General features: G+C 37.5%; 6 protein-coding genes, 1 long non-coding RNA gene and 1 pseudogene across 7 annotated transcripts; 1 reads left to right on the forward strand and 7 right to left on the reverse strand.

Moving 5' to 3' along the window:
* Positions 1-7,496: 7,496 nt before the first annotated feature.
* Positions 7,497-7,928, reverse strand: LOC113346719. Its single transcript, XM_026590249.1, has one exon. It carries the CDS (start codon positions 7,926-7,928, stop codon positions 7,497-7,499), a length of 432 nt encoding a protein of 143 aa, XP_026446034.1.
* Positions 7,929-9,972: 2,044 nt separating this feature from the next.
* Positions 9,973-10,447, forward strand: LOC113346805 (blue copper protein-like). The gene is made up of 2 exons (XM_026590362.1): positions 9,973-10,150; positions 10,272-10,447. The coding sequence occupies exons 1-2, from the start codon at positions 9,973-9,975 to the stop codon at positions 10,445-10,447; spliced, it is 354 nt and encodes a 117-aa protein (XP_026446147.1).
* Positions 10,448-11,885: 1,438 nt separating this feature from the next.
* LOC113325743 lies at positions 11,886-15,192 on the reverse strand. Its single transcript, XR_003348124.1, has 6 exons — positions 14,495-15,192; positions 13,752-13,896; positions 13,532-13,655; positions 12,784-13,002; positions 12,232-12,375; positions 11,886-12,020 (listed from the first exon to the last, which is right to left on the reverse strand). It is a non-coding gene; the product is annotated as an uncharacterized LOC113325743 (long non-coding RNA).
* A 686-nt stretch (positions 15,193-15,878) lies between these two features.
* On the reverse strand, positions 15,879-19,040 carry LOC113325754 (annotated as a pseudogene).
* Positions 19,041-21,088: 2,048 nt separating this feature from the next.
* On the reverse strand, positions 21,089-21,652 carry LOC113346879 (1-aminocyclopropane-1-carboxylate oxidase homolog 1-like). Its single transcript, XM_026590457.1, has 3 exons — positions 21,606-21,652; positions 21,434-21,521; positions 21,089-21,319 (listed from the first exon to the last, which is right to left on the reverse strand). Exons 1-3 carry the CDS (start codon positions 21,650-21,652, stop codon positions 21,089-21,091), a joined length of 366 nt encoding a protein of 121 aa, XP_026446242.1.
* A 14,968-nt stretch (positions 21,653-36,620) lies between these two features.
* LOC113278987 (N-acetyl-D-glucosamine kinase-like) lies at positions 36,621-42,601 on the reverse strand. The gene is made up of 7 exons (XM_026527703.1): positions 42,236-42,601; positions 41,712-41,859; positions 40,003-40,194; positions 39,393-39,521; positions 38,068-38,237; positions 37,375-37,505; positions 36,621-36,885 (listed from the first exon to the last, which is right to left on the reverse strand). The coding sequence occupies exons 1-7, from the start codon at positions 42,450-42,452 to the stop codon at positions 36,808-36,810; spliced, it is 1,065 nt and encodes a 354-aa protein (XP_026383488.1). The 5' UTR covers positions 42,453-42,601; the 3' UTR covers positions 36,621-36,807.
* A 1,125-nt stretch (positions 42,602-43,726) lies between these two features.
* Positions 43,727-48,923, reverse strand: LOC113278993 (histone-binding protein MSI1-like). Its single transcript, XM_026527709.1, has 6 exons — positions 48,408-48,923; positions 47,140-47,466; positions 46,761-46,913; positions 45,580-45,704; positions 45,395-45,490; positions 43,727-44,225 (listed from the first exon to the last, which is right to left on the reverse strand). Exons 1-6 carry the CDS (start codon positions 48,750-48,752, stop codon positions 43,997-43,999), a joined length of 1,275 nt encoding a protein of 424 aa, XP_026383494.1. The 5' UTR covers positions 48,753-48,923; the 3' UTR covers positions 43,727-43,996.
* Positions 48,924-52,528: 3,605 nt separating this feature from the next.
* On the reverse strand, positions 52,529-53,137 carry LOC113347131. Its single transcript, XM_026590754.1, has one exon. It carries the CDS (start codon positions 53,135-53,137, stop codon positions 52,529-52,531), a length of 609 nt encoding a protein of 202 aa, XP_026446539.1.
* Between the last annotated feature and the right edge of the window lie 18,952 nt (positions 53,138-72,089).

Below are 72,089 nucleotides of genomic sequence, written 5' to 3' on the forward strand. Positions count from 1 at the left end.
ATAATGTCGGTAGGACTATTTCATCAACATTATTGTATTTGATGATAAAATTGCATTTTGACTGGAAACATATTGTTTGGCCTCAAAATCTAATCATGTGATCATAAATTAAGTAACTTGTTATAGGGGCGGCATGGTTTATTAGAAGGACATCAATGTGATAGCAATGTCCCTCTAGTTGGTTAGGGATGTCTTATAGAGGGTATAAATTAACTAGATTATCCTCTCCATTTTTTAACCTAAATCAAAGCTAAATTGAAAATTTGTTTTCTGTCTTCTCCTCCTCCCATCAACCGTAACCTACATTAAAACTCAAAATTTCATCGTCTTCAATTAATCGACGATTCGAAAATTAATCAAGTGTAGTGTAATGACTTATATGAGGTATGTTTTGAAAACCCAGTTACGATTTGGTTTATTTTGTTCGATTTAAGTTTAATTTCTATCGAAAATTAGGATTTTAGATGAAAATTGAAATTGAAATTTCTGGGTTTATGTGAGTTACGGTTGATTTTAACTCAATTACGAACCGTAGCTAGAATTGTTCAATTACCAACCGTTGGTAATAGTTCAATTACCAACCGTATGTTCTTATATCTGAGAATTTTCTTCAGTTACGGTTGGTAACCATTTTAGTTTACGAACCGTAACTGAGTTACGGTTCGTATCGAGCATTTGGTTATCAACCGTAAGTGGTTTTACGATTGGGTTTTCTTCAAATTTAACCAGTTACGGTTGGTAGTTCATCTTTTACGAACCGTAACTTCGATTTACGGTTGGTTATGAGCACAATTCCATCCGTAATTAGCTCTGAAAATGTAAAAAAAATTGGAATTTTTACGTACTTTAGATAACTTTGAGCAACAAAAAGCTAGTTGAGACTAATTTAGAAATATACCCGGTCATTTTCAGGTCCTGGTTCTTCATTTTGTTGGTTAATTTCTTCAATTGATTGAGATCGACCTTCTCCTCTAAACTTTTTATTTTTTAACTCTAAAAATTTAATTTTAGTTTTGATTTTGAGTTAATATAAGTGAAATTAATCACTAACACTAAACTTGACTACCATCACTAAACCAATTATAAGGATTAATTTGTCATTTCCAGTATTTTTCTTATAAGAGACACCATGAATGATCATGTAATGACCTTTTTTGTCCTATTAAAATGTCGCCCTCTAATAAATCATACCGTCCCTATAACGGGTTCCTAAATTAATTTTCTCATAGCCAAAATGTGAACTATTTCGCCATGCGATTCAGAGTGATCCAAAATGGGGTCAATATATGTCTTGTTACACTGACCACAGTTAAATTCCGCAATGAATCTCGATTGGGCAATCCAACGGTTCCAGAAGCGTTCTAAAATCTAGATTTTTCTTTTTATTTTCTTTTTGATAGACTAAAGCCGGACCCAGGTCTCTATCCAAATCCAGCACGCTGTACTAGCCCCACTGCTAGACCCAATCCCGCCAAACTCATCTATACAATTAATTAAATACAAATCTGTACTACGGTGGGGATCGAACTCCTGACTTCCTCCTTATTGAGTTGATGGTATACCACTGAGTTATGCTCTTGGACCCGAATCTAGTTCAGAGCGAAAATGCTAGCAAAAACGGTCTTTGGGAAACCATTTTAGTTTCTATGGGTAAAAACGGAAATTGAGTTATATTTGATTCTTGAGACCCAAGTTATAGTAGTAGTTTATTACTATTTTTTTTCTTTTATGACCGTTGCTTGTTTCAAGAATCCGCATTCTCATTATAAAAAGAACAATTATAGTAAAGAACTAAAAACAAAAGCGGATCAAAATATTCTCTGCTGCTACAGTAGCTTCTCTCTCTTTGTCTTTGTTTACTGTGTAAGAAGAAGAAGGGAAATAATGGCTACGGATTCCCATGATTTGCAGGTTTGAATAGACTTCTCCTTCTCTTTGATTGGTTCTTTGTATTCTTATGATAACTGAATTATGCCCCATATGTCATCAACATCCAGAGACTATTGAGCATCTGTTTTTGGAATGTCCTAATATTAAGAGTATTTGGGATAAAATGTCTGCTCACTGGGGTTACCAAACTCCTTCTGGACACGTTGATTTGGTTTACTGCATCTGCATCGTATACAAATTATAATCCAATAGAAATAAATTCATTCCTCCATAAACCTCAGTCTTAAAGTCATTTCCCAAGGTTGACCGAGAATACAAAGAAACCAAAAGGAAACAATCTCATTAAAGCTATGAAATCAGGCATTCAAAATAACAGAACATGATCTCTCTGTCACGGTGGCTATACGGCCAGCCAAATCTCGAATCATCAATCAAAGATGCAGCCAAAAGTATATACTCCTAACAATCCTATTGTCACTTAAAATGTCCATAAAAGTATATAATCCATAAAAGTGTGATAGCAATGTCCTTCTAATTGGTTAGGAATTAACCCATAGGATATATTAATTGACTAGATTACCCTTTTCACCTTAAATGGACTGATTTATCCTTACTTTTTGGTTGAAAATACAGAATTGTCCTCCCCTAATTTTACCCTAATAAAAACTGAAAATTCAAAACTGTTTGAAAACAGTTTCTCTTCTCTTCTTCTCTTCTCCTCCATTAAATTTGAAACTGATTTATCGTCCTCTTCGATTCATCGGCGATTTGAAAAATTTATAATCGTTGATTGAAAACTATATTAGAGATGTCGAAGAAGAAGGTTGACGAAGAATGTAGCAGTTCTAATCAACCAAATCCTCCATTAGGTCAAGAACATCAATTTGAAACTCCTCAACCTTCATAAGGTATGTTTCGAAAAACCCAGTTAGGGTTTAGTCTATTGAGTTTGATTTAAGTTAGTTTTGTATGAAAAATTAGGGTTTTGTTGCAAAATTAAAACTGGATTGTAGCAGTTATATGTGAGGTACGGTTGACAAATACTCCAATTCCAACCGTAACTATGGTATTTGTTGAAGATACGGTTGGTAACAACTGAAATACCAACCTTATGTTCTTGAATTTAAGAAAAATTGTTCAGTTACGTTTTTTATTTGCAACCGTATGTGGCTTACGGTTGGTCTCGTGTCTTCAGTTACGAACCGTATATTGTTCTGTAACTTATGTTTTTGGTTTTTACGGTTTGTAATTTCATCAATGTTATCAACCGTATTTGATTTACGGTTTGTAACTCAACATCCATTACCAACCGTAGAACATCCTGTATGTTAGTATTTGGCCAAAGATAACTTACGGTTGATATCGATACATCAGTTACCAACCGTATCTTCGGTACGGTTTATATCGATTCACTATTTACCAACCGTATGAGTGGTACGGTTGGTAACTGTTCATTGGTTACAAACTGTAACTATGCAGGCTTACCATTTTGTTTTGTTTTTTGTCATCTATATTATTTGTTTTACCCTTAGTAAATCAATCAATTTTTATGCTTGTGTAGGAAGAAAAAGAGAGGAAATGACCTAACCCCGATTGATCATACGCCCACCATTTTGTAGGAACAAAAAATTTACAGACATACGGTTCATATTTTTCTTTCCTTTACCAACCCTACCTGGGTCCGGTTGGTAACTTAAAGCACATTACCAACCGTATATTGTCCTGTGTATGTTTGAAGTTGTTCGGTTACAAAAATTTGTTGAATTACCAACCGTATCTCTGGACTTCAAATTTACTCAGAGGTACGGTTGGTAATTTTCTGTTAGTTAACAGCCGTAACTCTGGAAATCAAAAAATTTACAGACATACGGTTAGTAATTGTCTTTCCTTTACCAACCGTAACTCAGGAAATCAAAATATTTACAGACATACGGTTCATATTGGTTTTTCCTTTACCAATCGTATATTGTCCTGTGTATGTTTGAAGTTGTTCGGTTTCAAAATTTTGTTGAATTACCAATCGAAGTTGGGTGCGGTTGGAAAGTCCGAAAAAGTTACCAACCGTATCTCTGGATTTCAAACTTCAATTTGAAAATATATCCGCTATTGAAGACTTTTTTGAAAATATATCCGTTGAGACTATCAATAACTTCAATTTCAAAAAATAGATCCGTTATTGAAGACTTTTATTTATATATATATATATATATATATATATATATGCTTATCCTACTTGCTTGGACTTACACCTCCACTTGAATTCCATAAATAGATCTCTAACCTTAAACTATATTATGGCTCCAAACCTTGAATTCACTTTGGAAGAAGATTTATGTATTTGTCGCAATTTTGTTCTATGCTATCCAAAAAGAGGAGAAGAACGACGTCGATGTGGTTTTGTGAGTACAAGTTATTTGAGTACTTTATTTGAAAACTTTTGTTCTGAAACAGGTAACCCTAATAACTGCAATGCAATTATGTTGTATGTTTGTTATGGAACTATTCGGGATAACGTTCAAGAATATATGGCATTAGTTCGTATTATGGGTGAAATACGTTTAAGGGGTGAAACTGACGCTGAAGTTTTAGAGAGCTCTATTCAAGAATGGAGGCGCTGGAAAAGGTCGAGTTTTCAATACTTACCTCATTTCAACATCCTTAAAGACTTCTATCGCACTCGTAGACCCGGATATTAGTATCATTTTAAGTCGCATGAAAGAATGAGTTGTAATTTCATTTATATTTGTAATGGTTTCATGGTTGTAATGTTGGTTTAGTAATGAACAAAATACTTCATTTATTCTTGGTTTAGTCAAAATAAAAAATACTTTCAACATTCTTTGAACTACTTTGAACATAATACTTCATTCTTCATCATCGCTCATAAGTACGAATTGCTTCGGCATAGATTGAGTGATGGCCTTCCATAATTCAATCCTTTCCTCAAATCGATTGCACCAAGTCTTGGGGAGTTCACCGTCACAACCAAATTCCCTACACAATGAAGGTAATAGACTTCCTTCATGCAATCGGAGGCCAATGTAATGATTTCCTTCCACATGCCCCATTACAACTGTTTTTTTAATTGACAAGTCTTCGTCAAACGGAACTCTTGTTGGTGCAAATGTAATGCTCAAGTCTCTGGAGATTAAATGAATGACGCGGTTGAATGCGTTGGCGAGTAGTTGGCCACATATAGGCATGTGCATTCAATATTCACTTGTCAAACATATGTTGCCGGTTAACCGCTTTTCCATTTCCTTGAAGCTCTCATTTAACACCTCATCGGTTTCGTTTCTTTCAACTCTCATCATCGGATTATAGAAGTCGCGGTAACCACGTAATTCCATTAAGCTTTTTTGCCTTACGTAAGTAACTTGGTCACAACCCCACCCTATCGCGTCTTCAAAGGGTCCAAGTTGATCCATGAAGACATGGTAACCACAATTCCCATCACCATGAACATCCTCCGTGACCTTGATATAACCACGAATATAGTCGGGTAAAAAACGAAGGTAATATTCATAGGGAATGTAATGGTTCCGGTTATATCGACCATTCTCGTCTCTAGGTGGTTCTTTAGGCAGTCCTTTTAGATGAATCCTCTCATTCTCCTTGTCAGCACTTGACGGAATTATTTCAACCATCGGACTCTTTCCATTGTTCCTTGCTAATTGTTTAACACCAACTCTACCAACAAACCTTTTTATTAAACTATTTTGGGAGGAAACCTCGGGACCAACATTGGAACCTTTACATTTAAATTCATCGTATTTTTCTCCACTTTCTTTGCAACCTTTTCCTTTATCATCAACTTTGTTTCTTTGTTGTTCTTTAGAGCGATATACCGGACCTCTTCCTTTAACATCAATTTTGCTTGTCGTACTTTCTTGAGTAGGAAGCTAGGTACATCTTTGTTGTACATTTCGACGGCTTGGTTCCCCTTTATCCGCTTGACCTCTTTTTCGTTTGTTTCTAACTTGCACATCATCCTCTTCCATCTCATCCTCCGCTTCATATTCCTTTTGCAACCATTCATAACCACAAGGATCAATTTTCTTTGATTCTTCCGCCAATTCTCTTGCTTTTTTATTTCCTACGTACCTTTTTTTTTGGTAGGAGGCCTCCCCTTAATCGTCCCCTTTGGTGGTTCCTTGATATCATACCTAAATTGTGGATATACGAAATCTCTCAAGCTACTCAACCATATTTGCCTTTGGCCTTGACATAGTGAAGCATATTTCTTTTCTAGAGCTCTTCCAATCTCGGTATCGGCAAACGTTCCTAGAAATTGATCATCAAAAATTGTTTCACGGGAGGATAATTGTTTCCAAAAGGGATCAACATCTTGAATAGGGATCACTTTGTCTTGGTACGTGGATATAACATGCCGACATGGGAGTCCAAAACTTGTCATGTTTGGAAAAACACACTCTTCTTCATAATCGCCCCATTCATAATGTTGGACTTCATAAATTATCTTCTCAATTGCTTTGTGCGAAACTTGATGTGTAATTCCCCTTAGACACTCATTGTCTAACCATCTGGTGTGTTGCTTGCACTTGATTTTTTTAAAAGACTCCATAACTCTATCGTGATCACATAGGAAATACGAATGCATGGTTTAGAATAACGTAACTAAGCCACCATTACAACTATGAAGTTTCTTCTTCAACCGGTTGTGAGATGACTCCACCATACTTGTAGCTTGGTTGTCATAGTTCTTATATTGGTTAGTGAACGCCGATATGAATTTCTCTTTGTGTAGATCCAACCAATTATCCAACAAATACTTCACAACACTTGGATAACCTTTTTTCCACTGAGCCACTAACATACGAGCTCTATCCTCATATTCATCCACGGTGATAGAATAGGTCAAGGCTTTCCACTCCGTTTTAAAACTTTCCCATTTTTGTTCCGCCAACTTGTCATCCTTCTTAAACTTCTCTTTGGCATCCTTTTGTTGATGTAACGGTAGCTTCTTTATTTTTTCCATTTCTCTCTTTTTGGTTGGACGGACAAGGCGCATGCACTTAGTTTCAATACTTTTCCACAAGTGGAACGTGCAAACAAGGTTATGAGCTTCCGGGAAAACCCTCCTTATTGCATTCAACAAATCTTGTTCCTTGTCGGTAATAATGACCTTTGGAGTATATCCCTCTACGTAGAATAGCTTCACTTGGTTCAATGCCCATACATAGCTCTCTTCGAGCTCATCTTTCAAGAAGCAAAAACCAACACTAAAGGAGCATTGGTAGAAGTTTGCCCGACAAAGTTCAATAACGGCATCTCAAACTTGTTGGTTTTGTATGTGCAATCCATTAGAAGGATTTGATGAGAGCACCGTGCCAACTTCACAAACTCGGGATTAGCCAACAAAAGATGTCTTATTCGTCCTTTCTCATCATCATCGTTGAATACAGAGTAGTTATGCATCTCCCCAAATGCTTTAATTGTTGCATTTCGTGCCTTTGTTCCCATTTCTTAGCCTTGTATTTTTTTCTTGCATTGTAGATGTTATCCAAATTAGAAGCATTTTGAGGGTTTCTTTCCTTTAAGTGAGCGAGGATATCAATCGGCTTCATACGAATTTGTGTCAGTGATTATACGATATTCTCTTCTTCTTTGGTAAAGCGTCCAACATAAGCGTGTAATAGCAAACTCTCGGGTATAGGGTGGTTATGACTACCACATACAACTTTCTCCAAAAACCACTTGTTTGCCTTGTTCCTTTTAAACTGAAGCTTGAAGGGGCATCCTGTCTTCTTACTGAAAGTAGTATTCTTCCTCTTTGTCTTTGCTGCTTGCAAGGTATCCTTTTTTGCGTGACTTTTATGTTTTCCACTACACTCGCAAACCATTTGAAAGGCACTATATTTAGTGGTACCATTACAAACTATGATACACCTAATCAACTTGCCTCGTTCTCTAGCCCACTTCTTTGCATCGTCTTTCTCCTCCCATGTCTCCTCGGTTAAATAGTGAGAGCTAGAATCTTTGGTGAGAAGTTGATTTGCTAAAGGTTGGTCATCCATTGTAGGAGGTACAATAAAGAGATGGACAAAAATATACCAACATTAGTCTAAACTAGGCAACAAAACAAATATATGTACACAGGTACGGTTGGTAACGATAAAAACTTAGCAACCGAACCTCGGGTACGGTTGGTTATTCGAAAATTTTAACCAACCGTACAACCATACAGAGTAATATACGGTTTGTCACGAAAATACATAACAAACCGTAGGATAGGTTCGGTTGGTAACTAATTCTACATTACCAACCGTACTAGGTGCAGTAAATACCGCCATGCAAAGGATGATTAGATACGGTTGGTATCGAAATTTCTCAACCAACCGTAACTGATACTTTTCCCCAAAATTGAAGAATATACGGTTGGTAACTGATACCTTTGCAACCGTAACCACTAGGTACGGTTGGTAATGAGCTCAATTGCAACCGTATGTTCTTCTGAAATTTTTAAAAGTTTGATATTTTTACGTACTTTAGAGAATTTTGAGCAACAAAAAACTAATGGGAACTAGTTTAGAAGTATACCTGGTCATTTTCAGTGCTTGGTTCTCCACTTTGTTGGCTAATTTCTTCAATTGGTTGAGATTGACCATCACTTTGGGTTAAAACATCTACAACATCTAACAAATACTCCATATCAGGATCTCCATCAAGAGGTATGTAGTACTTGTTTTTTCTATCATATAGAGATTCACCCACCTTAAAGTTGCCACTGAAATCACTCATTTTGGTTGAGTGAATCAAAATCTAGGGTTTCACAAATATCACATAAGTTTTTTTTTTCTCTCCTCTAAACTTTTTTTTTTTTAATTTTCATAACTCTAAAAATTTGATTTTAGAGTTATTATAAGTGAAAATTAGTTATCACACTAATCTTGATTATCAAACACTAAACTTGATTATCAATCACTAAACTTGATTATCAACAATAAGGGTTAGTTGGTCATTTTCATATTGTTTTGGATAAGGGGCACTTGAATTATCACCTAATAACCCTTTTTGTCTTATTAGTTTTGCCGCCCTCTGCTATTCCTTGCCGCCCCTATACCAAGCTTGTAAAACTATGCCAACTTCACATCTAAATTACATACTACGTGTGCTTTGAAAATAACTGAATAATGCCTTGGTATGAATGATGGAGAAATCAATTGCAACAACATAATGAACAGCTCTCTAAAGAAATATCTCTAACAACCTAAACGTGAACCACCATCCCTTAGGTAATATTTACATGATGCAACTCCAAAATTTCAAGAAATCTAATTATTCAACGTTCAGATTTGTCGTTAACCACGCATAAGTGACACCAACCCTATGAACGGGAAGCAATTTTATGCATCTGCACGGGCTTTAAAAGACCTTGTTATACATATTTTATAATCTATTTAAGAAGTGAAATTAAACATTTAAACAACAAAATCATTCTAACCTTATTGAAAAATTATATTTTTTAATGTATGCCAAATTTCTGAACCGAATTCACATCTCACGAACCGTTGACCGACTTTTGAGCGAATCCGAACTCTCTTAATGTGTCCCGATTTGCTAACTAGGGGTGTATCTAATGAATGTTTTGTCTGATACCAAATATGATACACCTCCAAGCAAATTAGTATCTCCCATCAGCAGCCATGATATTCCACCAAGATCTTATGTTCTGTAGTGGAACTTTTTTGACCAGCAACAAAAAAGAATTCGGTTACAAAATCTCTGTGCATTCAGTTCAAAATAGAGTACTGCTCTCTTTCAGAATTCATGCATGAAATAATTTGTTAAGTTTTGTACTGACACACACCCTGTTGAGACCCGTACCACCTTGGGGAATCGGCAACGTTTGCATTATTCACAAGCATCGGGTGATCTGCGTTTCATCTTTAGTGTCTCTTCATTCCAAGCTTTCCCCAATCTGATCTGTTGTTCTTCACACCTATAAATATGTTTACTTCAGAGCAAATTCATTTATCACTTGTTTTGTCTCTAGCCTTCACATATTATTATTAGTATCTTTTACTTGCACTGAAGAAAAATTACTCAGAACTTATGAAGATGAATTACCAAGTATGGGTTTTTAAGACTGCTATGAAGTTATCGATCCTGTTATCGCTTTTTATTTATGCTTCATCTGCTACTAATTACACTGTTGGTGGCGAACTGGGATGGGATTTGGATTCTCATATCCAAACTTGGAGCTCTTCACGTAACTTTAGTGTAGGAGATACACTAGGTTTGAATTCTTTTAATCACTCGATTACACTAATTTGATTGTTTATTATATCTTATATTGAATTGATTATATATTTTTGTATGCTTCTGAATTATAAGTTTTTTTTAATGTTGAATTGCAGTGTTCGTGTATACACCTGTTCACAATGTGCTGGAAGTGGACGAAGTTGGATACAACGCTTGTGCCTCAGACGACCCGATCAGTGTAGCAGATGATGGTAATACTACTGTCACTCTTGACAGTTTCGGTACTAGATATTCATTTGTGGAACTTATGGTCATTGCGGCGCTGGATTAAAGGCAAAGATAGTTGTTAACTCAACACACTCGTCTGGCTCAGGGAAGAACAACAATCAGTTTGTTATAACTACTATAATCAGTCTAATGATCAATGACTAGTAAACTGTGTTCTTATGTAGAGTCCTGTTACGGTTTACTTACTATGGTTATTGTGCACGATCGAGTCCTATTTCGAGAGTCAGTTGCTGTTGTTTCACTTTTATGAATAAAATTTATGGGTTTAGTTATTTATGTGTCTTCCCTGAGACAGGCAGGTTCTGCATCTTGTGTTTTCCTTTACCAGAGGCAAGGCAATAAATGAATTATCTGCTAATAATACAACTTGGTTCAGATTTTCTAGAAAAGAAGAAACAGAATAATAACTGGTTCTGACAAAAGAGAACTGCCAGAATTAGCAAAAGATAGGAATAACAACTCCCGCATGTCCCTAACTAGTGGTTTGCCTTTCTAGTTATAAAAATGATTGGAGGACGAGAATCATACAAAGACGGTCTACACATACTCTGGGGTGAAGAACTTAAGCACACAACCTGCAGAATATCTTGGAAACTTGAGTAATCCAGATGCAATCTGCATTTGCTTCTTATAGTCTTTAGATAATCGTTTAGGAATCGTGATAGTCATTGTCTGAAGAACTCCAGCATTGGCCAGAAAGAATTTTACCACGTCCAGCTCCAGTTTGCCCCTAAAAAGATCTCTTGTAGTCGTATTACGACTACCTTGATATTTGGCAGAGAATACTGGGACAATGAATATACTGTCCAATTATATCATCTTGTAGGTGGTCGTTGCGGACACCCTACAATCCAAAATCGTAAGTGGAAACACCAATTATAGTTTTTAAGCGTAGGCAAAAGAACCAAAAGAGATAACAGGCCTATCAAAAGGCACAAGAATGAATCTCATGATAAAAGAAGAACAAGACTAGATCAGCATTAGATTTCATTTTCGCAGTCAGTGAAAAAGAAAAACACCGCAAACATGATACCAATAGAGAAAATAAACCATACTTCCATTTCACAAACTGTAATCTATGTGGAGTAAAACAAGAGACTGTTGTAGAGCTCACAACATCAAGATAAAAAAAACTAATTAGATACAGTGAAAAGCTAAACTAAAAAACTCCGTGAAATTGCAATCGAGAGGCACCTTAATAATATATGCACCCCTCAACTCTCACTATCTCTCCCATTCTGTCTCTCTTTATCATTCTCTCAAATTCTTAGTATGTATAACAAAATAAAGTGGAAAGGGTTTTCAGAAAGAGGATGAGCACTGATACAATCTCTTCACTCTTTTCTGTCCCTAAGTTTCCACTCTTGTTGTCTTGTTTACTTAAACCCCCTCCCTCCTCTTTCCCCTCACCATAAACACTCAAAATGCTTCAAACAGAAAAAAAAAAAAAAAAAAAAAAAAAAAAAAAAAAAAAAAAAAGATTCTCCCTGGACTGTCGTATTTGTTGCATACTAATGCCGCTCCAACGCAGTTTACAATTATGATACCAAGGTTTTCATTCTTCAGATGCTGGTAGTGCAGGTGCTAGAGTGTCATAGATGTACATTTGGAGGTATCTGGGTATGAATGGTGGTTAAAGTTAGTACAATATTTAAGTAAGATCAAGCTTCACGCATATTCTGTGTTTCATAGGTGAAGAATTTCGCTCAACAGTGTCACGGTAACCTATCTTACAAATGTGGAAGACCCTAGAGTCTAATATAATGTTTATGACAAAGTACAACATGTGCGAAGTGTATGAGAAGTAGGAGGCAGCAGGAAAATTACCTTCAACGGAAGTTAGTGGTCTGACACCTGTCGCCACTGCTTCTACTGCCTCATCTCGATCCTTGTGCCAGTAAGAGTCGTGAGTCGAAAGTTCACACCAAATTTGCCTTTAAGTCAACGGAATGCTAGCCATGTCACCGATAGCTGAAAAAAGTACATCCTCAATGAAAGCTTTATTCTATAATATAATTAGACTGAAGCTAGCATTGTATTGTTACCTATATATGTCGGCGTACCAATTCAGATACACAAACACCACTTCATTTTATAATATAGATATTATTGAAATCTAAAGGAAAAATCAAAGAGGTCCCTACGCCACTTTGTGAGGATATGCATAAAAGTTATGACATCTCTCAAGAAAAAGAACACACCAACCATTTATATATGATAAAATACATTACTAATGCGTTTACTGTTTTTAAAAATTAATAACTCGTGACTTTCGTAATCCATGTCTGTTTGTCATGCTCGCATAGCTGAATAAAACGATTGGTTAAGGGAATTTGAAAGAGAACCCCCAGTAAAATTTTGAAGAAGATGCATACTAACCTTTGCTGGTAAGTACTGGCTACACTCTTCATGATATTGTACATGAACTCATCATCTTCCGGTTCATCACCATAAGCTTCTGGTTGTGTTACGCCGTTTCTCAGATGTATATATTCATGATTAGTTTTCCCCATTCCTCCCATGGATGACACACTCTCAGCAGCAAGCCATTCAACGTACTCAGACTCACAATCAACATATCCCAGCACTTACATTGCCCTGCAGGGCACAATCAGTGTTTAGCAAGATAATAGCTATTCGAAGATGAATATAAACTTCACAGCAAACACTATATTATAAAATGGTGATTATTGTGCAATCCAAAAGATCTAAAATCTTTTAATCCAGGATAGATAAGCCTATACAAAAGCTCTTAAAAGAATATGCATTTCAGCCGACACATATAACATCTCCCAGTTAATCTAAAATGAGCAATTCTCATGCAACTTATAGCACCTACCCAAAATGCAGACAAATAATCAAACCTTATGATGAGTTCATTTGAATACAAAATTAGCTTCGCATCAGTTGAGAGATGGTCGCCATTCGGACAGGGAGAAGTTATGCTAGCAATGCATGTATGATTCACCTGGCAGATGGTCTCAGAAATATGTGTAAAAAAGACGGCGTTGGTGGATGCATGGAATAAGATGGAATAGACGCAGTAAGCTAACGGGCTACATATTAACTAAACTGAGTACACACAGGTTAGTGATAAAGCAAAAAGACAGCAATACCGATGGTGTACCTCTGACAGGAAAACCATGTCCCTTGATGGGCGCCCCACAATCGTTTCAACCATGAATTTTAAGGCACCGAATACAACAGTACTGCAGGTATGGTCTATGACTTCCCAGCGAATCAGGCACCACCTAGTACATGCATTATTTAGAACGGAGGTGTAAACATTTTAAACTGAGGATTAGACAGGGTTTTGCGAATTATAGTCGTAGTACATCATTTGTTACCTGGGTACTGGGTTGGGGACTTCAGCTCTACATCTATTTTAGCAAAGATAACACTCTTCTCCACGACTTTCGTAAAGCAGACATTGCAACCATTCATATTCCCATCCACTCTCATGAATGATTTTTGTAGCAGATTCTCGACAAACTATATCGTGGACCAACCGAAAAAAATTGTCAAAACAAATTAGTTTAGAAGGTTGTAGAAATGGGCAATCAAAGAATGGAAAAACAACCAAGTTGTCCACGGAATGCACACCAAGTTTGGGTTCTAAGTTGGTAACAAACGTTCAGAGAAGTTTTTTCTAGTTGATGAACTGTTAGAGTGTGGTGTTTGTGAAGCTTTTACGTGGCATATTGCTGGTGCTGGGAGTACCTTATTTGGTTATATATAAGCAAGAGACACATGCAATTAAAAAGATAAAGTGATTGTGAGCTCAGTGAGAATTAGTAGACCTAATGAATTAATGTAATTACCGTGTAAAACGGCAATACCCATTAACCTGAAGAATATAAAGATATGGAGGAAATCTTATTGCCATGCATAATCCTTCTACCCATTACCCAGAAGGTAATGGATTCTCCTACAACACGTCTTTGAACAATACTCAAGGCTCTAGGCTAAGTAGCAGGAGGCTAGCATCATCTGGCCTCCCAAGGGAACATATAACAGCAGTATCAATTGAAAATCAATATGAACAGCAAAAGGGATAAAAATTAACAGAGAGAGCGAGAGAGATAGTTACCTCGGCAGGAATCAAAAGTTGATGCTGGAGTTGAAATTACTATCGCAGGAGTAGGAGTAACATCATCATCAGCAACAGTTGCTTGCTGAGACGTAAAGGCACAAAACTCTAAAATTTGCCAAACCCAGAAAACCCCAATTTGGAAAAAACACTAAATTTTGCCTAAACCTAACACCCTATATTGCAACATCGTTATGAATTTTATCAGGATCCGCAAACAGGAGGAAATCCACAATTCGAAATAACAACGAATTAAAAACCCTAGATATCATGACTTGAGAAATTGAAAAATTAGGTGGTGATCGTATTTGCTAGATTATCTTCTGAGAAGGATTTATTGCTGCAATTACATCACCTTTGAAGGATTATATTCGAGATTCAGGAAGCACTACATCACATTTCCCTTAACCATGTTAACCCCTACGGATCAAACAGATTAAACCCAAGTATTCTGCTCGAAGCCTAGAAGTGGTTTCAGAGAAGCAAAAGAGAGAAAAGAGGGTGCTCTGAATTATTGAGAAAAAAAGGTTTGGCCCCCATTAAACGATGTCCGTCTGATAGCCCTGGCTATCATGGACACAAACCTCATACCTTTTTATAAACTATGATATGATGATCGAATCCAATCTACATCGTAAGCTAAATGTGGTAATCGTCAAGGCAAACAGCTGGTCTTTGCCTTGTAGCTTTCAACTTGGATTAACAACAGACACCAACAAGAAGGTCAAATTAAGCACTTCAGATTCTTGACTGGCTAAGCTTTTGTGAATATCATCTGACAAGTCTAGTTAGGGTTGAATTCAGCTAAATATAACAATGCCATGTATGAAATTCAAATTTCAAAGTACAATTTTCACCACCAATTTAAGCCAATACATTAGTATTCCCAAAACTTTGTCCCAAAAAGGAACACGGTTGCTCAGTGTAGACAATGATGATCATAATCAAAACCTGAGAGCATCATTGCACTGAATCTATTCATTTTAGTTGCATAGTTTAGGTGCCTTGTCACAAAATCAGGGTCTTTCAATAACTTGCACCATGCTTTTCAATACACACCTGAACTGTAACATTGACTTGACAGGGCCTAACAATGAAGTTTAATACGATATCTTGACACATACCTGCTGCATATTTAGAAGGAAAAAACAACCGAAAACATACATTTCAGACTAAACACTCATTGCTGAACTATAAACAATATATGCAGATGTCAGGAACCCAACGACCGCAAGAAGATCCAGGCTTTACGGTCGAGTGCTGTGATGATGTCATGACTGTAATTCACAAAGGGTAAGTGAAAAAAACAAAATCCTTTGCATTGGATAAACAGAATAGCAGGACTTGAATTGCCCAGTTTTGAAGATTCTGCAACAGACTAATTAAAATTGTAATTCAATGTTTGCAAGGTTACAGATCACAATATTAGATTACAGCAGAATTTCGAAACTAAATTATTTTTTACTGAATACTACTGGTACAAATCTAGTAAGTTGAAATAGCATAAGGATTCCAAGCTTGGTGGCGCATAGGCGTCCGCATACCACTGTGAACTGGTGTTTCTCCTCCTTGATCTCTCATAGGAGTCATATATGGGTGTAGTGGAGTTTGTGTTCGATGCATGGGTGTCTGACTTCCAATACCCTGTTGAGGTGCTTCACTGGATGAAGTGAAAACACCCGCGTCTACAGATATCTCCTCACGTTTAACTGTAACAATTTTCATCTGAGACTCCAATTCAACCCGAACTAATTGACTATTGCGGCTCACAACACGACCACTGCATCCCTTGTAGTTTCCAAGACGGATTTTCACAATGCTACCAACAAATTTATCACGCCCTCCTCGCCCAGCAGCAGCTCCCCTATCTCTCACCCCAGAATCTAATGGAAGTCCTGTAGAATATCTTCTTGGTGAAGGGGGGATATAAGCTGTCTGTCTTGAAGTTGCACATCTTGAGGGCAGGGAAACCTTGGCATTTGAGCCAAGACTGTGCTTGCACACAAATAAAACCAGAATGCTCCATGTGATGGCGATCATTTATGAACAATATACCTCCACGTATATGTTCGACAGAACCTTGTTTCCCTTGGCAAGGACCCATGAGAATCTTCACAACATCTTTCACAGACACGTCATTTCTGGAACGATCTTTGGCAGTGTTCCTCCTATCATCTATCTTATATTTGATCTCCCTCAACTTCACTACTGCAACCACAGGTCTATCAGGATCTCCCTTCAGCACTTGAAGTGATTCACTCTCTAATCGTATAATCATCCCAAAGCTCATGTCAGCAAGCATGACAAGGTCATGTAATTCATAATCTCCAATTCTGGTAGTAGCTCCAGGAGCTACTTCAGAGCTATCCACAAGGTTGTCAGCAAAAACACTGATATCCTCCCTAGTCGCATCAGATACTAAAATGAGCACATTACTAAAATGAGCACCAGAGACGACCTTCACATGATCCCCAAGCTTGAAGTACTTGGAAACATAATTTTCATTCACCACAATTGTTGTATGCAGGTCCTTCCGATTTGGTTTGATATGGAGGTTACCGTCTTCCACTTTCTCGACGCATCCCATCAGATTTATGAGATCTCCTTTGACAATAATAACAGCATCACCCTTCATAAAATGGAATTTTCTCCTGTTTTCCACGGAAGTGGACATACCAGACTCACAAAATCTTTCAATCTCATCGAAAGATGGTTGAATATTTTGATACTCAATTGATTTCTTCGATACTGTTTTATATAGGAAACCATCTTTAAACGTCTTCCCATCAATCACATCGAAAGAAATTGCAGTGCTTCGTTCCCTCCTGGAGTCTACTGGTTTGTTAAGGTTCCTTGCTTCACCTGAATTCACAAGACGTTGAGGCGGAATGATCGCCTTCTTCGAAACTTTTCTACCATCTAATTTGTCAGCAACAGCTTGTAAATCAACCCTTGGGATTAGCTTAAGCATAACCATTTGTCGCATATCAGGCACACTAACAACTTTTGCAATATCTCCTTTATATATCCCAATCTTTATCCGCACCCACATATCCTTCACAATGTCAAGGGCTTTGCCTTTTGCTGAAACCACATCAGTCATTTCTTTAATTGGCACAAGCACTATTTTTCTGGTATCTAACATTTTGAGACCTTTGCAAGCCTCTCTGACATGTGCCTCCTTATCAGCTTCGACGTAGATGTAGTTCTGGAGATAATCAAGAGCGATGGCAGACCTTATATGCATCCCAGGCTGATCAATGGCACATTTCTGCATAAGGCAAAAAGCTGCCTCTCGCTCACGACCAATCGCACATTTCTTCATCATAGCTTTGATACCGTTGTTGAATTCTTGTCTCAATCTCTTCGATATCTTCTTCACCATCAGAAAGCGAAGGATGAGGCCTGTATCCATGTCTCTTGTCATCATCATCTTCTTGTTCATCATTAGAAACTATAAAGGGATCTTCTCCTTCCCATCAGTCGACTCCTCTTCATCGCTACTTGCAACAATTGCTTGGTCGTCAATGAATGGCGCAGCAGCAGAATTTTGTTTCCTTTTCTTTCTACTTTCTCCATAATCTTCATAATTATCATCTTCCTCTTCATCATCATCATCATCAGCTTCTTCAGCAACATCATCTACAAATATTGACCTCATTCGTTTCCTACTCGAACCACCCTTACTTTTACCACCGCCACGACCACCATTACTTGCTCTGCGTCTGCCGTGAATGTTATACTCTTCTTTTTCTGAAAATTCATCATCATCGCGATTCAGAACAAGGGTGTTGTCTCTCGCCATTCTCATACGCTCTGCAACTTCTAAGAAAGATTTTTGTAGCAGTAAAATTGTTTGTAAGGAATTGAAGCGTCTGGGGTGGTATATTTATAGTTGTTGGTGGTTTCTATATTCAGAATTCCCCGAGTCGGTGTATGAATTGGAAACCGATTTAAAATGGGTTTCCATATTCAAATCAGACACAATACATCAAATTGGAATGTAAAAATTTCCATTTTTTTGTTCTCCTCTTTCAAACCCAAAACCCCCTCATCGTTTCTACACTCTTCCAATTTTCTTCGTTGAACCTCCAATTCCTTGCAATTTTTCATCTTCAAATCTTCAACTTTATAGAATCCTCAATCTCCTTACCCTTTCTCCATTTTGGTACATTACTCTTCTTCTCCACCAGATTCCCAACCAAAAAAAAGAAGGTCTCCATTGTTGTTCTTCATTAAGTTCGGAAACTAGAGTCTGAGTTAAATTATTTACTTGCGCAGCTGGGACTAACAGAGCCTTCTTCTTCATCACTTTGACAACTCTAGCAGCCTATATCTGTTACAACTTAGAAGATGACCAAGATAATTTTAGGTTTTCGAATTTGGGGGAATCGAAATGGAATAAGACCAGAGTTTATGAGTCTGAAATTGTTTTGTGATTGAATAGTGTGAAATCGTGAATATGTGAAAACTGAACGGGCTATTATCGTAGTTTCAGAACTTCCTGACTCTGAGTTAATTTTATTGACCGATTTAACCATCAAATTGATTACTCCATGTAGAAAAATTAACTTTGGCACACCATCCTGGCATCTTCTCTTATCCTAGCCCATTTTATCTTTCATTCCCCCTTTTCCAGATCTAAACCCAAAAACGAATTATCCTGCGTCTCTGTTTAACAAGCCGAAGGCCACAAATTTTATTTTGCTTTAGGGCACCAAAATCCGAGGACCGGGCCTGGATCCAATTGATGAATTTTTGGGTTAATATCCAATTGAAGATGATCAGGTCAAATATTAGCAATAAGTGATTCAATTTGCATGACATTAATTTATGAGAGCAACTTCATCTAAATTTTTTATTTTGTAAAACTTTCAATGGAGATCAAAGATGAACAGAAAGGTGGAGAGATGTTCTTTTTGAGCTATTGTTGCTGAGGAGGAAGAGCCAGAAAACATTCGCGTGAAAATTAAAGCCTTTACATATGACGTGGACTTCCATGCGTACAACCACGTCAGCAGGTGCAGTGAGTAGTGTGCTGTTTAGTGTGGGAATCGCATTTCTATTTTATTTGGACCGCTATCTCTGGCTGACTCGGCTGGGGATTCTGTCTTTTACTGTTTTCTGGCAGGAGTCCTACAAGAAGGTTAAAGACCTAAAAGCATATATGGAAATTTATTTGCTGCTGCATCAGGGTTAGGTGCGGTAGAGAGTTAATTTTCTGAAAGCAACATTAAACTTCCTGTACTACTTGGAAAGTGTAAACCTCACTTTCTCTCCTTTTTTTCCATTTTAGAAGTTTGATGTTGGTCAAGCCAAACTTCCTCTTTGTCTCTAAATGTAACACTGGAGTTTGACGTATAACAAACAGTAAAACAGAGAGTCTGCAGAGTAAGTCTGAAATTCAGCTACCTACACTACAATTAATAATAATGCAACTTAAACTTAACTATTTAAGGTGTACAACTTGGTAGTACTTGTAGCTCCTGCAACAAGGAAGAAATTAAGGAAAAGAAGAGAGCTTAGTTAGGAGACACATCTGGTTGAGAGACTGAGTTATTTTTTCCTTTGAATAATTTCAGATCGATCTTCTGTTAGCAGGGTACTTGGAAGGATATTCATATATGGATCAGTCGTCAGATAATGTTGCTTTGGTCATTTTTCTCTCCATCATCTTGTATGCGTTTGCTGGATTCCTCCTTGGTATTTATTCTTGATACTCATTAAATATATGTGCTGCATCTTTGAAAGAATTATGAAGATTACGGAGAAAAAGCCAGAACAAAGCAGCAGTGACCATGCAGGACATACTGTGGTGCAGGTGGATGTGGAGATGGTGGGGAGGAGTTTGGAAGTATGATGCTTTAATTAAGAAATTGACCATTAACGGAAGAGAAATACAACTAGTACAAGTGAAATAATTTAGAGTCATGCTGATCTTAAGTGTGTGTTTGATAGAGAGATACGATCAAAGTATTAGGAATGCCGGGTATCTGCTGGTTAAGGTTAAGATTATAATCATGTACTTGGTATATATATGAGTTATTCCAAGGTATGGATGAACGTTAAAAGGAGTTGTTAAATTTATAGGAAAACGTTATTGTTTAATTAATTAAGCTTTCTTCTGTTTAATTTGTTTGTTCAACTAATATATTCTTCGGTTTCCCAAGCAATCAATCCTCAATTATGTTGATTTCTCTGCTCATCTTTTCTTCTTCTTTGATTCATCGCATTTCGTTACCTATAGAATGAAACATCTTGACCCTATTGATGGATCATCTCTAACCCTTATTTGCTTGCGAGGAAATGTTGTTCACAGTGAAAAAACAACAATGCGTGCAGTGTAAACTATATACATAAAGATGGATGTTCACTAAGTTGTGTTGTACTATTTGTCACTCAAAATAGTGAACTAAATGTTCTCATATTTGCATTAATTTTCCATTTCAAAAAAAAAAAACTGACTATGAACTGAGCATAATGATTTTCCAATACGCATGCAACCACTAATATTTTATCGAAATGAAATTAAAATTGCAGGTTATTAATACATATAGTTTATTCATTAAGATGTTGTTCAAATCTTGAATACATCTAGGGCAGATTTTCCGTCGAGCCCTTTTGCTTGAAAGTGTGTAATATATCGTGTATTGTTGTTTCTCTATATTTAGGACGATCAGATTCCGACAACAACTCCTTGATCGGTCCATACTTCCTTGATGATTGTTTAAGACGGGTACCATGAAAAAAGCACGCAACTGATACTCCAGGATTCTCAAGGTTTGCTATATGCTCCACACTCTTAAGACGATCATTGGATAAAAGCTGCATCAGGAAACATGAAAACATTAAATAAATATATAGAGATTGTGGTTGCAGGATACAAGCCGCATTCTGCATTTCTTAATAACAATCAATGGCCTAGAATAAATCACTTGCCTGTAAAAGATCACCGATGTTCACGATAAGAGCACCGGGTACCGGAGGGACTTCAACCCATTGATTTTGATGAAGTACTTGAAGACCACTAATGTGGTTATCTTGTAGCAGTATAGTGAGAAAACTTGAATCAGCGTGTTTGGCTGTGCCAGTAGTGGATTTTCAAAGCTACTTCTCGCGATCGTAAAGAGCAGATTTTCCATACTGATATTGTGCCATTTTTACTATGGCAAATATGGACTTCGCGGAATACTGTGGTATTCCAAAATGTGGTCTTACAACAGTCTATTAGGAAGACTACTGAATACATAGAAGCATCACTATCCATCCACAACAGCCTTCAATCACACGGTACTTTGGTTGGGAATTTCCTCGCCCAGGCTTTTATAACCTCAATATTGATGGCGCCTCTAATGATGACCATGATGCAGGTACAGGAGGAGTCATTAGAAATGATGATGGATCCTTTATTGCGGCCTTCTCCAAACATATATACAACAACGGCAGCAATATGGCCGAGCTTCGTGCACTCAAATATGGATTAGCATTGGCAGCATCTCTCCAGATCTCTCACCTTCAGGTGGTTGGTGACTCAGCTTATATAATAGACTTAGTTAATGGTTTTTGTGATATTCCTTGGTTTTTTGTAAACACTCTCAAGGATATACATAGCTTGGTTAACTGTTTTCACGAGATCTCCTTCCGCCACAGCTACAGAGAAGGTAATTTTGTCGCAGATAAATTAGCAAAGCAAGCTGTTTCTGCAGGTACATACCAAACTTGGATTCTAGATCCACCACGTTTTTTGTTTACTCTTCTGTATGATGATTTAGTAAGGCTCACATAGTCTGGTTTAATATACATTTCCTTACCAAAAAAAAAAGTGCTGCATTTTTTCCAGACGTTGTGCATATTTTTCAAGAATGCTAATAGGGGGTATCGAATTTGTTGGGGGTGTACCACTATACATACATGACAAAAAGAAAAAAATTAGCTTTGGGTTGGTACATCCCCAAATAAAATGGCACCCCCATTAGCAGCCTTGCATTTATTCCATCTATGTCATGACATCATGCACCCAAATCACGTCCGCATCTTGAATGGTTTCCTTTGATTTTATTTCGTTTCATTTTTAGTTGCATGGTTTCCTTTGATTTTATTTCACTTCATTTTCAGTTGTCTACCACGGTACTAGCACCGACAGAAATCTCGCCCCTCACACCCTTTCAGTGGGACCCATATACCCACCCCTGCTAACTCCAGCGGATCCCAGGGCTCTCTCATGCGGGATTTTTGGCGGTGAATCCCGCCGTCAACGTAGCATCACTCCATTTTAAATGCATAAAGATTTCATTTCATTGCTATTTTCTTCCTAATTCAAAACAGTGACCAGTCAAAGAGTCATCACTAGTAGGTAATAAAACAAGTCAAGTCTTGTTTGTGTTGTCACTCTCTCAACTTCTATAAATACTGTAGAAAGCACACCGATACATCATTTAATGCATTCTAAATGAACCTGAAGATTTCATTGGCGATTTTCCTCCCAATATTAAACTGGAGCAAGTGCAAGCAAGTAAGAAAATGGTACTTTGTATGCTTGCCCATAACAACTATTGCAACAACCATAAAAAAACACCTAAAGTTATGAGAATCGTGTTGGAAAATTTGGGTATAAAACAGAGGATGATAACACTAAAAGAAATTGTTGTACTCTTGACTTTCACGGCTTGAATAGATTTTCTTTAGACGATTATTTCTACCCTCCCAATATCAATTGGCGATTGCAACAGGTATGCGAAATAATACCTTCAGGATACAATGAAAGTCCTACAACAGAGAAATTGGATTCAAGGTTTACACCCGTTGACCCAATCAAGAACACACTAGAAAGAATTCTGATGATGCTAATTTAGAAAGAGAGAAAACAGGTTGAATTCATGAATCAGAATGGAAGAATGCCTTCGCTACTTATAGGGATTTTCATGCCTGTTAGTAATGCCTTTTCATCGCCAACAGACGCTTCCAAAAGTCATCAATGGTGGCTTATGGGAAAAGATCCCCTGGATAGCGACAAACAATATTGAAAATATCCAACAAATCGCATAATGTCTATGAAAGCAAATGAGCCTTTTCGGACACCGGGATTCAGTTGCTAATGAGAGCATCAAAAGGTATAACTTTTCCCTGTGGGCCAGAAAAATATTGAATGATGGACCAAAGAAACCTGGCTAAATTGGGGCCTATACCACTTAATTGGGGCCTATAGGTTTTTCCTTCTCACACCCCAAATTACTCTAGGCATCCAAACCTTATAAAAATACTAATTTACCTCCACATTAATTTCTAAAACCCACTCATATAAATTCTAATCTTTCTATTTTCAGTAAATCCAAAATTAAAAAAACCTAAACCTAAAAAATCTTTCCATTTCTATCATAAACTTTCTTAATTCTCAAAACCCTAATCAATTTTTTTTTCATCCTCTACTCCAACGATCTTCGATCCAACCAAGAAGAAGGTAAATCTCCATCAACCCATCTTCTTATCTTATTGATTTACATCTTTAAATTATCGTTTTTGACAAATCAAAATTCTGATTACACCCAAAATCGGTTTTTATTGACCTATCGAATAAACCGATTCTTGATTTTTTTTCGACCATGAAGAGCATGCACAATAATCGGTTTACATTAGGATTAAAATTATCCGATATCGGCTTAGAAATGAAATATGAAAATACATCGCCAGAATCGGTTTATATATGTAATATGTATAATCCGATTAATATAGTCTTTTCATCCTTCTTTCAGAATCGGATTTTATACATGTACCACATAAACCGATTTTAGTGGTCTCTTCATAATCGGGTTACATATATTTCTTTATGTGCCGATTTCTAACTTGATTTTTGTTTATTTTTTGTTTAGAATGGACTTTGGACACCTACCATTCTACAATCGCGATTTAACCGTGGAGGATATCTTGAGGCAACCACAAAGAGTGTCGGTGAGGAACCTATACAAGTTTGCATTCGGAGCTGAAACCCGGCTTGAACAAGCCCTGACATTGATTGATAAGCTTTCACTTGAAGAGCTTATTGAGGTCGTCACCTTCGCCAGGATGAGGAGAAACATGATTTCATCTGGTAGGGAGGTCCATGCAGAAATACAAGATATGTGGGAACTAATGACTGAAGCACAAGCTGCTGCTCCTGATGGTGGTGATGATGGTGCTGGTGCCCCTGCTAATTGTGGTGCTGCTGATGGTGGTGATGCTGGTGCCGGTGCTCCTGCTATTTAAGTTCTTATGTTTAAGTTTGGCACACCATCCTGGCATCTTCTCTTATCCTAGCCCATTTTATCTTTCATTCCCCCTTTTCCAGATCTAAACCCAAAAACGAATTATCCTGCGTCTCTATTTTACAAGCCGAAGGCCACAAATTTTATTTTGCTTTAGGCCACCAAAATCCGAGGACCGGGCCTGGATCCAATTTATGAATTTTTGGGTTAATATCCAATTGAAGATGATCAGGTCAAATATTAGCAATAAGTGATTCAATTTGCATGACATTAATTTATGAGAGAAACTTCATCTAAATTTTTTATTTTGTAAAACTTTCAATCGAGATCAAAGATGAACAGAAAGGTGGAGAGATGTTCTTTTTGAGCTATTGTTGCTGAGGAGGAAGAGCCAGAAAACATTCGCGTGAAAATTAAAGCTTTACATATGACGTGGACTTCCATGCGCACAACCACGTCATCAAGTGCAGTGAGTAGTGTGCTGTTTAGAGTGGGAATAACATTTCTATTTTATTTGGACCGCTATCTCTGGCTGACTCGGCTGGGGATTCTGTCTTATACATTTCCATATGGATTATGCAGGCCGATCACATATATAAACCGATTAGTGTCGGTGAAAATTCAAAATTTAAAATGACTCTAGGTTTACTTTGGTCACAATAAAGACCGATTCCTTGTGGCATATAAACACAATCGGTTTTATAGTCCTTCTAAAAGACCGATTATTTCAAATTATTACACGTTTTTCAAAAAAAAATAGTCGCTTGGGACTTTCTCTATAAATAGAGACCTCACCCTTGGACCCCATTTGCCCCAAAATTGATCATTTTATTCCCCCTCACTCCATATACTCCACAACTACTCATTTCATACATATACATACAAGAAATGGCATCATTCGTCTCCCCGGAAGATTTGGCAATCACAAAAGCATGGTATGTGGAAAATCGGCTTAGACGTCAATCCTACGAAAGAGAGGATTCAACAACCTTTTGGGTTAAAGTGCACAAAAAATTTATCTAAGAATTTGGAAATCCTAACGCAAGAAGTGTTCAAGCCATCCATGAAAGACACCTAGTCATCGAAAATGCGATACTTGCTTTTTTAGCTCTCCAACCTACGATTTTTAACGCTCGCCCCTTCACCTTGTCCATTGCACAATTTGTAAGTAATTTTGTGTGTTTTTTACATACCCCATGTTGTGTTATCTTCCAACGAAACACCACTAACAAATGTAAGCTTTTTTTTGTAGCACGAAGTCGTGAAAGCACGCTACTTGGAAGTAAAGGGGAAGCATTCGCATTCAATGCAAGCTACCACTTCTTGGCAGATAGAATCCCGGAGGATAACCCGGACTACTTGGATGCAGTATCGTCTTCGTCGGAGGAAGATTGATGGATTTAGAAGTTTTTGTAAAGGTTTTGTGGGTACTCCTCTATGTAAACCCTCACGAGACTATAGCTCGTCCACTAGGGTCGCCTAGGGGTTTAAAGGCTTGATGCATGTGCTAAATGCATCCTACAATAATAATGCGATGAATGAAAATTGGTAATGAAAGGAACAATCGGTTTATATATGTCATAAGAAAAATCCGATTTTCATAATCGGATTATAAAACATGTCAAAGTAAATCGATTCTGGATATCCTCTGGTTATTCTAAACACCAATCCTGAATCGGTTTACAAGTGAATGAACATAAACCGATTCTGTGTAACTTTTACGAAAAAAAAATCAAAATGTTGATGTTTTGATGAACTCTCTAACATTAGTTAATCTCACATCCAAAACAAAATTAACCCCTAATATGATTAATTAGTGCTAATTAATCAGGAGTAAAATAGGTAGTCTGGTAACTATTTTGATAAGGGGTGATGTAAAAATTTCTAGTGAACTTTTTTGTCATCTAGCTATATGCCCCAATTAAGTGGTATAGGCCCCAATTTAGCAAGGCAAAGAAAATCTAGTCAAAGTATTTTTTTTTAATAGGAAAGGAAGTTTCATTTGATATAAGATTTTAAATTGACAAATTGTTCTTGTCCTGTTGGATTAGAGACTTCATCCAGCCAGGCTCATTATTAAACCAATCAAAGCAAAGTAAATGAGTTCGCGCAAATTTTGCCATAGAGTCTGCCAAGTGATTGGCATCTCTATGAGCATAAGTGCAAACCCAAAATTCAAAAGAATTTAAAATGGTGAGAGTATCTTGGACTAAGTTTTGAGTTGTCCATTATATTGTTGTTGTCTTTCCATTGACTGCCAAGATTACGTGTAAACAATCTCCCTCAAGGTGAATCCTTTTCCACCCCTTTCTTTGTGCCCATAGAACTGCTTCTAGTAACGACTTGGCTTCAGCCTGCTCCGGGTCAATTGCTTGAGATGGACCTCCTCGCAATCCATTGTTGATACCTGCAAAATTTCTACAGATTAGACCCCAACCTGATAACACATTCTTATTTAAATGGGAAGCATCAAAGTTTATCTTGTAAACATCATTTACTGGAGGCTTCCATATTTTGCTAGTCATATTTGTTGGTCTCAAGCTATTTGGATGTAGAACTTTTGTCATATTCCAATCATTCATCTGTAAAAGGATGTTGTTAGAAACCTGAGTACTGAAAGCCTTATTGTCAAAAACTTTCCCACGTCTAGCTTTCCAGATGAGCCAGATCATAAAACTAACTTCTTCATACATCTTATAGTCTTTTTGCACAGCAATGTTCACATTAAGAAAGAAACTGCACACCCATTGATGTAAATCCTGATTCTGCAGAATAGTTTCTAATCTAGGATTAACTGCATTCCAAACTGGTTTTACTATAGGGCAATCAAAGAATAAGTGTTGAGGAGATTCAACACTAGTATTGCAGAGACTGCAAGAGTTATCATGGTGTCTGGTACACCTAGCTAGCCTAGATTTAGTGGATATACAGTTATGAATAAACTTCCACATGAAGTGTTGAACTCTAGGGGGAAGTTTATGTTTCCATAAGGACTTCCAAGAAATAACTAAGTTATTCCTGGTAGGTGTAGAAACTAGATGTTCATTCAACAAAGTGTTGTAGGCAGTCTTAATAGTAAAAATTCCACTACTAGAAGGCTCCCATCTTAGCTTGTCATTACCTGCAAGAGGGATTCTGATATTAGTTATCTCAGTAACAGTATTTTCATCAAACCAGGCATTTAAATGATCTATTTTCCAAGTTTTGTTTTCATGATCGATGAGCTGACTAACGTTGGTCATATTAGAGGAAAAATAGTGGTTATTTGGTGGTCTGTGCATATTTGGAATCCAAGTGTCTTTCCAAATATTCACAAAAGTACCATCACCAATTTCCAAGATATAATGTCTTTTAAAGAAATTCAAACCTGTACTTATGCCTTGCCAAATCCAGCTGCCCTGCTTACAAACACTGTCAGTCAAAGGGTTAACACCAGAAAAGTATTTTTCTCTTAAGATAACAGCCCAAGGTTCTTCAGGATTGTTAATCATTCTCCAAGCAAGTTTGGCAAGTAAAGCCATGTTCAACAAATCAGTTTTTCTAATATTGAGACCTCCTAACTCTTTAGGCAGAGCAATGTCATTCCAGGCTTTTTGGAAGAAACCCTTTTCATTCTCCTTCTTACCCCACTAAAATCTCATTTGGATATTATCCGTCTGGTCAGTAAGCTCTTTGGGCATAGGGAAGATAACCATATGATGGCTAGCAAGGCTACCTAAAACAGCTTGGTTCATGACAGTCTTTCTTGGAACAGTTAAAAATATAGTTTGCCAATTATCAAGTCTACCTTTAAAACTCTCTTTTAAGTGCACAAAAGAGTCATATTTTCTTTTCTGAAGAAGCAAAGGGACTTCTAAGTATTTCTCATTCAAAGACATTCTTTTAATCCTAAGAATATTAGCAATGTCATTCTTAACTGAGCTAGGGACTTTGCTGCTAAAAGCTAAAGCTGATTTATCAAAGTTAACTGCCTGACTTGAGAACTTGCTGAATTGATCAATCAAAGAGGACAAATTCCTAGCATCCTTATTCCTAACTTTTATGAAAATAAGGCAATCATCAGCAAAGAATAAATGAGAGATGGAAGGGCAGTTCTTATTAGCTTTGTAGCCATGGATGAGATTGTTCCTTTCAGCAATGATTAAACTTATTGAAAAACACTCCATCTACAAAATAAACAAGTAGGGTGATAAAGGATCACCTTGTCTTAATCCCCTTTGGGGCACATAGACCTCACCTGGAGCTCCATTGAGCAAGATAGAAGTAGTGACAGTGGTAATGCATTGTTTTATCATTGTACACCATTCATTTGAAAAACCTAGTTTCTTAAGATTGTCAATGAGAAAACACCACTCAACTCTGTCAAAGGCCTTGGACATGTCTAATTTAATAGCAGCACAACCATCTTTTGCCTTAGTTTTAGTTTTCTTCATGTAATGGATTAGTTCATGAGCAATTATTATATTATCATGTATAGATCTACCAACTAAGAAAGCAGTTTGAGCAGGAGATATGATTTTATGAAGAATACATTTAAGTCTAGAAGCAAGAAGTTTAGAGATGATTTTATAAGAAACATTACACAGGCTTATTGGTCTGAAATCCACAACATGTTTAGGACAGTTATGCTTAGGTATTAGAGTAGTAAAGTTATGATTTAATTGCTTCAAAAGATGATGAGAATGGAAAAAAGCTTGTACCATTTTTACTACATCATAACCAACAGTTTCCCACATTAACTGATAGAAACCAGGTGGGAAACCATCAGGCCCTGGGTAGTCCAAGGTTTCATGTCAAAAAAATTTGTTTAACTTCAACAGCAGTAGGAATTGCAATCAACATAGCATTATCAGAATCATCAATCTTGGCATGCATATTATTTAGATACTCCTCAGAAGTAGGAGGGTGAGAAGTTCTACTCATGTTGCTGAAATGCCTAAGAAGTTCATTTTCAATGTCTTTTCTATCCTCAAGCCAGATTCCAAGATTAGATTGCAAAGAGTCTATCCGAGTTCTTTGTCTTCTATACTTGGCCTTTTGGTGAAAGTAAGCAGTGTTCTTATCATCCCCAAGTAAAGCATCATCCTTTTCTCTTTGTTTCCAAAAGTCCTCTTCTATGTCATACCAATGTTTTAACTCTCTACTTAAATCTTCTACCCTAGCAGGATTATGATTGATACCCCTAGAAGTAATATCAGATAAATGTCTATATTAATGATCTGAGTTTGGATATTCCCAAAATGATGGTAATTCCAATGTCTCAAGCCAACTTTAGTGTTTTTTGTATAATGAGTGAATTGGAAAGCAGCAGAGCCATGAGTGTGACTTTTCCATTCAGACTTAATAAGATTAGAACAAATAGAGTCTCTAAACCAAGCTTTGTTCACTCTAAATGGTTTTTTAGTGTTACTTCCTATTTTTCTAGTTAATAACATTATAGGACAGTGATCACTACCAATGACAGTCAAGTGATAAAGAGAAGCATTAGTATAAATGGCATTCCAATCTAAAGAAGAAAGAACTATATCTAGTCTTTCTAAAATAAGTTCACTACCATTTCTCCTATTTGTCCAGGTATAAGGATTTCCTATAAATGACATGCTAGTTAAACCATTGGAGTTTAAAAGATTGTTGTTTTGGTCTAAATCATTCTGATTGGGGGTGTTGCCACCCTCTTTTTCATTTCTATCTAAGATAAAATTAAGGTCTCCTATTACTATCCAAGGGTTCCTGTAAGTGTTTCTTAGATTGTTAATATGATTTCATTGGCCATCTTTATCATTATTGTTTAGAGCACCATAAATGCAAGTGAGCAAGGAACTGCCATTTTGACTATCTAGTTTGACAATGCAGTTCATCATATTCATTTGCATAACAACAACTTGTAGATCAATCTTGTCTTTCTATAATGGACAAAATCCACCTGACAAACCTATTGGGTTAAGGAAGCAGACATTTGGAAATTTATATCTAGCAGTAAGATATTGCATTCTTTTCTTTTGGTTTTTGGTTTCAATTAAGAAAATTATATCTGGGTTTTGGGATTTGATGAGCATATGAAGATGGTTTCTAATATCTTTATTTCCAAACCCACACACATTCCAAGATGTGATCTTCATCCTAGTTATAAGATTTCTATAGGCTAAGCAGTTTTGAGAAAATAAAATGACTGAATTTAAATAAATCCAAAAGTTTTTAGAATACTTCAAATTGTTTACCTTATTCTCCTCTGTTGTTTTGTTTGGTTGTTTCTCCTTTTGTGTGATCCTGTCTGTGGTTTGTGTTTCCACTTGTTTACCATCATGAGAAGAGTTGTTAGAGTTCTGCTGAGTGTTGCTTGGCACACTGTCATTGGTATCCTATGAACCAGTTGTCCTAAGTCTTTTTCCTAGCCTTCCTGTATTGCTACCCTCTTCCTCTTGAGCTATCTGACTTGGAACAGTCCCAATAAAGATTCCATCTTTTGGTGGAACAAAAGGAGAATGTATAGGAATCACCATTTTCTGCATAGTGGGAATAATTGTAGAAGAGGTTCCTTCTCCGGATTTCTTCTTTCTATTAGGATTGTTAACCCCAAAGTAATATGGCTTGTCATGTGCTTTCCTAAGAAAATCTGCAGATGCATCACATGCTTTTCTTGTATGTTTTATTATATAACATCTTGGACAAATATTGTGAGGTTGCTTTTCATAGAAGAATTTTATCCATCTTGTGTACCCAACATCTGTTTTAGCCATGGCTCCTCTTCTCAAAGGATTGTTGATGTCAATTGAGATGCAGACTTAAACCCCATCTTTGTCTACTGGAATAGCATCCTTACGTTCAATAGAAATAACCTCACCCATCAGTTTACCTATCTTAGTTACAGAAATGGGATTCATGTGCTCTGGAAGTAATTTTTTGAGTTGCAGCCAAAAACATTGAACATTCCATTCAAGCTCCTTATAAATCACATCTGTGATGTAATGGTGGAGAATAGTTAAGTTACCATTCACACTCCATGGTCTTATTATAAAAATATTTTTCATGGTTTCTTCATCCTTGAATTTGAAAATCATTACATTATCATCTATTTCCACCACCTTGACTTCACCTTGAGGGATATGTGACCAGGTGAACTTTATGTGTTTTTCAACAGCTTTGTAACCCATTTTTCTTTCCATTATAATCATGTCAATAAGACAGTGATCTCATTCTCCTTCGTTTACTATTAAAGCCCCATCTTCAGAAACAAGAGCAATTTCTTCATCTTCATTATCAAGATCGAGAGCAACTTGTTTGAATTTTGCTGCTAAGTCAGAAACCTGATTGTTCTTCTCTGAAGCCATAATAGTGTGATGGTTTAAAAAGTATGGTTTGATTTCTGTGATTCTGGGAGTTTGTCTGGTATGGGAGAAGATTATAAAGGGGTTAGGGTTTCTTATTCCATATGTTGAATTTTCAATCCGAGTATTTTGGAGAGAAAATAAAAAATTGTTATGGCAAGATAAACCAGTTACGACAACAAAACTTGTAGTCAGTAACCCTATGAACAAAATAAGGAAACTATTTCTATAATTGAAGCAGCGTTTTTGAAATTTGAAATTCCTAGATTTCCGCCTCTTCTTCTTTGGAGACCTCTGGTGATGAACCGTGAATCGGGAAAGAGTGAGTTGACCCTTCTTATGATAATGAAACAGTGAAAACACCATGGCTTCAAAAAGCACCTTAACACACAGAGCAAACGCTATAATCACAACTGTAAACAAGGCAAACACCATTAAGGAGATAGCAACCTATAAACACATTTTGGGAAGATTAAAGTTTAGTTAGCTAGACATTTTGAAAATAAACAAAACAGGTGAGAAAAACAAGATTAAAAGAAATGAACAAAATTAAAACGGTTGAAACCAAGAGAAAATTGAAAACAAACTAGAAAACTCCAGTTGATTGATTGAAAATCATGGATTGGGTGGTGGGATAATAAGGATTCATGGCCTAATATTCTAGAAATGTGCTACCTATTCATTAGGAACGATTAGACTGACAGTAATGACACCTACCATCCTTTTCTAATTTAATTTTCAAGTGTACCGAACGTTTACATTTCGATTTGTCCGGATCTCTAAAGGCAATTCCTACGACAGTGAATAACTTTTTTTTGTTGAGCCAGGTGAATGGATAAATCCATTTCTCCATTATGACAAATATCAGTTGGCGTTCTAATATTAAATGCGCGGTTAGACAAATTGCGCCAACTAATGATTCTCAAGCATCCCAGTACAAATCAGTATTATAAAAATAAGTACAAGATACATAATATGATAATATGTTATAGAGTAAAATCAGTATTATAAAAATAAATACAAGATACATAATATGATAATATGTTATAGAATAAAATAATAATATACATGTAAAAGTAAGTGGAAGTTATAAAATATAATAATACGATATATAAATTAGATAAAGAGTATTACATTAAATAGTTGGAAGACTAACAAGCTAAGCTCCAACAACATACTACTACATTAATTGAACAGGTTGCTGTGCTAGCCTACCAGCGAGCCTTATGGGTAACCTAGCCAAGGAAACCGAAGCGGACGGGGCTGAAATTGTGATAAGTTAATAAAATAATATATGAATTACGGATAAGTTAACCAAATCCACCAAAAAGGATAAAAGTTGTCGTTGGACTTGGCGTTTCTTTCATGAACGCTGCAGAATTTCACATAAACGCTGGCGTGAAAATTTGATCCGCACGTTCTTCCTATCAACGCCAAGTTCTACATCAAGCGCGTGCTAGATGGTCCAACTCAATGAACAATCCAACAGATTTGTTAGTTTGTACATCCATTTTTCATGTTTGTTGAGTCCATAGTGGGAGCAAAATCAATAAACTTCAAGTTTATTGAGTCCATAAAAACTGCTCTAATAGCAGTAACTCCCTGCTAAACTCCGGTGATTGTGAGACTCACCCTTTTTATTACACATTGGGGAGAAAACGAAGTACAAAGCTTCGGTCAGTCTAGAACCGTTGTCTAATTTTATTTCAACTTTAAAGAGGACAAAAAAGATATATATTCTTTTTTTGATAAACTGCAAAAATAGCAAAAGAAACTAGAGCCTAACGATAGGGGTAGGATCTCCCCATAAGATCTTCTTTTAGGAGATTATAACCTCCGATGGTGGTGTAGCTATCCACTCTCCAGACATAAAATTCAAGTTATATGTGTGACCATTCCCTCAATTTTTGAGTACTAAAATAGGGGTAATTTGCATTACCTCCCCCATAAAGATTGGTAATTTGCGTTATCTCCTCTGCAGAAATAAAATTAGCAAAACCTCCTAAAAATAAAAACCACGTGAAAGTTACCAATCTTTACAGGGGAAGTAACCCAAATAACCCCACTGAAATATAAAGCATCAATTCATAATAAAGTAAATTTGAAGATTTTATTTCAATTTTTTTTCGATTAAAGCTAAGTCCTATGGTGTGCTAATCTAATAGCTAGATTAGCAATCCACGTCAGTTTGGACAACCTCCTAAGTCATATGGCATTGCTAATCTAGCATGCTAGTCACAGAATTAAAACAATTTTCAGTTTGTCTTATATAACCCAGCAACCCAACTAGATTCATAAAAATAAACATCGATTCAATCATACGCAGGGAATTTCACATTATTTACCTATATCTTAAATAAAAACCTTAATTAGAATTTATTACGAATACTTTGAAATAAAAACAGCACTTGAATTCGATTTCCTTCCCCTATAAGGAGATTGAACCCAAAAAATAAAAAGATGAAATGGAGACAGCGAGTTGAGTACGGTTAAGTTTATGGTATGGCATGTTAACTTTTTGATTTGAGTGAAGCATGGCTTATTAACTTGACCCACGGACTATTCTCTCTTCTCTTTTCTCTCTCTCATCGTTCAATCACCTTGATTTTCTCAATACAATTCAGATTTTTTATATGATAGTCATAATGGCTTTTCCTGGTGCTGCTGCTCCATCGTTATCAAGTACGTTATGAAAGACGATAATCTACTTCGAAAATTATTACCGATGTTGATTGTGATGATGTCGATTTGGGCTTATTACTTATTCACTATGGAAGAAGCATATAACATACATGATGTTGATCAAGATTCTGAAGATCAAAAATCAAAATGGTTTAAAATCATAACAGATTCGATTGGTTCTGTTTTAAATGATCCAGCTGAAGATGGGTATGAATTTCGAAGAGCACTCAAAGCTGCAGGAGATGAAACTTTAACAGCTTTATCAAGATATAACTTAACTAGAGCGGAATGAATGTTTTTCATGGCGGGTCTGTTTTAGTCGTCAAGATCATCGTCCATCAACATTCAACACCGGTCCACACATTCAGATCAAATGTAAACATTGATATTGCCGGGCTCCTAATCACCAGAATTCAGACCTGTACGGGATGAATTCTCAGCTCCACTTGAACCAGTGGATAATTGTAATGGTTTATGCTGTCTTAAACTGGTGAGTTTACCTAGTCAAACCTTTTCTACGATTATTCTGAGCTGGAAATTGATAAAGGAGCCTGATAAATACTATCCCGACAACAGTCTCTTAAATGAGAAGAATAACGCGTTTCCTGTCAAAGTCCTCTTGGGCTTGGAGTAATCCAAGTAATGAAGTGCATAATGTGAGAGAAAATTCTGTTTGGATAGTGGGCAATGGAGAAAAGATAAGAATTTGGGAGGATAGATGGTGCCCTGGGAAACAGCCATTGATGTCTCAAGAAAGAAATGAGCTAACTTGGAACGATACCGTGTTGCAATTATGCTTTGATGAAGAAACAGTGAAAGACTGAACTTTCGCAGAGTGCAGTTCCAGAGTGACAATATGAAAGCCCTTGAGGAGGGCATCATCAACACAAAAAATGAAGGGAACACGTCGAGTTTTAAGTTATGTATGAAGGGAATCAAAACTCTAAATTTGATCCCGACTTTGGAAAATTTCTTTAGTATTAATTTCATTCATATCGAGAAGATTCATTTCATTCGACTCCCAGCCGAGTGTACGACTACTGCCTTATAGATGACCATATGTATTCTCAAGTCGATCATCATCTTTTGGAGTTTAAAGGATATTCACCTTTTTTTGTTGTTGTAATTGTTTCAAGATTCATCTGTATATACTGTGACCTTGACACTACTTGATGAAGCAGATTTGGATCAAGGAGAAGATCTTTCGATGTTCCAGTCAAGGAGGAAGGTTTAGCACGACATCCCTTCTGTTGTGACCTTGACACTACTAGATCCCCTCCTACACGTATATCGCAAGTATACTGCATTGGTTTGATAGGGGAGAATCTAATTTTCTACAATTTGGAGATGAAAGATCTCAATGTTGTGAAAGCCACTCGCTCCTGTAATGAGCAAATTCGGGATATCTTTGTAACTAAGAATCATGTCCATAGTAGGATGCATTTACTGCAGTGCAGTGCACCACAGTGAGAAAAATGGGTTAAAGTGTTTGCCCAGGATGCAGTGAAATGCGCAAGAGTGGGAAAAGTGGGTTGAAATGTCTTCCGAATTGGAAAGGACCTAAAGAAGAGACATGATTAACCTTGCAATCTGAATAATCACCACCAGAAAAAGAAGAAAAAAAGAAAGAAAGAAAAGAATGCTCCACCGATGTGCCAAAATGTGCAAGATTGCTAGCTAGTAGGGGTACCAATTTGATTAGGGGTATACCAAATTACATATAAGACAAAATACCGATTGCCTTTGAGTTGGTACAACCCCAAGCAAATTGGTACCCCTACCCTATTAGGGGCCTTGGAGAATGAAATGCTAAAAAAAAAGAGGAGAGGGGACTATTGACAGCCAAGGCTCTTTGAGTTACTTGACTGGGTGAAGAATGAATTCAAACACCAAAGAAAGAACCGAGATTCTATTGAAAAACCTTCCAGTAACTTTAATATTCATTTAGAGTGACAATTCTCAGGTATATGACGAATGACTTCTTTGTCTCTCCAAAAATTTCACACTTTCCTGTTTACCTAATAAATGGCAATGTACAGTTGCAACAATCACGAATCCTCATAGTTCGTCAGGTTGCAGGCTTGGCTTCTGTTTCTTTCTTTAAGAAAGTCCAAGCTAGCAATGCTGCCCCTACCGCAGGTTCCACCTGAGGAAACATTACTGAACTGTTAAACTGAAAGTAGCATTGGATCATTAGATTAGATGAACAGAAAAACAGAGAAATGGAAAACTCAAGCACCATCTGCAACTGAACAGATGAAAGGGATCATCTCTGCCCGCATCATTGCATATGGTGTTCAGAGCCAGGTAGATACTGTTCATGCATCATTTTGCAAGCATGATATGACTTTGCGTAATCAACCTTTAGCTTCTTCACTGTTAAAACAGGCTCCAAATATAGCACACTTATGGTTTCTTGTCTTACTGATGCAAAGCTTACGTGAAACACAAACTAGGGAATTCCTTGAATGCAAACTAAAACTAATTACATCATTCTCCTCCGGGCAGCACATGTGCATGCTATCTACCATATTTTCCATACAGGCAAGTACTTATATTTGATATGTTTCAAATGAACCCTAAATATAAAAAATGGAAACTCATGTGAGGAATGGGATTTAGATAGTAAGTTAACCTTGGGTCGAACTGGATGAACCCCGGGATAGCTCTCGCAGATGCGTTTAATAACTTCATTCCCTATATCCCATCTCTTATTAGCTTCAAGCACCCCACCAACCATAACGAGAGGGAATGGATCCATTCCATCTGCAAGTAATACTCAATCCATTACATGAATACAGTGATACTTATTAACATATACAGTATTTTTTTTATTATCAATAGGACGGCTCCTCGAGCACTTTTAGATTATTTTCCCGCACAAACATATATGAAACTGAGAAAACTTAAGGACTAATATAGAAAATTTTGTTTTTCCTTTTCAGATTCATTAATGAGTTCCCAAAATATCAACGAATGGTCTTTTAAGAGAATCAATCTGTCAATAGGTAAGGTTTACTCAGACATGATCATAATGCAAAATTCCCATGTTATAGATTAGTTTCAGCTAGAATGCACCAAAAAATTTATTTGCGATCAGAACGCCGCCCTCAGTGTTCATTTCGGATTTTCATATTCATGCAGATCTATGTGAAGCCGAAAAGACGCACCAGGAACATCCTGAACTTTCTGGAAAAAAATGGGTGTACTTTTGGTTGTTTCTTAAGTGTAAAGAAGGTAAAAAATGAATCAAACTACACTTCAGTAATGCAAATAATAACCTCAAAACTCTGCAAATTAGTTTATTTCTACTTCAATAAGCACACACCTTCTCCACATAACCCAAGTCGACGCACAACTGCTTTCACGCTTTCCGCTAAATCTTTGACCGAGTCATGTAAGATCTGATTAGCTACTTGATCTCCTGCTTCTGCACAGGATACTACTAGTGGAACAAGTGCAGCAATGCGAGCCCACGATGGATCCGCATAAGTCCACCTATTGATCACCATAAAGAACCTCAAGATCTTACGCAAATGCATGCAATTTGAACAGCTTAAGTAGAGGGATAACAACAACACATGAACGTACAGATTCAACAGAAGAAGTCTTCTACATCACTATTTCGTTTGACCGATTAAGGAAAGACTACTTAAAAACACAGGTAGATCTACAAGATTTAAGGAACCCATTATGTGTCTAGGAAGCAATCATGATTTGGAGAATTTAACGAAGTAATGAACCAAAATGCAATGGTTCCATTTCTGTCTGGAGACCAAGCAACATGTAAGTAGGATAACCCAACATGGGTACTGTATCCTTTTTTTGGTTTTTTAGGAAAACCCTGAGAAGACTTTATAAATAAGGAGTGGGTGCTATATCCATGATACTCTCGCAAACACTGCCTGAGAACTACACATACCGTATATCCATGCTAATATATTGGTCACCTTTTTTTTTGACAACAAAGTGCTGAGCTTAAGCCAGGTCATGATATAGCCTGAACCTATTGGATACTATATGCAGTTACTTGCTGACACCAATGGACGGGTATCTAAAGCCCTGTTTGGAAAAGCGAAGTTAAGACGTAGCTTAAGTGATCTATGGCTTAAATCAGGAGCCAGGAGGTATTGCAACTCAAACAGGAGTTTGCAGAAACAAGCTCAGAAAAAATTATTTTGTTAGACTCTCAAGTCAATCAAATACGCAAATAAAAGTTACAGATTTTGCAGCAATCATCATCCTCACGGATAAAGTGATACCACATACACTTGCGTTTTACCAGTTTTACTGGCCATCCAACCAGTAGAACACCTTATGGATAGTGGATATTGCATTGACCAAAAACCCTATATTCTGAAATTAGTTTTCCACAGTGCTCTCAGTAAAAAAAAATCAGTTTGATTAACGTGAAGTTCCTTAAACATCTCTGCCTTCTTTGAACTATCATGCTTTAAGCCCAATACAGTTTAACCTCAGAACTACCCTTAAGATCCTTCCAAAAGAATTTTCAACTTAACCAACCCAAAGATGTGGGTAGTCTAAAGGAACAAGAAAGATGATATACTACAGTTTTTTCAAAGAATGCGCAGAAACTGTAGCACTAATCAGTTGTAATTAAACATCGTAACTTAAGCTGCCAAAGAAGCATACCCAATAAGTTCATCTGGTGAAGAGAGGTTCAGTATGTCAAGAATACTGGATGTAAGTGCTGTTTGCGGGCCGCGGCCATCATGGGCTCTCACCACTGCCGTCAATGCTTGTGCAGCAATTCCATAGCCACTGTCGGTGGATAAGAATCATTAAGGTTCCAACATATCTCAAATATATCTAACTTTAAGCAGGGAGAAAGAGGAGACTGAATTTTCATGACCATCAAGGAAATTCCAGCCTCCTGTTTGGTGAGTTGAAGAAACAAACCACATAGTGTAAGAGATGGTGGAAACAATTATAATGGAAAAGCATCAAGCTGATACAACCAGAACTCTTTCAACGCGCTAAGTTTGAATGTTCAAAATTTGGAGTTTCTAGATGCTGGAGTCAAGCTCTTACGACTAGTTACAAATCACCAAGGCTAGTATTAGGGTTCTATATTTGCTTAGAGTTCCATATTCGCAACAGAAATGTCTATCATTGATGCCCATCAAAATAGGTTAACTATGTAAGCACATCTAAGCTAACCGGACGCAAAGTTTCCCGGCTGTACCAGGAGCTTTTGAAACTTTTACATACATGCAGGGACAACAAAGCTAGAGTTAAGTACCTTCCCCAATCACCTAACACTGGTCCAGCACCAGCAGCTCGGGCCTCCCTTCCATCTTCCGTGAACCCGTAAGAGATGGTCCCTGTACCAGCTATTAGAACACATCCATGAAGTTTCCCCATTGTCCCACTAGCCAAAGCTGCCACAGCATCATTTTGAACAAATAGTTTTACATGCTTTGGAAATATGTCCCTGAGAAGGAAAAATAATTGCAAGCTTCAAGAGTTAGAGACTGGACAACTTAGGGAAACACGAATCAAAATCAAAGGTATGGCCATTGATTGCTCATGTGCTCACTAGACAGCAAACTAAATCATTGCAGAAGCAGAAATAAAAATGAAAGGTTTAGCTGACTGCAAATTTCTTATGCATATATGTTTACCGGTTGAAAACGAAGGGAAGTAGATGTTGATGACAGAAACCTTCCAGGGGTTATGTAGCTTTGCCAAGATGATATGAAGAAAATAAAATTTAAAATTACGGTGGATGTTTAATTACTTAAGATGTGTATGAATAACCGAATCATTGTGATTGCAAATCCTGTTATAATTACAAGGACGAAGGTTGGAATTGTGAACATATCTGACATTCCAATCAAACATAATTACGTTACACACATTTAAGTTGATAGTGTTAGAATTTCATCTCTTTAATCATCATAGATTAAACTTGGAGATGATAATAAATCATACAGTCTGTTGAATCAGAAACAGCTCTAGTATTAATGTACTCTATAGTTCATATACTCAGCACCATACTCAGTTAAGTCTCCGCGTTCTCCAGCTCTACAATATCATGAAACATCACCACAAAGAAGATATAGGTAGATAATTTATAAGGTTTGACTTGGACTTTTACTTCTATTTCCTCATGCTTGAATGATGCGTAAAACTGATTCTCTCACTATCCCAAGAGGCTAGAAGAAAGTCTTTCTCTCTAACCTTTCCATCATGGTTTAGAGTGACACCTTCTTCTTCTTGTTTCATAATCGAGAGAGAGAGAGACACCTCATGGGATAGCTCACTAGTTATCTTTCACTTATCTAGCATAAACCTTAAGCTAGTCTTTAGTGTGTGATTAAACCATAAACACACATTATTACAAATTACTATTGCTCAGATTTAACCTTATTTAATAAAATAGCTTAGACTACTTGCGAAACTATAAAACGCTAACTGATAGCAGTTTCATTTGTGAGAAAGTCAATTAATACTACCCACAGTAATGACTAAGCTAACCAGTGTTCTTACAGAAGCGTATGGTGCAAATTCAAACTCTATAGTTAGCAAGCAAGCAGGCTATAAACATATACGGTAACTGGAGGGCCTTGTTTCCATATCGCTTTAAAGTAAATTCGATTTGATCCTGGTGAGCTTAGAAAAAAAGATGCACTAATATTATCATCATGTTATTAAAATAAGCTGAACGACAAGGAGTGCCGAATCTTAGGATCTATTTTCTATTCCATTTGCATTTATTCTTCGTCATCTTTGTAGATGTTACAAGTTAAGTCAAGACCTCCAATGAGGGATCTGATTGATGGTGGCACGAAAGACATATGTTTTACTACTTACAGGATTTTTGACCTTGAAAAAATTCTATCACTATGGTTATACAAAGATAACGTAATCACTCCGGTCTTTCATTCTTTTAGTGCACAGACCAAGAGAAATTCAACAAAAGGAAAAGGTGAACGTAAAGAACAAAACCTGAGCCAATCGAGTATCCTCTGTTGATCCGTAGGATGGTTAACACCAGATACAGCTAAACAAACAGCTCGCACAGCAGACCGGTTGGAATTAGATTTAGTTAGCACTTCAGCCATTACCTGTTCCAATGTCTCGCGCGCAGCCGTTTCTGTAGAAATTCAAAAACACTCAAAATACTAATGGAGTCTAGTAGCTCTTCAAATCATTATGAAAATGACTGCATATATCTGCGGTTCCGAGCACAGCCTAACGAAATTTAGGAGACACACACTATTGAATTAAAACACGATTAAATAAAATTCCTTATGATCCTATTCTGTAAGCAATGATACTGAATTCTCAAATAATCACAAATCCTTGATTATTTCCTCGAGAAACAAGATCAAATAATATCCTCAGAGAAACAGAATCTTGATTTAATTCTCAAATACCTCAAATAATTGGTACCAACATCGAAAATCACAAAATATGCATCTACAAATGAAGAAATATAGATGAAAAGAAGAAGAATCAAATGAATTTACCTCCAACACTGTTATGATTAGAACAACCAGCAACAGCTCTAGCAAGAATAGGAAGTGGTTCAGGGAGTTTTTGAGAGAACGACATTAAAGGCATACAGATACAGACAGTAGATGTAGTTCCGCCATCTAATCCAAGTATCACTCCATCTCTACTACTTAGACTATTCATTTCTTGCTCAAAATCCCAAATTTCACCATTTCTATCTCGTCTCTTCATCTTTATTTCACACAAAACAATTACAAAAGGAGAAAAATCTTTTTTAAGAGAGAAGAGATTTCTGCATTTATAATTCTTTGTATTTGTTTCTTTGATTTTATGATTCAATGGAGAAAGATTTGTAGTGATCAGATAAAGATTATTTATATCAAATTAAAATTTAAAAAAAAATAGATGGAAAAATGGATAAATATAAAAATATAATCATACAGGGTTTAAGGGACTAGTACTTTACTTTTATGGTTAATTAATCAGGAACCCTTAATATATTTTAAAAATTTATATAACACCCTTTCCAACATTAGTCAACGGTGGTTGACTTAGTTCTCAGAGGAGTATTGCAGTCTTCCAAATTCCAATCCAAGGTATGGAAAAATCTTATAGATACAAATTTTGTGACTTCAAACTAAAGAAGAAAAATCCTTGGTATACAAAGAGGATGCTAAGGTTGGGGAAGAGTTCCACCCCCACAGGATGTTTTCTGATAATTTGGAAACAAGCAAGGACATGTGAAATGAATGAGAGTAAAAGAAGGAAGTTCTGTTGGAAATGTGTATAGAATATTCAACTGAAGGCCTACAAAAGAGACTGGAATTTGATTCGGACGGCTAAAGAGCCAAACAAGTAATGGTTGGAAATTTTGACATAAAGCTCCAAACAATAAGTGTTAGGATGAGGTATTTGGCATGTTTTTCAAAGTCTCGTTCTTCACATGAAGACTGCAATTATTTTTCTCAAACTCATGTCGCATTCATCCAAATATATAAATATATCAACCTGCGGAAACGGACACCTAAAGACCAACAGTTCCCATCACTGACGTTCATATTGTCTTCTTTAAAAGTCGAAGGGCCTCTCTAACAAGAGGCGATGCAAGGGCTTTTGCGCTGCAAGGCCACTTGCGTCAGACTCGTGCTGGATGGATATAATCTGGAAGGAAGCTAGCAGATACAGATGAAACTGCAGCAGGCCATTTAAGATTTCTATTGGTATGAGTACCTGTTGCAGCTTATCTCTGCAACTTTAGTTTTCACCTTCCCCACTTGATTCATGTTTTCTTGGATGAATGCATTTATGCTGACCACAACACAAAAAGTCTGCAAGAAAATCAGGCTCTCACTGAAGACATTGTTCAGCTTCTTCACAGGTTGGCTTCTACTCACTGAAATTCATATTACGGCCAACCTAATATTGATTGGCACAACAAGAATCTCACTACTTTACATGGGAAACCAAGGGAAGCTTCTTACAGAGTTAATAACTTGTTAGGGATGAACTGTTTATCGGTACAGAAGAATAACAATATAGGTCATATGAAAAGAGTGATAAACACCAAACAAGCTACTTATAACTCGATCAAAACCAGTGAGACAAATGCATAAAAATATATATGTATACGACTAATAATAACAACATAAAAGCTAGATAAAGAAGATGAAACAACTGTTGATACACAACAATAAGTACCAGTTCTTGTTTCTGATTTCTTTCTCTTCTTCTCTCTCAGTTTTACACTAGGATCTACTTGAACGGTAAAGTAAACATTATGCAGCTTTTGAAGGTTCCTCACCTGGTACATCATCTTCGTCATGGTAAATATTTTCTGCCATCTGCCAGATTTGAAGAATGTTGTCTTCAGCTACGCTTGCAACAACCCAATCTTCACAAGGATTCCAAGAGAAATCCGAGATTTTGCTAGTGTGCCCTCCATGGATGAAGAGTAGCTCTGGTGGGCCATCTTCTGCATCCTCTGGTGTCTGCTCTTCATCAATTCTGTGACAACCCCAAATTTCAGTTATCCATGCTACAATGATTCTCAAGAAACATGAATGGCAATGTTGTTTGCCAATATTAACCAAAACGCAAAACTGAGGAGTAGAAGACCATTGATACATGAACTCTTTTAGTACTATCTACCACTATAATCCTAAATTAGACAACTAAAAGACAATGAACTTTGAAAGGATAAAATAGTTATGTGGAAATTCCAAGGATAGTCAGACATCAAACCTACTGAAAGTCTAAGTTAATATGAACAGCCAAATAACAGGAACCACATTATTCATGATATAGCTAAGAAATTTCCGTACTATGGATTCACCACTAAAGATCAAAATGGAAAATGAAGTTCTGTGTAACACGAGTTGAAACTATCATTGTGTCATACACATGAATTTTTTTTACCACAAAGCTAAGTTAATGAAGGTTCATAACCTAAACTACTTCCACCAAATTAGTAAAAGAAAATATAACTTTGGTGACTCACTCTCACTGTGACGTTAACAGGCTACAATTTGACCACATAATGCTCAAATTGAGGTTTTGCATACCAGCCCCTCGGTAAGCGGATAAAACAAGTCTTTATTAATGATTAAACTAGAATCTTTCCACTAGTGTGTAGTGTATGATATACTAAGCCAGACAATGAGTTACTGAGAAAATTGGCGAACTTCCATAGATATGTGTTACATAGAATCCTACTCAACCCAGAAAAGATTTTGAGTGTGAGTATCTTCCATATCAACTCAACTGGAAAGTGACACCTCAGAAGGGACAGTCATAGATGGTATCATGGTAAACTATGCTAATAGTTTCGAACACTACATTCATAGCTTCATAAAGTGACCTAAATATCGCATGCTGATTAGAAACTAATGATATGACGGAGATATTTATTGTCAATACAGCTACACTAGTTGAATCTTAACAGTGAAATATGTAATAAATACTAAAACAGCAGCATGTAGAGTCTTGGACCCTTGTATGGATGCTTGATGGAATAGCATCTTGTTTCCAAGCAGAAATAATGATCTGAACTAGTAGAAGATATAAGTATCTACAATGGTGAAAAAGCGAAGAGAAATAGAAGCTATAGTATTTAGAAATTCAAATTTCATAATGTTGCCAAATTTAAGTAACTGAAGTTTAATCAAGAAAAGTACCTGCTGAGATCCCAGACCATCAGTCTCCTACCAAGACAACAAGAAGCTAAAATCGTTTCATTCTTCGGGCTCCATCCAATTTGGAAAACCTCCTCCCTATTGGCACAAAAGAGAAATTATGAATCAAGATTTGTTTTCCATGTTATTGCATATAACATGAATTCATTGTACATATGAATGCTTACTTGTGGCAGTTGAAAGTGTGGAGAGCAGTATTTATCTTACGAAGGTCAAATAGCTTAACTGTTTTATCAGTTGAACCTGTAGCCACAACCCACTCATTGAACGGATTGAAAGCCAAGCAGTTAACCTGTTAGAGAAACATGAAAAGACGGCCGTATCAGCTAGTTGCATATTTGTTAAACCAGTGCATATGCAAAACCCTACGATTTAGTTACATAAGTTACATTTATTATTCACAACATCCATGCTCTCTACACTTTTCTATTTCTTAGTCTTACCAGTGCATATGCAAAACCCAGAGTCAGGCCACCAGATGATGATAACAAGCAAGACCCCAGCTTATTAAGTAATCAACCCAAACATGCTTTCTGCTCCTATGATAACCTACTAACAGCGATTGCGTCTTAAAAATGGAGAGTACTGTAGAAGCAATGGAACTAGCAGAGGTTTCCAAAAAAGTTCCCCTCTACCCGTTTAAATTATTCGAAATCCAAAACTAGCCAAATCAGACATCCAGAGTTTTTACATCATTTCTCTAGTTTACTCTATTATTTTGGTAAAGTAAATGAAAGTTCACCACAGTTTCGGATGCACCCTAGTTTTAATCAAAGCGATTGAATAGATATAGTGTGTCGTTTTCTGAGCACCAATGATGATTAAAAGTACCACCTTTATACCTAAACTTTATTATTGTATTAAACAGAAGAAAATCCTACGGCACCTTTCAGACTGTAGTTTAAGTTAGCATCACAGAAGACCATGGGTCTTTTGCACCCTATATTACTTGTTTGGCATATTATTACCTGATGAGGTTAACGAATCACTCAAAGTGCAGCTATGTTCATTCCTGCAACTTGTAATTTCTCCATATAAAATTCTGACTCAAATAAACCCCGTTCATTACTCATAAAGTTATATAATCATACTGTCTACATCAAAATGTGCTGGTAAGGTTAAACCGCGTATAGTATTATACTTAATATATGAGCATTCCTGGTCATATTCATAATCCACGAACTAAGGAGAAGCAACGGAATTGGATTTAGGCAACAATGCCAACATTGAGCCAAAAGGAGAATCAAATGTACCCCAAGCGTCAACTAGAAAGACAAATATACAGAGCTCTATGTGACTCCCAGATAAATCTGGCAGAATTGAGAATTGAGGGAATCTTGAAACTCACCTCACCGTCATGCGCACGGACAAATTGGGCTGGCTTGGTAACTGATGAATTCCGCAGATCCCATATAAGCAGGTTTTGATCATCCCCAACAGAGCCAAAATAGTACTCATGCCTCAGATGCCAAGCAACATCTTCCACAACACCATCATGGCTCTACATTAATCAAAAAATAAATGTGAGGTGTGGTTCGCCTTAATTAACAAGAACTTTATTGGATTACAGTTATCCCCAACTACAACTTTTATCATATAGAATGTGGTTAACCTGAACAGTATTCTTTTCTCTTTCCCGAAAAGTAGCTTATGAGCGACCTCAGTTCTCAAAATAACAGACATAGACATCGAACTGCAGTAGAACTGTATGATATAACGACTCTTACCTTGAAAATTTGTTGGGCCTCGAGAACCTTATTTTTAGGAGTTGCATTGACATCCCATAAGCAGATCTGAGCATCATCTGAGCCACTCAGTAGATGTCCTTGCTTGAACTGACTCCAAGATAATCCATAACCTTCGGTGTTGTGGCCCCTCAACCTAAGATCCGGACTGCATGCGCCATCAAGTGGAGGCTTAGATGGGTGTTTGCTATAGTCAAAAACATAGACCTCTGCGCTAATTGTCTTCGTGGCAATGATAAAAGGGTTTTGAGGCATATAACGAGCTCGATTAACCTCTCCATCATGATTTATTTGCTGAATTATTTGCACCTGGAAATGCAACCCGAATCAGCACATTATATCAATGAGAGTGCAGCCATGTTTAACTAGATTCAACTACTTAACACAACACAGGCAACGAGCTTCCATGAGTCCAGATTCATTATGCATATAATATGGAGAATTGAGCTAAAAAGTGATGGGCTGTAACCAAAAAGATGGATCCTGTAAGGTTGGTAACGTCTTGACTATATCCAGCAAAAAGCACAAACGGAATTTAGAAGGATAGGCCACTAATTATTCGCAAAAAAATTGTACGAAGTATGTAAAGAAAGTTTAACTAGTTGTATCAAATATATCATTTCAAATTTTCTGCTGGTAACTGCTATTTTCAAATGATAACCATAAAAACGAATTATATAACAGCATGTCAAACAAGAAAATGTAAAAGCAAAACTTCTGCTACAAAAAAACAGATATCGATTTATAGCCCACATGATGAGATATCCTATAAAATAAGTAACTAGCTGCTACATGTGAGGTGCAGCCATCAAGGTTCCGGCAATCTCGGTGCCACATTTAAAAGAGTAGAGATCAATCTTACTAGTCAATCAGTGAAAACATAAGAATTTTATAAATGCATTCAGCAAATATAAGCAAATTATTCAGAACCAACACGTTTATAAGACCAAGACCCATTCGATGAAAGTAACAAATTACCTTGTATTAACTATATATCACTGAATTCCAACAAAAGAAACCTAACATTAAATTAACAGTACAGATCCCCTTAGACCACTAAAATTAAAATCCCTAAACCCTAAAAGTTCAGAATTACCTAACTTCATGTTTATAATTCAATCAAATAACACCTTTTCACTTGTCAATTACAAAAGAAACCCAGAAATCAAAAGATAACAACAACTTGGCAACTTACAAAACCCTAATTAAGAAAAAATAAAACCCTAGATTTTTTTCAACGAAAATTATACCTTTCCGTTAGCACAACCAAACCCACCAATCTCCCCACGCTCATCATCATATTGACGAGCATCATTTTCAGCATCTTCTAAAGGTAACTGAACTTGTGCTAACATCAAATAATTAGGTTCACTATCAGAAGTATGAGTCCCTAAAATCATTTTCTGTACTGAATAATCTTTACCAGCCGGTTCTTCTCTATCAGGTAACCATTGAACAGTCAAAGATGGCCATTCTAAAGCATGAGTTATAACCAGATCGTACAAAAATGGTGTGTTCTTCTTCCATATTTTGTATTCCTCGTTTATTAATCTCTCTTCTAGTTCGCCTCTCAAATCTTCTTCGTCTTTTGCCATCTCCTTCTCTAAAACCCTATCTCTATCTACTACTGCTCTGGGATTTTGAAGTTAAAATAAAAGGGTTAAGATTTGCAATCTAAGGGTTTTTTTTTCTGAGAGAGGAAATTTTGGAGGGAAAGAATAAAAGGGAGACGAGGACTGAGGTGTGGAGAATGGGTAAACCACTTGACCCCGATACCCTTATTTTTATATATCCGGTTTGCCCGTCACATATTTATTTTGAGGTGCTTAAATTTTACTCCCTGCGCCCTATAAAAAACCCTTTACTAGCTTTTTCCCTTAATGACTGATTTCTTTCATCAGTTAATTTTTGTTTGGTCGATTGATATTTTTTTTTTTTGATGGAAAAAACTACTTGTATTAATAAGGAAAGTTATACGAGATTGACAGATGTCTTTCATGATTTCAACCATGAAAGTTTCAGGGTAATTACAGTGATAGTCAAAAGATTTCCTGTCAGTTCTAGCTGTGTTAGCTATTACATGTGCAACTTTGTTTGCTTGTCTTTTAACATAATATACTTCAAACCAAGAAAACCAAGAAAGTAGTTGCCTTATTTCATTTATAATGCCTTCATTCATCCAGTGAACTGAAGATTTGGCATGCTTGACAGAGTTGATCATATTTACACAGTCTCCTTCAAATATTACTTTAGTCAACTTCATCTCTCTAGCCCAAATGATAGCTTCTTTGAAGGCTAGGCATTCTCCATGTTCAGGGTCTACTCCTCTATTGATGAACCTCCCTCTGATGCCTTGACAGTTTTCTGCAGAGTTACGAATGATTAATCCAATACCTGTAAATAAATTGTTACCATCAAAGGATGCATCCATATTTATTTTAACAATGTCTGTCTGAGGTGGAGACCAATAAGTGACCTGTAACTCCTTATTATGTTGCTTTGTACCAGAACAATGATTAATCATGTGTTTAATGGAATAAGCCATTGAGTGAATATTCTGATTTTTATTGTTGAACTCTTTCGATAAACCATGCAGTTATCATGAACGTTGAAATGTTATCATCTACTTTGGAGAACCAAGAGAGAATCCAAGGTTTAAAAATGTGTATAACCTGTAATTGAAGAGAGGAGACATTTATATTCATGGATAACCATACTAATCTAGAGTAGTCACAGTCTATCAATAGATGTTTTAGAGTTTCTTCATGTTGTAAGCATCTAGAACACAATGGGTTTATATCATGTTTAATTTTGTGTAGCTTTTCCTTGGTAGGTACAATGTCTTTGATACATTTCCAGATAAATAATTTGACCTTATGCGGAACATTCACTTTCCACATCTTTTTCCAGACTATACTTGAAACCTCATTTCTTCTCTGTCCCTGAGAATTTCTTAACTGCCTAACTAGTTCATAGTAAGTAGACTTAATGGTAAAATCTCATGTTCTACTTAACTCCCAGATCAACTTATCCGTTCCATGTTGCACTAAAGGCATTTTAAGGATGAGTTATGCCGTTTCCTCTGAGAAAATCCTTTGCACTAAATTTGTATTCCACCTTCTAGGATTTTGCAACATTAAGTCAGACACATAAACTATCCTGACTGGTTCAGAGAAGTTTTCTTTTGGGAAGGTGGTGCGTCTAACCCTCTTACCCATTTGTCGTACCAAACTAATATTCTTGTACCACACCTAACATCCCATCTGTGATATTTTCTAACATACTGTAAGCCTAGTTCCAGCCCTTTCCAGACCCATGAGCTATTGTTATGTGGTTCTTGAAGATGAAGAAAATGGCAGTGGGGAGAGTACTTGGATTTTATAATTTTGGTCCAAGGTTTTTCTTCTTCTATGCATAATCTCCATGCTAATTTGATCATAAGAGCCTTGTTATACAATTCTAGATTTCTGAAAGCCAACCCGCCTTCCTCCTTAGGAATACAAAGTGAGTTCCACGAAATAGGATTGTAGCCCTTATTTTTCTTACGTCCCCACCAAAACCTTCTTTGGATCATTTCAAGTCTAGTAATAATTTTTTGTGGCAGTTTAAAGTTGCTCATGTAATGAGTTGGCATGGCATTTAGAATTGACTTAATTAATGTAGTTCTAGCTGCCAAATTAAGTGTCTTGGAACACCAACCTTGAAGTCTGTGTTCATAAGCATCCTTAACAGAGCCAAAAGAGTTGGTTTTTGATTTTCCCAACAGTATTGGTAATCATAAATATTTCTCTGAAGTTTCAATCTTCTTAACTCCAAGACTATTTTGAATTAATTCCTTTTGATTTGGAGAAATGTCACCTGCAATAAATGTTGATGATTTGCTGAAGTTAATCATTTCGCCTGACAGGAGACTAAAGTTTTCTAAAATATCTTTTATATGATTGATGCCATTATTAGTATCCTGAAAGAACAACATACAGTCATCTGCGAATAACAGATGATTGATTGTTAGAGATTTACTCCCAGCCTGAAGTCCTTTGATCAAACCCATAGCTTATGCATGCATTAAAGACCTAGTAAAATATTCCATGGAGATGATGAATAAATATGGCAACAGTGGATCACCCTATTTAAGTCCTCTTGTTGGTTGGTAAGCTTCGCATACATTACCATTAAGACGAACAAACACTGAAGTAGTTGATATACATTGTTGAATAATTATTCTCCATTCCTCATAGAAGCCTAAAGAGCATAACATTTTATCTAACTTCAGTGCTACTAATCCATGTTTCTTTTTGGATCTTCTCATTGAATGAATCAGTTCATGTGCCACTACTATGTTATCATTGATATATCTCTTCGGAACATATGTTGCTTGTGTTGGAGAAATGATTTTTCCATTAATGGTTTCATTCGTAAAACTAAGAGCTTGTATATTATTTTATAGATTATATTACAAAGTCATATAGGTCTGTAATCTCCTGGAGTTGAAGGGTGATGAGTTTTAGGTATCAAACAAGTAATCGTTTGGTTGATATGAGGTGGAAGTTGCTTAGTTTGAAATAATTGTTGAACTAGTTTAACCACATCATTACCAACAGTAGACCATTGTGTTTGATAGAACCCAGCTGGGAACCCATTTGGTCCCGGAGCATTCCAACTCTGATAGTATTTAAGGCTTCATAAATCTCCTCAGCTGAAGGTATAGAGATTAGGGCTTGATTATCTTCAAAGGTGACAACTGGTTTTATTAACTCAAAAGAATTTGGCTGAAACCTTGGACTAGTAGAAGGATTTTTGCAAAATGAGAGGTGAGTAGATTTTCAAGATCATGCATAGTATGACACCACTGACCGTTTATATCTTTTAAAGCTGATATATGATTCCTTGATCTTCGTCGATTGGTTTTAGTATGGAAATAAGCAGTATTGTTGTCCATATCTTGCACCCAACGGTCACCTGATTTTTGATTCCAAAAATCTGCTTCGATTCTTTTCCAGTACTCAAGCTGCTGAATAGTTACACATATTTCCTTGGAAATATTATCACTAAATGGCTGCTCTTGTAGCTGAGAAAGATGCTGAAGAAGTTGTTGCACATGAGAATGTATACTACCAAAATGTTGTTTATTCCATTTTGATAATGCTCTTCTCATGGTCACCAATTTTGTATTAAGATTAGCATTTGTTGGCACATAATCCCACGTGTTAGTAATTAATTGAGTACACGTCAGATCTTGTAACCAACATCTAAAAAACTTCCAATTATTTCTTTGTGGTGGCACAATGCTTTCCGTAAACAACAACAAAGGGCAATGATCTAAACCCAAAAATGGAAGATGTACCAACTTTGAGTTTGGATATTCCCTGACCTAATTCCCATTTTGTAAAGCCATATCAATTCTTGCTCTTCGATATCCTTTCTCATTAACTCTATTAGACCAAGTATGTTTGGAGCCTATATATCCCATATCCATTAAACCAGCTCTATCTATGAGATTACATACCCAGTTGTCTAAATTAGATTGACTAGTAGATGCATGGGAATTACCTAGGTGGATGTTTAAATCTCCAATAACTACCCAAGGTTGGTAAACATTATCACTTAAGTCTTTGATGAACTCCCATTGTCTTTGTTTCATCTCACAATGCGGAGAACCATAAACACAAGATAAAAGCCATTCTTGTTTAGAAGCATTTGAGGTTAAGAGAACATGGATCATGTTATCATTACTGCATGATATCTCACAAAGAAATCCATCTTTCCACATTAAATCCAGTCCCCCAGAGAGGCCAACAGAACTCATGAAAAATAGATTAGGATAACAAAATTGCTGGGTCAGTACTCTAGCTCTAGACTCTGTCACTTTTGTTTCCATTAAGAAAATAATATCTGGATTATCTTTATGAATGATATGAGATAAAAACTCCTTAGTGTCCTTAGAAGCTAGTCCTTGGACATTCCACAACAAAATTTTCATGATTTGTGTATAAAAAAGCGCAGCAGTATGAATCTCAATCAGAACTATGCAAGTAAAGCAGCTATAGGAAAAACTAAAGTATATGATGACCTGAATATGCCGATCTACTTGGAATTTATTAAACTCAGGAATAATGCTGGAGTTATTAAGGAAATAGATTGGTACCTGAGCATCAGTGCTGGCAGAGGTTGCTTTTCTTCTTTTAGATTGGTTTTGCTCCGAAATTGTTCCATGAAAGGAAGTACGTGAATTAGTAGATGGTGAATGATCCTCTAAACTGACTCATTCTGCTCCTGACCCATCTAGATTGTGTTCATTGTCATTAAAAAACGACAGATTATCCTCTACTTGATTGATAAATTCACTGAGTGGGTCTTTGAACACTTGGTGAAGACTAGTCGTATCTGGATCTAAGTTAACAACATTATAATCATCAAGAGTTAAATCAAATGCTCATAGATCCATATAATACTTAAGCAGTTGCATGTTTGACCCGTATCCACTTTTCTGACCCATAGATATATTAAAATCTCTTAGTTGATTCTCCATAAATTCTTCAGACATATTACTCAAGAAGATAATGTGGTTCATATTTCCGCAAGCACTATCAATCATGGCATTAGAATTACTGGGACCACCTTCCTCAATTCTTATTCTTTTCCCATGTCTTTGGACTATAGTACTATCACTTAAATTTTTATCTGTATGCACAGTTAACATACCTCGAACATCTTCACCTGCTAAAACCTCATCAAATAGAGATGTAGAAAAAGTAACATTCCTGACATTATTGTCCTTATCTTGTTCCTTTAGTCTGACTACATCCTTTGACAGTTCAACAATAAATTCTGCAGGAATCTATGGAGCTTCATGCATGCAAACTTCTTCATCCCCAACCACTTGTTTATCTTTCTTGTTACCAGGATCTGTATTATTGCCTTCTTCTAATGCCTGTTGTTTGGCTTCTTCTAATGCCTGTTGTTTTGATGCTTTAGTCTTCCTCACATCTAGATTTGTCTATGATGGTGGATCATAGATCGAGGCTGATGAAAGATAGCCTCTCTGCTGTTGAAGAAGAAAAGCTGCAATTTTGGCACATTCATCCTCTTTGTAGTCTATGGTGTAACAGAAATTACAGAGGTTGTGAGGCTATTTTTCATAAAACAACCTAATCCACACCTCTTCACCAGCTGCATTTTTTACACAGAAACCTCGCCGGAGTGGATTCCTCACATCAACTATCACAGATACTCTTTGAACTTTACCCTTAGGAACAACACAATCAGGAGGATCTAAATCCTTGACTTCACCCATCGCACCTGCTAAAGCATAAACTATCTTTTTGTTTGCGAAACCCGGTTGCATGTTGTAGAGACTTAACCATAAGAGATGCTTTATTAAATCTATTGAGGTTTTTGGCATCTGGGGATTCCGACGAACTAGCACAAATAAATCTCCATCTAAAAACCAGGGTCTGAGTTTTAAAACTATATCATACTCCTCCTGTGTCTGGAACTTTACAAGATAAGATTCATCCTCTTCCTTTTTAATGAATATATATTTACTTTTTGGCCAAAGATTCTTCAACTCTTTATCCAAGTCACTAACTGAGAAAGTTTTATCAGAATAAACTTTTCCCAGATAACTGTATTTGAACTGTAAAGCTCCTTGTATTAGATCTTCGAAGGATATATTTGGTTCTTTCAATGCTCTTAGTCCGTCTGCTATTGAAGTAGATGCCATTTGGTTTTGGACTTGTATTATTTCTGAGTCCATTGGAAGCTCAACAGCAAAACATAGAAAAAATTTGGAGAACATAACGAGGATATAGAACTTTTTAATTGAAACTCTGCCTCGGAATCTATCAGTGAATGTTATAAACCTGTTGAAACCCTTCTTACATGTATTTAAAATTAATTCTTCATTAACTGAGTAGAAGATATTAAAACTCGAAACCCTAAAAAGAAATCATCACATATTAACTGATTGCTACGAAAAAAGGCAAAACCGCTCTTGTTCCAAGCAACCCTCCTGCACTGAGCCAGTACACCGAGTTGATACTGAGTTATTCGCCGATTCGGAGGAAAGAGAATAGAGCTCTCGAATGTTCTCCTTTAGTCTAGTTCATGTTTGGTCGATTGATAGATGTTTAGTTTTTTTAACCTAGAAGTTTGTGACTACTAATTTTCCCATAGTTTACGCAATGTAAACAGCTCAGAGGATCGAGTACTATGTAGTAATGATACCTCGGTTGAACTGATAATACTAAGTAATAAAAGATATCTAAGATCACGATAATAACAAAGAACACAAATATAATGTAAATGGTGATAAATTATCATGAGACATGAGAGATTACGTGGTTCGACTTTTGTCTACATCCACGGGGTAATGAGTGATTTGTTTGTATTAAGTAGCGGTGGTTACAAAGATCTTAAATGCTTCCCAAAGTAATAGAGAGAACTCAAGTTGGATTAAATACTTAAGTTCTAAACATTAAAGAGGTATCATCTTAAGACTAGATCTTCCTCTCCTAGATATTGAATGCCCTTGTTTTGTTGGTGAAGCTTGGTATTTATAGCCCCTTCTGTTCCAGGTTTATCTTTGCTATGTTTAGATCCATAATTCCCTGATATACCTTCCGTACAAATGGTACATTCGTTCACCGCGTGCTTTCTCCAATCGGACTCTGCCACCTTAGCTGACCCACGTTCCTTTGGGAACTTCCCAGCCTCAGTACAGATTGTACCTTCATTCACTGCTAACCTTTGCCAGTCAGATTCCGCCACATCATTTCTCTCCACGTGCTTTGGTTATGCGTGTAGATAAGAGATTTGTGCATTTAATGTTGATTAGATGCGTCATCTACCTTTGTCCCTTCGCCAGCTTCCCCTCCCTAGACTAGGCTTTACTTTTTCCATCTTTGATCGTCGAGGTATATCTTCTTGGGATGAGATAAAGCAGATCTGCGAAGGTATCCTCTGCTACTCAGGTTTCTCTGTATAGCGAGGGCTACACAGTTATCTTGTATGCGACCATTAAGATCGTGACACGTGCTCCGCAGAATATTGGTATTCACAGTTTGCCCATTTTCTTTCATATTCTACCATTTGGTAGAATTGGAAGAAAAAATCCCGTAACTCCGCCATTTTTGCACGTACCAATTGGGTGGTCCCCACATTCCTTTCATGCAATAACTTCCCCTTGAATTTCGGGACATCCAAATTTTTGGATTCTCCATCCGCCTATAAGAAGAGAATAAAGAGAAGGAATTTTCATTAACTCCTTTCTTTCCCTTCGAACTGTCGCTCTCCATCTCTTTCTCAGAGATTTTCTTCCGCTTTCAACTGTTGGTCTTCCCTTCGATTCGCTAAGACTTCTGGCTCAACACACGATCATCATATACAAGTAAGTGATACTTTGCTTCTTCTCTGTTTGTTCGTATTTTCATCCTGGATGCGCTCTGCTTCGACTTTGGTTAATTGTTATTGAACGCCATTGATGTTCTTGGACGTTTGCATGCGATATTTGAAGCTTTTGCTGTGTTCTCTGTGTTGTTTAATAACATGGGTTTGTTCCTTTTTGTGTTTTCCACCATGAATGTATTATGATTTCTTCATGTCTGCAAGACTTTAAATGTGTTGATCGACCATGTTTTTCACTACTTTGGGAGGACGAAATTGTTTCCCCTGGTTGGTTTTTGCTAAACCCACGCCCAAAGTACTATCATTTTTTCCCCAACCAAGCTTTTGGGTCGACTGTAATTCTAGTCCGTCATTGTTGATTGACTGTTCTTCCTGCTGGTGTTAGGGATCATGAGACTTCCGAAGAAGCATACGCGGAAGGATCGAAGATCCTCTTCTTCTACTGATCCACCTCCGCGGATGGATCATCTTGATGCTACGCCATCTCCACCTCCTGAGGATACCTTCTGGTACTGAGATGTTTGTGGTCCCTGAGGCTGCTGCGGAACCTGAGGTAGAAGAGGTTGTTGTTGAGGATCTTCCACCTCCTCCTCCTCACTATGAACTTCAAAGGCTTCAGTTGTGTGACAAGGATAGATACGCTCACTTGTCCTTAGCTGAGATCCCAAGTCTTTTCGCCTCCATAAGTTTGAGATATCCTTTGTCAACGTCCCTGATGTTCTCACCGAGTCCCTGATCCGGGATCTTCCTTACGATGAGAACAACCTCTTGATTAGTGTTGGCCAGCTGGCCGCAGGTATGCTCATACCTTTTTTTAGTAGAAAGGATGACGTTTTGTCCACCAGGGATGACCCGGCGAACAAAACTCGGGTCCGAGGAGTCATGCAATACACCGGTAATTATTGGCATGCCCTTTGTAATTGATGGTACCGTAGTAAAAGAAAGACTGCTTTGAAGTCTTATGACCCTTTTGCTGCTGGAAGGTCTAAGCAAGAGGATTATACCCCTGCCAACTTCAATGCTACGTACGCTGATGCTATTCATAAGTAATCTTCTTCCTTGGAGTGTTGGCCTTCGTTGTATCCATGTTACTGCTAAGCAGATTAGGGAGGGTAATAGCATTCGTCTGCTGGAGGAGATCGATAAGACCGGTTTGACTGTTATCCCTTATTCTGCTAATCTACCTTTTCCAAAGCCTGATCGTATCCGTCTTGATTATGATGATCGTTGGGCTCGTACTCCACTTCGTGTGGTGGGTCCTTGGGCCTACGGTTTTACTACCGCAGATTCCAACGTCCCTCGTATAGCGTTCTCCTTTCTTGAGAAGTATGATGGGTATCAGCCTTGGTTTTTGAACCCTGCTACTTCTCATGAGGTAACCTTTACTTTCTTTGGAGGTTTTTCATTTCATCTTTTGCTTTGCAGTCTTTGTTTGGTATTTTGATGGCTTCTTTTGTAGTCTGCCCCTGCTTCTTTTGCTGGAACTGCCTCAGGTTCTGCTGCTAGGACTGCTCCGACCTCTGCTGGTAATTCTGTAGCCACCAGGACTATGAAAAGAAAGGCTTCGGCTGAAGTATCTACGCCAACACCTGCGGAGGTAAGTATCATAGCCGTACCTTTGTGTTCGTAGGTTCCTTAGTATCTTGCCCTTGATCCTTAGCTGGCGCATGTGTTTTTCCACATTCTTCCAAGAGATAAGGCAAGTTGAAGGTTGTTGTCGATGTTGAGGAATCCGATAAGGATCCCAAGGATGGTGAGGAGGTGTCGGATGACGAAGATATGGAGTATATTGAGGACACTGGCCTCAGTCCTCATTTGGATGATATTGAGGAAGAGTTTTCCAAGAATAGCCCCAGTCCTATCCGTGCTGGCTATGTGGAGGGTAAGAACCTCCCAATTGGTGGTGAGGCTTTATTGGTGAGCCCGGTTAGTGTTCAAGTTCCTACTCCTACCTTGTTGCCAAAGGTACCTTCGTTTTCTTCCCCTGGCGGTGCACTTCCTGTTGTCTCGGCTGCCACTGGTGATGTGGTTGTATCTTCCAAGAGTCTTCCTTCAATGCTAAGGGTGTTACCCCGGTGGTGAGGGTTAGTATCTCAAACTCTCAGCCGAAGAAGAAGGTTGTGGTTTCACTGGCCAGCTTTTCCTTCAATGCTACGCCCACCTCATTAGGGAGCACTCAATCTGTTTCTACTGCCCATGTTAGCAAGGTTGTTGGACCTCCACCCTCGTCGCCATATTGGACCGTACTGGGAAATCTTCCTTCTGCTGGTGATATGGACTTAGGTGGTGCCCAAGATCTTTTTTCGTTCCCCATCTCATCCACCATGTCGTCTCTTCGTCATGGTGAGGGCTCAGTACTCGTGCCCCATGCTCGCTCTCAAGCGATTGGTGGAGTTGTTGCTGAATCTGAGAAGGGTAAGATGCCTGAGAGTTTGAGCCTTGGTAGTTCTGATGATGATATTCTTAAAGCCATTCTGCAGGATTCAAAGAGTCCCTTTTCTGCTGAGGTTGATCATCATCACCTGGATGGTTCTTTTGAGGTAGCTTCGCAGTTGGATGTGTTGTCCGCTCAGTATCGTGCGGCTAAGGATCTATTATTTGACCCGGACTGCCTTCGTTCTAGTTAGAGATTTGGTGAAATCCGCAGGGGTAGTATCCAAGAGATGGAGGCCTTCATATACACCTACGCTGATTTCCTTCCTCGTCTTTTGTTGTTCTCAGTTAGTTATTCTTACCTTACTGCTTCACACTTTTTTTTGAATCTTCGTCTATTCTTATGCTCCTTTGTTTGCAGCTTTGCAAACAAATAGATGTTTCTTGCGCCTTGTTAAAGTTCTATAGGGCTAAGTGTACTCACTTGAGTGCTCTGTTGGAGCGTGCTCATCATGAATATGCCCTTGTTAGTACACAACAACCTTCGTCCAGTGATGATGCTTCTGATGTTAAGGTATCTTCATTGGAGGATGATCTGATAAATACTCAGAGATACTTGGAGGCTTGTATGTTGGCTTTTGAGACAGCTAACAATGCTGCTAAAGTTGCTGAGGATGGGTGTAAAGATGTTGATTCTGCCCTGGCTGCTGATTCTTCCAAATCCATAGGTTCGTTTTATTCTTTCCGTTAGCTTTGTATTCACTTTCTCTTGGTTGCATAGTCCTGAGACAACCCACGCCTGACATCTGGTATCTCTAGTGAGCTTAGACATCTCCGGGAGCAGGTGGCCAAGTTGACCTCCAATGTTTGGTATTATCATAAGAAGTCTGACAGGTTAATGAACGTGATTGTTCATAACGAGACCCAACTTTCTCTTGAATCTGCTCATAACGCGGATCTTGTGAAGCAGATGGATTTACCCCATAAAGAATGTGACGAAGCCCTTAAGTGGAAAGAGGGTCTAATTTTAAAGCAAAAGAAGGATATTGCCTTTTTTGAGAAACGCCTCTCGGCCCAAGAAATCATTCGTAAGAAGTATCATGCAGATTTTGAAGATATCTGTGCTTCCTTGTCTAAGGTTACTGCAGAGCGTAATATTTTGTCTTCTGAGGTATGTTCTCTTAAGAATAGACTTGTCGAGGTTGGCTCCATGTCTCATGCATCCTTGGTTAAGAGATTGGAGGAGTTAGAGAATGTTTACCAAGTTTTATCCTCTGAGAATTCTTCGCTCCGGATTGATGTTGATGACCTCCGGACTGAACGAGATACCCTTGTTGAGGATATCGAAGCCGCTGAGGTGGACCTTGCTGAGGCCCAATATAGTTTAGAAGAATCCCTTAGCCATACAGGAGGTAGCTTAGGGTTCTTATCTTCCAGCAGAATTCTTTGTACCCTTTGCTTCTTTTTCTCATTGATTACACCTTTTGTATTTGCAGGTCTCCAGGTTCATTTGGTGGGTGCAAATGCCAAGATAAACCGTCTTGAGGGTCAAATATCTTCGTTGGAGATATCTCGTCAGTTTGGTGCTGCTGCTAAGCTCAAGGATGAGGATCTCCAGCAAGCTAACGATCATCTTAGTGCTCAGATGATGGAGCTTCGTCAAAAATCGGCTTCGGATTTGGAGGCTCAGTCCCCTTAGATGAAGTTGCAATTTGAGAGTTTGGCCATTGATTACATCAATGCTTCCTTTGCGGAATCCGAGCTCCAAGCTGAAGGAGTCGTTTTTCCTCGTCTTCCTTACCCTTGATTCTGTTGTATTCAGCTTAGTTTAACTGAACCCTGTGTTGTATTATGCCCTTAGTTGAGGCGCCTTTGTGATGTCTCCTTTCTTTGAAACAATACTTCGTGATGGTTTGAACCTTCTTTATCTGTAACTTTTAAGACATGTCAGTCGTATTTTGGTAACATTATTATTTTATCTATGTTATTGCATGAACATTTTGTTTGTAGACGTAATGCGTCTAATTGATCGCACAATCAAGTAATCACAAGGTTCTAAGGTATGTTTAACCTTTGGTGGAGAATTCATCGTCCCACCTAAGTATCCTTTGTCCAGAAGGTATCGTGGTGGCGAAGGTTCCTACGTGGGCAATAGTTTTCCAGTAACCATACACGCTCAGTGCGAAGACTGCTTTACTTGTACAAGGTGTCTTTATAGGGGATATCTTACTTTTTCTTATTGCCTCATGAAGGGAGTTATTTCTCCGAGGATCCGAGTATTGACACGTGCGCAGTTATTTCTTGCCTTGCCTCATCGTCAATTCTGACGGAGGGTGTCTATTCTAACCCAATTGTATTAATTGAAACTAACCTTTTACCAAAAAGTTTCTTTCATTGATTAGTAAGGTTCATAATACCTTTGATCGGGGATAGAACATGGTGGGTCATGGCCCTTTCCCTTCTTCTCCTCAGTAATCACCATTCTCTTACGAGTAGTACTTTTTTAGGTACATTGCATTCCAAGGGTGTTGTAATTCTTCACCTTTTGGGGTCCTCAGGTAGTAAGACCCTTTTCCGGCGATGTGATGTATGATGTAGGGTCCGTACCATGTTGGAGCTAGCTTTCCCCACTCCTTCTTTCTTTGATATGGCAGAATCCGATGTAGCACGTATTCCTCGACCACAAAGTTTCTAGGGATGACTCGTTTGTTGTATTCCCGAGCTAGCCTTCGTTGATAATTCACCATCTTTTGCAAAGCTACTTCTCGTCTTTCTTTAAGATCACCCAGCTTTTCCAACATTATGTCTATTGTTAGATTCTTCTCCCATGTCTCCGTTTTTGTTGTTGGAAGTATTATCTCCGTTGGGATGACCGCTTCGGCTCCGTAGGTTAGCAAGAATGGAGTTTCTCCCATAGCCGCTCTTCTTGTAGTTCGATAGGCCCATAGGAAATTGTGAAGTTGTTAGAACTATCTCTTCTTGTATGCTCCTAGCTTCTTCTTTAAGTTCATTGCTATGGTTTTGTTGGTTGCCTCCGCTTGTCCATTGCTCTTAGGGTATATAGGAGTGGACTTGTTCTTCTGAATGTTGAAAGTATCGAACAACATGTCAATGTTCTTTCCATGCAGCTGCTTTCCATTGTCAGAGACTATGGCGGCTGGTATTCCAAACCTGCATATGATTTGCTCAAACAATAACTTAAAGATATATGCATCCCTAATTCTTTCCAAAGCCTTTGCTTCTACCCACTTGGTGAAATAATCCGTGGCCACAATAAGATATTTTCTTTTCGAGGTTCCCTCTATCAAGGGTCCGACAATATCAACCCCCCATTTGAAGAATGGCCAAGGGCTGATGACTGAGTTTAGCTCTATTTCTGGTGCTTTGATCTTCCTGGCAAAGCATTGGCATCTTTCACACCGCTTAGCCTCGTTCTTTGAGTCTTCGTCCATGCGTAGCCAGTAGTATCCTTTTATTTTGGCTTTGACCGCCAAGAACCTTCTTCCGCTATGGTTGCCGACATCTCCACTGTGTATGTCGTGGATTATTTTCCTCCCTTCGGTTCGTGAGAGGCACCACATTAGAGGTCCGAGAAATGACCTTCTATACAGTATTCCATCACGAAGATTGTACATTGATTCTTTTGATTTGAGTTTCCGAGATTCCTTAACATAAGCTGGTACAGTACCTTTTTCGAGGTACTGGTGAATTGGAATCCTCCAATCATCTTCCGCTTCGTCTTCGTTGCCTTCATCTGACATGGATTGATCTTTGTCAGACTCTTCGGCTTCGTTATCTGATTCTCTTATTTCTTCATCTTCTTTTTCTCTATCTGCTTCTCTCATGGCTCGAGTTTGAACGACTAAAGCCTCCTCAGCGCCTGAGATTGGTCCTTTTATCGAAGGTTCATATATTCTTCCAATTTATATGGCGGTGGTGTTTCTATCCCTTAGAATTGATGATATGAATGCTAAGGCATTTGCTGTCTGTTATCTTTTCGACAGACATGCCTGAATATTATGTTGCTGATCTTAGACGCATGCTCCTGAGCTAGCTTTAGATACGAAGATAGCACCGGATCCAAAGTTTGGTATTTGAGATCGATTTGTCTAATGACCAACTGTGAGTCACTAGTCAAACGAACATCTGATAGGCCTACTCCTGTGCCAACCGTAGACCATGTATGACCGCCTCGTATTCTGTGATGTTATTGGTGTATTGTTCGAACTCTAACCTCAATGCGTAGATGAGTCGGTCTCCGGTAGGGGTTGTTATTACAATCCCAATGCCTGCGCCTTCTCCATTGGAGGAGCCATGTACAAATATTTCCCATCATCGTGAATTCTGAGGTTCCAGGAGATCTTCTGGTTCTTGTTTGTGTTCCTCCATTCCTGGGATGTCGTATATCTCTGCTTCGTCGCTGAGAGGTAGGTCCGCCAGAAAGTCTGCTAAGATTTGTGATTTCTCAGCCTTCCTAGTTTCAAAGGTTATGTGGAATTGTTTGATCATGGCATTCCATTTTGCCACCTTTCCAATTTTCTCCGTGTTGTCGAGTATTTGACCTATATGAGCCTTCGTGAAGACTCGGATGGTATGTGCGTCAAAATATATCCTTAGTTTTTGTGTTTCCACTACTAAGGAATATATAAGCTGATCCACCTTGGTGTAATTACGCTCCGCTGAACTGAGTGTCTTGCTGATGTAGTATATGGGTTTTTCACCTTTCCCTTGGTCTCGGACCAACACTGCGCTCACATCGTAGTTTGGATATGCTAAGTATAAGGTGAGTATTTCACCCGGCTCCGGCTTCTGTAGGATGGGTACTGAAGCCAAGTATTCCTTGATCTTTTGGAAAGCTTGTTCGCACTCCGTGGTCCGTATGAACCTGCTTCCTTTCCTTAGTGTATCAAAAAATGCTTTTCATTTATCCGATGATCTTTCTATGAATATTCCCATGGAAGCAGATTCCATTTAGCTTTTGTACTCCTTTTAGTGTTTGCGGAGATGGCATTTCCATTATTGCTCTGACCCTTTCGGGCTCCACTTCTATTCCTCGCTTAGTTACCAAGTATCCTAGGAATTTTCCTGAGGTTATTCTGAATGTGCATTTATCCGGGTTCACTTTCATGTGAAAGTTTCTCATGTCTTCGAATATTTCCCTTAGGTCTGACAGGTGGTTTTTCTCCTCTTTGTTCTTGACAAGCATATTTTCCACGTAGACCTCCAGTATCTTGCCTATCAATGCCTTAAAGATTTTGTCTATCAGTCGTTGGTATGTTGCCCCGCGTTCTTTAGTCCAAAAGGCATCCTTGTATAGCAATACAAGCCTCGTGGGGTAAAGAACGCAGTATACTCCTGGTCTTCTTATGGAAGGGCGATTCGGTTGAACCGGAGTATCTATCCATGAAGGACAGTATCTGGTGACCTTCGGTTGCATTGACCAGTTGGTCAATGTTTGACAGCAGGTAGCTGTCCTTGGGGAAGGCTTTGTTGAGATTGCTAAAATCGATGCAAATGCGTACGTCTCCGTTCTTCTTAGGTACAATCACCATGTTGGATATCCACGTGGGATACTTGAATTCTCGTATGAATCATGCTACCAGTAGATTTTGCAACTCCTTTTCTACCGCTTCTTGGTAGATATCTGCCACCTTGCGGATATGTTTCTTGAATGGTGGAATTTCTGGTTTGAGCCGAAGATGGTGGGAGACCAAATTCGGTTCAATTACTACATATCTTCCATTAACCATGCAAATACATCTGCGTAGTCACGTAGTATCCTTTGTAGTTGCATCTCCTCGTTTTCATCTAGAAAAGTTCCGATGTTGATCATCTTTGGTTCCTTCTCGGTGCTGATTTTGATTTTCTTTGTTGGTTCCACCGGTGAGAAGGTTTGCTTCTGAGGTCGTAGAGGAGTGCATTTCTGTAATTGTCATTTGGCGGAGACGTTCGCCCCTGGAGTGACGGAGGTACTTGTCTCCGGAACTGAGGTGGCTTCGGGTACTAGAAAGGATCCGTCCTTCACTCCCTTGGTGTTTGATTTTCGTATTTTCCTTTCGTGTTGCTGTGCAGCAGCTCTTTCTTTGTTGAGTCTGACCTCTGCTAGGTTGCATAGCCTTGCATCCTATTGGTCACCTTTCATTTCTATTTCACCCATAGGTGTAGGGAATCAAAGGTACTGGTGATATGCCGAAGCTTTTCCTTGTAGTCGATGGACATATAGCCTGCCCATGAATACGTTGTAGGGCGAAGGTGCCTCCACAACGCAGAACCTTGTATTGGTTACTAAGGGTCATGCGCGCACCTGTAAGAAAATTTCTCCTTTTGGTCTAGAGACTGCTCCGTTGAAACCATACATTGTGAAAGTGGATGAATCAATTTGCTCAATTGTCAAACCTATACGTAGGTAAGGTTCGTAGAACAATACATTCAATGAGCTGCCCTCATCAATGAGGAACTTCGTAGCGTTCCATCCATATATTAGAAGAGTGATCACAAGTGGATCGTTATGCATCTCGGCTTCTTGGTTGACATCTCTTGTTGATAATGTTAATGGCGTAGCCATCCATTCTTCCCAATTGCTAGTATGTGGTCCACTTAGCTTGAATACCTCATGGGCTTCTAGCTTTCTTCTGTTTCGAGCTAACTCGAGGATGTCTTCGAGTAGATCCTCCTGTCCTCCGCTGGAGAAGGTGATCATATTGATGTATCTTCCGTCCTGAGGTAGTTCTACCGTTTTCTTGGGAGCTCCCTCAGTATCAGCTGGTTGTATCTGCACGTACTCCATGAATTTTCCTTCGTCTATGAATCTCTGGATCGTGTTCCTTAGGTGATAGCATGTATCAGTTGTATGCGCGTAGTACTGGTGGTACTCACATTATTCCTTAGCCTCTTTTGTTTTATCCGGTTGCTTTCCCCTAGTGTTAGGGTACGGAAAGCCCGGCTTCGCTCCTTCCTTGCTTAGAATGTGGGAGAATGTGGTGTTTAGCTTTGTGTAGATTTTATCTACAAATTCTTCTCTTCCTTTTCCTCTTCCTTTGCCATCTCCGTATTTGGATCTTTTGTCTCGAGAGATGGTTCTGCCCCCGGCTTTATTTTTCCTCTTAGGTATCTCCGGAATTGGTTCCAGAGAGTTGGTTCGCTGTGGAGGTGTTTTTATCTTTGCTTGTGCCCTGGGGTTGTCCTTCTGGATTTCTTCAAGTCTGATGTAGCGATCTTGGAAAACCCTAAGCTCTACTTCGGAATCAAGGGCTTAGTTGTGAAGCTATACTAATATAGCTGAGGTTCTGTCAAGTCCATACTTATAATAATTAATGCTAATTTCTGGATTGACTTTCTCGATTGCTTGGCATGTCTTCTGCCATCTGTATGTTTATTTGAAAAAGAGGGGGTCTAACAACCACACCCAATATTTCGCTTAGCAATCTGTATGGACGAACTCCAATGTACTTTCTAGAGAATCAACTAGACAGTCAGACTCAATCTAGATAAAAAGTATATCAAAGATTTTATATCTCAATCTCTCGATTTGATTTATACTCAAGCAAATAGAAATATGCGAGTCTTTATCAAAGAGATATAACTTGGATGGTACCAAAGACCAATATCTAAGTGTAAATCAGTTTATATCAACAACCAAAAGGTCGGATATTCTAATTGGTTGAACAACGCACAACCTGTATTATTTAAATTATATAAACAAATATAATGCGGAAAAGAAATAACACAGACACCAGAAATTTTGTTAACGAGGAAACCGCAAATGCAAAAAAACCCCGGGACCTAGTCCATATTGAACACACACTGTATTAATGTGCTACAGACACTAGCCTACTCCAAACTAACTTCGGTCTGGACTGTAGTTGAACCCCAACCAATATCACACTGATCCAAGGTACAGTTATGCTCCTACGTCTCTGATCCCAGCATGATCCTACATACTTGATTCCCTTAGATGATCTCACCCACAACTAACAGAGTTGCTACGGCCCAAACTCGAAGACTTTAATAAACAATTCTGTATCACACAGAAAAGTATATGGTAATAGATAAATCCGTCTCCCACGAATATACCTACGAGTTTTGTTCCGTCTTTTGATAAATCAAGGTGAACATGAACCAATTGATAATCCGGACTTATATTCCCGAAGAACAGCCTAGTATTATCAATCACCTCATGATAGACACATTTTTGTGTCTAATTTGTCCTCAATGTCAGTATTGTTGGAACTCTATTTTTGTACTAATATTGTGTTTTTATGTATTTTTAGGAAATAAACATTTTTGGAAAATTCGGCTCGAAAAGTTGATTTTGGCACCCGGAGGACACGTGTTATTCGGACTCCGAAGTTTGGATAAGGGGTAACCTAATTACTAAGGGGCACCCCCAGGTCACCCCCAAGGCATCTGTTATTCGCACCCCAGTCCAGGATAAGGGGCACCTTCTTCAACAATTCAAATTCTCAAAATTGGCGGGAAAAATGTTCACACACAGGAGAATTTTCGATCGAAGAAATGAAGTAGTGGTAGGTCGATTCAATGGCTGAATTTTGGTAGGAAGATGTGATATAGCTTAAGAAACACATTTTGGGCATATAATTCGATCGGATTTGGCTGGATAATCACCAGGTGATGAAAACATCAAGAACAGTTTTGGCGGGAAAAAATTGTCTTGAACTGCCGTGACTAGGGTTGATGATTCGAAGGTGTTCCAGTGAGATTCAATGGCCCAAATTAAATGGGTTTGTTCCTAGGGCCTAGACAGAGCTGGTATGGGTGTTGGATTCGGTCAAATTTGGTTAGATAATCGGTGGGAATCAAAACAGGGAAGATATTCTCAAATAGGGAAGATATTCTATTTTTGGAATTGTTGGATGGAAGAGACGTGCATGGGTTAACTCTATTGGCTGGAAACTTCTCCTACAACTCAGAGATGATGCGTGAAAGAGATAAACCAGGAAACAATCCGTAACGAATCAGAGAAATAAAGGAAAAAAAATATCGGAAAATATTCTTTTATGTCCGGATATTCTTGGAGTTATTACAAGGATTGGAGTGACCTGTTGTGTATAAATAGGTCCCTAGTGTCGAGAAGAAGGGGCTAGTCAAGTTTAGGGAGAATTGGGAGAGGTTTAGAGCACTACAGAGCAAGAAAATCCAAGTTGCAGAGATTCTGGTTCTGCTGCTGCGAGGAGGAAGAACGTGAAGAACAGACTCTCCAAGATAGTCGTTTATCAACAGTAACATCGACTGTCTCTCGTGGGTCGTAGTTCTTCAACGACAACAGCACTTCAGGTTTGTCGTTGATTCTGGACGCCTTCTGTGGGTCGCAGAATCATGTTTTACATCATTTTCTTGTCTTTCTCTCATTATAAAACACTTTTGAGCATCAATGAAATATTTTGAGAGGTTTTCCAACATGATGAGCGACTAAATTCTTGGTGATTGAGGCAATGGAGGATCTATTCACTCATGTTTGATTGGTAATATTTTTATTTATAATTTCTTTAATTATTTACTTTATTTAATTCACTTGGATAAATATAAAAAAAAAGAGGATAAAATGGTTTTCTTAATTAGTTGTGAATCAGTTTGATGTTTTATGCTTAGAATAATTCTTTGATAAATCATGCTTAAGGATTACAACTTAATATTTGGACACCTTTTAAATTAAAAAGTAATTTAATAAGAAAAAGAGCTTAATAATAATTTATGAAATATTATTTATAACCAATCAACTTGGAGTGGTAGTGAATCCTGAGCCTTAATCCTTCTAAATCTTGACATTACTATTGATTTTCTTCATTTATTTATTTGTTTAAATCTTAAAAAAAAAGAGTTACCTTCACAAGTTCGCAAAGAACCCAGTTTTTACCACTATCTACAACAACATTTGAAAATACATCACCTCACAATAGTCTTAATCGACGCAGCAAAAAAATATATTGTGGAATCACAAACGATGAGACGAAGATGTTTGTGATTATTTTTATCTTGCCTATCGGGGATAGAAATCTCAAGCCAATTATTACAATTGTACTCGTATGATAGAAACAGCAAGATCAGATCACACAACTACAAGAAAAGTAGTATCGGTCTGGCTTCACAATCCCAATGAAGTCTTTAAGTAGTTAACCAGGTTTAGAAGAAGAAACCAAAGGTTAAAGGAGAATCAACTCTAGCTTAGCACAACTAGTATCACACAGAATGTGTGGGGATTAGGTTTCCCCGTTGCTAGAGTTCTCCCTTATATAGTCTTTCAAATCAGGGTTTGCAATCAATGTTATCTTGGTAACAAAGAATTCAATATTCACCATTAGATGAAAACCAGATTTAGATTAAAGCTAATATTTATCAACCATTAGATCGAAAACATAGCTTGTTATACACACATGAAATGCACGTTCCTGGGCTTGTGTAACCGTACCCAAACTTGTACATTAGTTGGTTCAACAATAATTAACCAAATGGTTAGCCATATGATCACTTTCATATCAACCATATTCTTCTTCACCATAACTAGTTCAAATGACTAAAATGAACTAGTTAGAGAGTTGTTCAATTGCAAGGAAATCTTATGTATTACACAAGACACAATTGAAGCAAAAACGATTTGATTCACATGAATCGGTTCATGAACTCTATAGCCACGGTTTGCAATTTAATTCCTTAGTTTATAAAGATAAGTTCACTAAACATCATTTTTAGACATAACCTACTCAAGTTCGCGGACTGGGTTCGCGGACTTAAGTTCCCAGATGGAGTTCACAAACTCCAGCAGAAATTCTCGGGTTTGAGAACTTCGCCAGTTCGCGCAATGGGTTCGCGGACTTAGCTCACGCATTTCTCCGGTTCACTTGATCAACAAAGTTCGCAAACTTCGGTTCAAGCAATAAGGACTTATACATATATGTGTTTCCACAACAATGCTTATATCCTTTAAATGGTTATATAGTCTAAACTCTCATTTCAATCATTGAAACATTCTCAGAGAACGTTATATAGTTGTTATTCACAAACCATTTTTCGTCAGAGCAATTTTCAAAGTGATTGAAACATAACATGACTTTTGTCACTAGGTAAAGATGAACTTGGCTAAAGCGAAATCTTTACCAACACATATTTCGAGAAATAGATAGGCGAGGTAAACTCGGCTCGAAATACCAAATGTGTATAATCTAAGTCTATATAGCAAAACGACTTTTGTCTCAAGATAGGAGATAAATAGACTTTTGAGTGATAGATAAGTTGAAGTCTCCACATACCTTTTAGTCGATGAAGATCCACCAGTTCCTTGAGTAGTCCTTCATCTTGTATGATGATTGCCATGGAGTTCTTGATCTCAACTACACTTTCTATCCTAGCATGAGACCTTAGCTATAGTAGACTAGAAATCAAGACTTATAGTTTTGATCACTGACATTGACAAACATGCTTGAGATAGCAACGCATGCGAGTTCGACCGAGCAATGCTCTAACAATCTCCCCCCTTGTAAATTTTAGTGACAAAACTATCAATACATATGGAATACAAAAAATATATAAATAAACTTTTGTAGCTCCTATTCCACATGCCTAATCTTCAAACATTACTTGAAATCTTCGTTACTCCCAAGTACTCCAATGATTCCAAAGGTTGTAAGTTTAGCATCATCGTTGTTGAAAATACGTAGCTATAACAACGAGAAAACAAGAGTTCTCTATCATTGTTATACAGTGTCATAGTATCATTACACAGCGTCGAAGTTCAATTGTATCACAACTTTAACAACAATACTATGGTGATATGTCACTCCCCTTTAGTCAATGCTCCATATCACATGGAAACCACTCCCCCTTACATAATGATCCAAAAACCATATGTATTTGTAGTGTGAACTACATATTAATTCTCCCCCTTTTTGTCAATAAAATTGGCAAAGGTACAAGAACGGGATCCTAATGAAATTTCCGAAAGAGACATTTCATGACCAAAAGAAAGCATATATGATCTTATTTAGATGCAATCATAAATCCAAAGCTAAATGCATTCATCAAGGATTTTATTAAGATACAAGATAACCCCTAAAATATTCCACAGCCGCACTCCCCACAAAGATTTGGCAATTAAGCACAAGTTGAAAAGAACTCTCCCCCATAATATGTCATTCCCGAAGGAACAACAAGAGCGACCTTAATTTCAAAAATAAAAGAATGATTTCTTTGGACATAACAAATTACATACAAGTATGAATTTGAATCCAAAATATTAAATTAATCATAAGAGAACCCATGATTAACTTAACCGGAAATGCTCAACACAAGTAAACTTATGGAAACTTAAAAACACTCAATTAGATTAATCACAAGAAAACCCGTAATTAATCTAATCGAAATACACAATCAAACTAATCACAAAAGTAATCAATTTAATTGGTCATGCTCTACACAAAGTATCTCATGGAACAACAACTATGCCAAAACAATGACTCGGTCGATAGAGCTCAACATAAGACACCTTATGGAACAACACAGTATGTACACAAATTATGGATCGGATATCGACCTAATACTGTGAAATAATCAAGGACTCATTCTATTTTCCATCATTACTTGCACAATGACATCCAATAGACATAATCCTTGAATACAAAAGATTTTAATCTATCTTCCATCAAAAATTGACATAATAGGCTTAACTTTTGTATTTGTCAAAAGTCAATTCATTCTTTCATCAATATATACATATAAGCTCACAAACGACTTTACTTTTGACAAAGTATGGGACAATCAAGTTCACGGACGTAAACATACATATCCCATAACAATATTGCAATATATAAAACCATAAATATTAATACTGCAAAAATCATATTCCAAACAAATTTAGAATTTAAACCAATAAATCTAAAAACATGAAGATGAAAACGTTGGACATAGCTATGTGTAATCACAATAATGGCTATTCCAAACTATAGTTATTCTTCTAAGAAAAACAAGAAAAATAGAAGATTTACTAGTCAAGATAAATCAAAACACTTTGATGCCAATGTCGAACACCAACTGAAGTCATATAGACAGTTTTGGATCCTCATGAGTCTTGAGATCGTTGAACTTGTGATCGAAAGCATCTACTGCAACTTTAGAAAAGATGTCTTCATTGAGAAGGTCTTTAA

Source organism: Papaver somniferum, chromosome 1, assembly GCF_003573695.1.
Source record: "Papaver somniferum cultivar HN1 chromosome 1, ASM357369v1, whole genome shotgun sequence".
NCBI classification, from domain to species: domain Eukaryota; kingdom Viridiplantae; phylum Streptophyta; class Magnoliopsida; order Ranunculales; family Papaveraceae; genus Papaver; species Papaver somniferum.

Coding starts and splice junctions, on each gene's coding strand:
- LOC113347131 (XM_026590754.1), bottom strand. CDS start 53,137: ATGAAAATTTTGTTGTGGAATGTCCAAGGACTAGCTTCTAAGGACACT.
- LOC113346805 (XM_026590362.1), top strand. CDS start 9,973: ATGAATTACCAAGTATGGGTTTTTAAGACTGCTATGAAGTTATCGATC. Junction 10,151..10,271: donor TAGTGTAGGAGATACACTAG/GTTTGAATTCTT, acceptor GTTGAATTGCAG/TGTTCGTGTATACACCTGTT.
- LOC113346719 (XM_026590249.1), bottom strand. CDS start 7,928: ATGGATGACCAACCTTTAGCAAATCAACTTCTCACCAAAGATTCTAGC.
- LOC113346879 (XM_026590457.1), bottom strand. CDS start 21,652: ATGGCACAATATCAGTATGGAAAATCTGCTCTTTACGATCGCGAGAA. Junction 21,522..21,605: donor GCTCTTTACGATCGCGAGAA/GTAGCTTTGAAA, acceptor TAACCACATTAG/TGGTCTTCAAGTACTTCATC. Junction 21,320..21,433: donor ACATCGGTGATCTTTTACAG/GCAAGTGATTTA, acceptor TTCCTGATGCAG/CTTTTATCCAATGATCGTCT.
- LOC113278987 (XM_026527703.1), bottom strand. CDS start 42,452: ATGAAGAGACGAGATAGAAATGGTGAAATTTGGGATTTTGAGCAAGAA. Junction 41,860..42,235: donor TAATCATAACAGTGTTGGAG/GTAAATTCATTT, acceptor GAATTTCTACAG/AAACGGCTGCGCGCGAGACA. Junction 39,522..40,002: donor GTGTTAGGTGATTGGGGAAG/GTACTTAACTCT, acceptor ATCCACCGACAG/TGGCTATGGAATTGCTGCAC.
- LOC113278993 (XM_026527709.1), bottom strand. CDS start 48,752: ATGGCAAAAGACGAAGAAGATTTGAGAGGCGAACTAGAAGAGAGATTA. Junction 47,467..48,407: donor TTGGTTGTGCTAACGGAAAG/GTATAATTTTCG, acceptor TTGCATTTCCAG/GTGCAAATAATTCAGCAAAT. Junction 46,914..47,139: donor AGGCCCAACAAATTTTCAAG/GTAAGAGTCGTT, acceptor TGATTAATGTAG/AGCCATGATGGTGTTGTGGA.